The 72,089-nt window shown below is 50.1% G+C and overlaps 2 protein-coding genes across 2 annotated transcripts; one reads left to right on the top strand and one right to left on the bottom strand.

Annotated features, from left to right (window-relative positions):
- Positions 1-34,699: 34,699 nt before the first annotated feature.
- On the top strand, positions 34,700-49,000 carry LOC140482453 (tubulin alpha-1D chain-like). Its single transcript, XM_072579959.1, has 4 exons — positions 34,700-34,718; positions 36,450-36,672; positions 42,207-42,355; positions 47,894-49,000. The coding sequence occupies exons 1-4, from the start codon at positions 34,716-34,718 to the stop codon at positions 48,848-48,850; spliced, it is 1,332 nt and encodes a 443-aa protein (XP_072436060.1). The 5' UTR covers positions 34,700-34,715; the 3' UTR covers positions 48,851-49,000.
- Positions 49,001-57,887: 8,887 nt separating this feature from the next.
- LOC140482455 (tubulin alpha-4A chain-like) lies at positions 57,888-69,592 on the bottom strand. The gene is made up of 4 exons (XM_072579961.1): positions 69,449-69,592; positions 61,501-61,723; positions 60,234-60,382; positions 57,888-59,063 (listed from the first exon to the last, which is right to left on the bottom strand). Exons 1-4 carry the CDS (start codon positions 69,449-69,451, stop codon positions 58,089-58,091), a joined length of 1,350 nt encoding a protein of 449 aa, XP_072436062.1. The 5' UTR covers positions 69,452-69,592; the 3' UTR covers positions 57,888-58,088.
- Positions 69,593-72,089: the final 2,497 nt, after the last annotated feature.

Below are 72,089 nucleotides of genomic sequence, written 5' to 3'. Positions count from 1 at the left end.
GAAGGATTTACACTTTTGGATGAATGGATTGCACCTAAATTGGAAGAGGACTAATATACTGGCAGGGAGATGTGCTACAGCTCCTCGGGAGGATTCAAACTAGTTGGGAGGAGTTGGGGGGTCATGGGGTTGTGGGGGGTTGGGACCCAGGGGCATACTGAGGAAAGAGATAAATCTGAAGTGAATCGAACAGTCAGGGCAGGCAGGGACAAAGCAGAGAACAAGGTAGGACTGATACATTAAACTGCATTTACTTTGATGCAAGAGGCCTAACAGGGAAGGCAGATGAACTCAGGGCATGGTTAGGAACATGGGACTGAGATATCACAGCTATTACGGAAACATAGCTCAGGGATGGGCAGGACTGGCAGCTTAATGTTCAAGGATACAAATGCTACAGGAAGGATAGAAAGGGAGGCAAGAGAGGAGGGGGAATGGCGTTTTTGATAAGGGATAGCATTACAGCTGTGCAGAGGGAGGATATTCCCGGAAATACATCCAGGGAAGTTATTTGAGTTGAACTGAGAAATAAGAAACGGATGATCACATTATTGGGATTGTATTATAGTCCGTAATTACACCGGCACCACTCCCCACCTCTTCCTCCGCTACAATGATGACTGCATTGGCGCCACCTCGTGCTCCCGCGAGGAGGTTGAGCAATTCATCAACTTCACCAACACATTCCACCCTGACCTTAAATTTACCTGGACTATCTCTGACACCTCGCTCCCCTTCCTGGACCTCTCCATCTCCATTAATGATGACCGACTTGACACTGACATTTTTTACAAACCCACCGACTCCCACAGCTACCTGGATTACACCTTTTCCCATCCTACCTCTTGCAAAAATGCCATCCTGTATTCCCAATTCCTCCGCCTCCGCCGTATCTGCTCCCAGGAGGACCTGTTCCACCACAGAACACACCAGATGGCCTCCTTCTTTAGAGACCGCAATTTCCCTTCCCATGTGGTTAAAGATGCCCTCCAATGCATCTCGTCTACATCCCGCACCTCCGCCCTCAGACCCCACCCCTCCAACCGTAACAAGGACAGAACGCCCCTGGTGCTCACCTTCCACCCTACCAACCTTCGCATAAACCAAATCATCCGCCATTTCCGCCACCTCCAAAAAGACCCCACCACCAGGGATATATTTCCCTCCCCACCCCTTTCCGCCTTCTGCAAAGACTGTTCCCTCCGTGACTACCTGGTCAGGTCCACACCCCCTACAACCCATCCTCCCATCCTGGAACCTTCCCCTGCCACCGCAGGAACTGTAAAACCTGTGCCCACACCTCCTCCCTCACCTCTATCCAAGGCCCTAAGGGAGCCTTCTACATCCATCAAAGTTTTATCTGCGCATCCACCAATATCATTTATTGCATCCATTGCTCCCAATGCGGTCTCCTCTACATTGGGGAGACTGGGCGCCTCCTAGCAGAGCGCTTTAGGGAACATCTCCGAGACACCCGCACCAATCAACCACACCGCCCTGTGGCACAACATTTCAACTCCCTCTCCCACTCTGCCGAGGACATGGAGGTCCTGGGCCTCCTTCACCGCCGCTCCCCCACCACCAGACGCCTGGAGGAAGAACGCCTCATCTTCCGCCTCGGAACACTTCAACCCCTGGGCATCAATGTGGACTTCAACGGTTTCCTCATTTCCCCTTCCCCCACCTGACCCTAGTTCCAAACTTTCAGCTCAGCACTGTCCCCATGACTTGTCCGGACTTGTCCTACCTGCCTATCTTCTTTTCCACCTATCCACTCCACCCTCCTCTCTGACCTATCACCTCCATCCCCTCCCCCACTCACCTATTGTACTCCATGCTACTTTCTCCCCACCCCCACCCTCCTCTAGCTTATCTCTCCACGCTTCAGGCTCTCTGCCTTTATTCCTGATGAAGGGCTTTTGCCCGAAACGTTGATTTTGCTGCTCCTTGGATGCTGCCTGAACTGCTGTGCTCTTCCAGCACCACTAATCCAAAATGTATTATAGACCCCCCAATAGTCAGCAGGAAATTGAGAAACAAATTTGTAAGGCAATCTCAGCTATCTGTATGAATAATAGGGTGGTTATGGTAGGGGATTTTAAGTTTCTAAACATAAACTGGGACTGCCATAGTGTTAAGGGTTTAGACGGAGAGGAATTTGTTAAGTGTGTACAAGAAAAGTTTCGAATTCAGTCCATGGATGTATCTACTAATGAAGGTGCAAAACGTGACCTACTCTTGGGAAGTAAGGCAGGGCAGGTGACTGAGGTGTCAGTGGGGGACCACTTTTGGGCCAGCAACCATAATTTTACAAGTTTTAAAATAGTGTTGGAAAAGGTTACACCAGATCTAAAAGTTGAAGTTCTAAATTGGAGGAAGGCCAATTTTGACGGTATTAGGCAAGAACTTTCGAAAGCTGATTGGGGGCAGATGTTCACAGGCAAAGGGACAGCTGGAAAATGGGAAGCCTTCAGAAATGAGATAATGAGAGTCCAGAGAAAGTATATTCCTGTTAGGGTGAAAGAAAAGGCTATTAGGTGCAGAAAATGTTGGATGACGAGATAAATTGAGTGTTTGGTTAAGAAAAAGAAGGAAGCATACGTCAGTTATAGACAAGATAGATTGATTGAATTCTTAGAAGAGTATAACAACAATAGGAAGGAAATCAGGAGGGCACAAAGGGGACATGAGATAGCCTTGGTAAATAGGGTTAAGGAGAATTCAAAGGGTTTTTACAAGTACATTAAGGGCAAAATGATAACGCGGAGTGAATAGGGTCCCCCAAAGATCAGCAAGGCAGCCTTTGTGTGGAGTTGCAGGAGATGGGCGAGATACTAAACAAGTATTTTGCATCAGTGTTTACTGTGGAAAAGGATATGGAAGATATAGAATGTGGGGAAATAGATGGTGACATTTTGAAAAATGTCCATATTACAGTGAAGGAAGTGCTGAGTGTCTTGAAACGCGTAAAGGTGGATAAATCCCCAGGACCTTATCTGGTGTACCATAGAACTCTGTGGGAAGCTAGGGAAGTGATTGCTGGGCCCCTTACTGAGATATCTATATCACAGGTGAGGTGCCGGAAGATTGGAGGTTGGCTAACGTGGTACCATTATTTAAGAAAGACAAGCCAGGGAACTATAGACTGGTGAACCTGACATCGATCGTGGGCAAGTTGTTAGAGGGAATCCTGAGGGACAGGATGTACATGTATTTGGAAAGGCAAGGACTGATTAGGGATTGTCAACATGGCTTTGTGCGTGGGAAATCATGTCTCTCAAACTTGACTGAGTTTTTTGAAAAAGTAACGAAGAAGATTGATGAGGGCAGAGTGGTGCATATGTTATATATGGACTTCAGTAAGGCGTTCAACAAGGTTCCCCATGGGAGACTGGGTAGCAAGGTTAGATCTCATGGAATGCAGTGAGAACTTACCATTTGGATACAGAACTGGCTCAAAGGTAGAAGACAGAGGATGGTTGTGGAAGGTGGTTTTTCACACTGGAGGCCTGTGACCAGTGGAGTGCCACAAGGATCGGTGTTGGGTCCACTACTTTTCGTCATTTACATAAATGATTTGTATATGATCATTGGAAGTATAGCTAGTAAGTTTGCAAATGACACCAAAATTGGAGGTGTAGTGGATAGTGAAGAAGATTACCTCAGATTACAAAGGGATCTTGATCATATGGGCCAATGGGCTGAGGGGTGGCAGATGGAGTTTAATTCAGATAAATGCGAGGTGCTGTATTTTGGGAAAGCAAATCTTAGCAGGACTTATACACTTAATGGTAAGGTCCTAGGGAGTGTTGCTGAACAAAGAGACTTTGGAGTGCAGATTCATAGCTACTTGAAAGTAGAGTCGCAGGTAAATAGGAGAGTGAAGAAGGCATTTGGTATGCTTTCCTTTATTGGCCAGAGCATTGTGTACAGGAGTTGGGAGGTCATGTTGTGGCTGGACAGGATGTTGGTTAGACCAGTCTTGGAATATTGCATGCAATTTTTGGTCTCTTTCCTATTGGAAGGATGTTGTGAAACTTGAAAAGATTTACGAGGATGTTGCCAGGGTTGGAGGATTTGAGCTATAGGGAGAGGCTGAACAGGCTGGGGCTGTTTTCCCTGGAGCATCAAAGGCTGAGGGGTGATCTTATAGAGATTTATGAAATCATGAGGGGCATGGATAGGATAAATAGACATGGTCTTTTCCCTGGGGTGGCGGAACCCAGAACGAGAGGGCAACATTTTCACGCAGAGGGTGTTGCTTGTATGGAAGGAGCTGCCAGAGGAAGTGGCGGAGGCTGGTACAATTACAACATTTATAAGGCATCTGGATGGGTATATGAATCGGAAGGGTTTAGAGGGATATGGGCCAAGTGCTGGCAAATGGGACTCGATTAGGTTAGGATATCTGGTCAGCATGGGCGATTTGGACTGAAGGGTCTGTTTCTGTGGCTGTACATTTCTATGACTGTATGACTCTATGTAATTTCTCCTCAGCTCTCTTTTAAATCTGCTGCCCTTTATCCTAAAACTGTGACCTCTCGTTCTAGATAACCCCACAAGCGGAAACATCCTCTCTACATCTACTTTGTCAATCCCCTTTTGCATCTTATTGCCCTCAATTAGATCTTCTCTCATTCTTCTTACACTCCTGCAATGATTGGCTGAAACTGCTCAATTTCTTTTTGTAAGACAAGCCTTTCCTCTCTGGAATTAATTAGTGATCTTATTGATTGTTGTAAAAACTCCATCAAGTTCACTTATCTGCCATCTGTACCATGTGTGACCCCAGACCCACAGCAATACGGATGACTGTTAACTAGCCTCAATTATATTTCCTACCCTTTTCCCATTAACCCCTGGTTCCCTTATTAATTAAAATTACGTCTGTCTCACACTTGAACATACTGAATGAACCAGCCTTGACGGTCCTCTGCAGTAAAGAATTCCACAGATTCCCTGCCCTTGGAGACAAGAAATTCCAACTTATCTCTGGGGTTGGCACATTGACTCACAGCACCAGGGACTCGGGTTCAATTCCAGCCTCAGGCGACTGTCTGTGTGGAGTTTGTACTTCCTCCCCGTGATGCATGGGTTTCCTCCAGATGTTCCAGTTTCTTCCCACTTTCCAAAGGTGTGCATGTTAGGTGGATTGGCCATGCTAAATTATCCATAGTGTGCAGGCTGGTGAATTGGTTATGGGGGGGCGTAGAATGCTCTTCAGAGGGCCAATGTGGACTCGATGGGCTGAATGGCCCACTTCTGCAGTGTTGAGATTCCATGGTTATACGACATGGGCAAACAATCTCTGCACATCTACTGTCAAGTTCCCTAAGAATCTTGGATGTATCAATACCATCTCCTCTCATCCCTTTACATCACTGGGGTGTGCTGACTGTTAGTCTCATTAATTTCTCCAGTGGTCTCCTTTAAGAACACAAAACACTTCAGTTTCCTCATTCTGGCCACATCCTTGATTTCTCTCAATTTCAGACATTTTCTGAATCTTAACAGACTCATTCAGCAGAGAAGGAGACCATTCAGCCCCTCATTCCTGTGCTAGTTATTTGAAACAGTTATCCAGTTAGCTTCCATTGCTGCTCTTCCCCTATTTATAGAGTCACACAATCATAGAGGTGTACAGCATGGAAACAGACCTTTCGGTCCAACTCATCCAAGACGATAAGATATCCTAACCTAAACTAGTCCCACCTGCCAGCACCCGGCCCATATCCCTCCAAACCCTTCCTATTCATATACCCATCCAGATGCCTTTTAAATGTTGCAATTGTACCAGCCTCCACCACTTCCTCTGGCAGCTCATTCCATACACGCACCACCCTCTGTGTGAAAACATTGCCCCTTAGGTCTCTTTTATATCTTTCCCCTCTCACCCTAAACCTATGTCCTCTTGTTTTGGACTCCCCGACCCCAGGGAAAAGACCTTGTCTATTTATCCTATCCATGCCCCTTATGATTTTATAAACCTCTATAAGATCACCCCTCAGCCTCCAACACTCCAACGAAGAAAGGTCTCAATGTGGGAGCAGGACCTTCCTCCAGCCTTGCACTTCACAGTATGGCACATCTCAGGAATTCTGCCACCTGCTGGAAGCCAGCATTGAGTGTGCCACACAACAAGAACCTGCATTTATATAGCCTTCACCGTGGTAAACACTCCAAAAACCTGGAATGAAACTGATTATCAAACAAAACTAGACGTATAAGAAGAGCTTTAGACAGATAAGTGTAGAGAGTGACAAAGCAGTAATTAGGAGGCAGAGGCTAATGTTCCTGTGTTCAAGGTTCAAATCCCACCCCAGCAGCTGGGGGAATTTAAATATAATTAATGTATTTGGAATTTGAAGTTAGTGTCATTAATGGTGACCTCGAATCTATCACTGATTATCATACCTGGATTGCCAATGCCCATTCAGGAAGAAAATCTGCTGCAATTAATAGATTGGAAGTAAAAGAACGAGGAGCAGGGGGAGGCCATTCGGCCCTTCGAGCCTCCTCTGCCAATTAATATGATCATGGCTAATTCCATCTCGAACACAACTCTACTTTCCAACCTGCTCTCCAACTCCCTTTAGTCTATTACTAATTAAAAATCACATACTGGATTAGTGGTGCTGGAAGAGCACAGCAGTTCAGGCAGCATCCAATGAGCAGCGAAATCGACGTTTCGGGCAAAAGCCCTTCATCAGGAATAAAGGCAGTGAGCCTGAAGCGTGGAGAGATAAGCTAGAGGAGGGTGGGGGTGGGGAGAGAGTAGCATAGAGTACAATGGGTGAGTGGGGGAGGAGATGAAGGTGATAGGTCAAGGAGGAGAGGGTGGAGTGGATAGGTGGAAAAGAAGATAGGCAGGTCGGACAAGTCCGGACAAGTCAAGGAGACAGTTACTGAGCTGGAATTTTGAAACTAGGATGAGGTGGGGAAAGGGGAAATGAGGAAGCTGTTGAAGTCCACATTGATGCCCAGGGGTTGAAGTGTTCCGAGTCGGAAGATGAGGCGTTCTTCCTCCAGGCATCTGGTGGTGAGGGAGCGGTGGTGAAGGAGACCCAGGACCTCCATGTCCTCGGCAGAGTGGGAGGGGGAGTTGAAATGTTGGGCCACGGGGCGGTTTGGTTGATTGGTGCGGGTGTCTCGGAGATGTTCCCTAAAGCGCTCTGCTAGGAGGCGCCCAGTCTCCCCAATGTAGAGGAGACTGCATCGGGAGTAACGGATGAAATAAATGATATTGGTGGATGTGCAGGTGAAACTTTGATGGATGTGGAAGGCTCCTTTAGGGCCTTGGATAGAGGTGAGGGAGGAGGTGTGGGCGCGGGTTTTACAGTTCCTGTGGTGGCAGGGGAAGGTGCCAGAATGGGAGGGTGGGTCGTCGGGGGGCGTGGACCTGACCAGGTAGTCACGGAGGGAACGGTCTTTGCAGAAGGCGGAAAGGGGTGGGGAGGGAAATATATCCCTGGTGGTGGGGTCTTTTTGGAGGTGGCGGAAATGTCGGCGAATGATTTGGTTGACGCGAAGGTTTGTAGGGTGGAAGGTGAGCACCAGGGGCGATCAGAACGCAGTCATTGTTTTTACCTAATTAAAAATCACCCCCATCAGTTTACCCAATGTCCTGGTGTCCACCACATTCTGGGACAGTGAATTCCACAGATCTACAAACCTTTGACAGAAGTAATTTCTCATCAACAGCTACCTCTTATTGTAAATCTATGACCTCTTATTCTAGATTGGTGGGACTCAAACCCACATCCACAGAACACTAGCCTGGGCTTCTGCATAATAAATCCGCTGACATTCCATTACACTATAAGAAATAGGAACAAAATCTGGCCATTCGGCCAATAACATTCTTAATCTGGCGGCCGGCACCCTCCCTCCGGCCACTGCCATCCCCACTCTGGCCACTGCCATCCCCAATCTGGCCACTGACATCCCCACTCCGGCCACTGCCATCCCCACTCCAGCCACCGACGTCCTCACTCCGGCCACTGACATTCCCACTCCGGCCACTGATGTGCCCACTCCGACCACTGCCAACCCCACTCCAGTCACGGCCATCCCCACTCCGGCCACTAACATCCTCGCTCCAGCCACTGACATCCTCGCTCCAGCCACTGACATTCCCACTCCGACCACTGCCATCCCCACTCCGGCCACTGACATTCCCATTCCGGCCACTGACATCCTTGCTCTGGCCACTGACGTCCCCACTCCGGCCACTCTAGTCCCCACTCCGGCCACTGACATCCGTGCTCCGGCCACTGACATTCCCACTCTGACCACTGACGTCCCAACTCCGGCCACTGCCATCCCCACTCCGGCCACTGACAGCCTTGCTTCGGCCACTGATGTCCCCACTCCGCCCACTGGCATCCTTGATCCGGCCACTGACATTCCCACTCCGGCCACTGACATCCTTGCTCCGGCCACTGACATTCCAACTCCAGCCATGGACATCCTTGCTCCGGCCACTGACGTCCTAACTCCGGCCACAGACTTCCCCACTCCAGCCACTGCCATCCTCGCTCCGGCCACTGCCATCCCCAATCCGGCCAGTGACATTCCCATTCCGGTCACTGACAGCCTTGCTTCGGCCACTGATGTCCCCACTCCACCCACTGGCATCCTTGATCCGGCCACTGCCATCCCCACTCCGGCCACTGATGTCCCCACTCGGGCTACTGACATTCCCACTCCAACCACTGACGTCCTGACTCCGGCCACAGACGTCCCCACTCCAGCCACTGACGTCCCCACTCCGGCCACTGCCATCCTCGCTCCGGCCACTGCCATCCCCAATCCGGCCAGTGACATTCCCATTCCGGTCACTGACATCCTCGCTCCGGCCACTGACATCCTTGCTCCGGCCACTGACGTCCCCACTCCAGCCACTGACGTCCCCACTCCAGCCACTGACATCCCCGCTCCGGCCACTGACATCCCCACTCCGGCCACTGACATCCCCACTCAGGACACTGACATCCCCACTCCCTCCACTGACATCCTCGCTCCGGCCACTGCCATCCCCATTCTGGCCACTGGCATCCTTGCTCTGGCCACTGACATCCTTGCTCCGGCCACTGACGTCCCCACTCCGGCCACTGACATCCCCGCTCCGGCCACTGACATCCTTGCTCCGGCCACTGACGTCCCCACTCCGGCCACTGACATCCCCGCTCCGGCCACTGATGTCCCCACTCCGGCCACTGACATCCCCACTCAGGACACTGACATCCCCACTCCCTCCACTGACATCCCCACTCTGGCCACTGACATCCTCGCTCCGGCCACTGCCATCCCCATTCCGGCCACTGACATCTTTGCTCCAGCCACTGACGTCCTAACTCCGGCCACAGACATCCCCACTCCAGCCACTGCCATCCCCATTCCGGCCACTGACGTCCCCACTCCGGCCACTGACATCCTCGCTCCGGCCACTGCCATCCACACTCCAGCCACTGGCATCCTTGCTCCGGCCACTGACATACCCACTCTGGCCACTGACATCCCCACTCCGGCCACTGACGTCCCCACTCCATAAGACCATAAGACAGAGGAGTGGAAGTAAGACCATTCGGCCCATCAAGTCCACTCTGCCATTCAATCATGGCTGCTGGGCACTTCAACTCCACTTACCTGCATTCTCCCCGTAGCCCTTAATTCCCCGAGACAACAAGAATCTATCAATCTCTGCCTTGAAGACATTTCGCGTCCCGGCCTCCATTGCACTCTGTGGCAATGAATTCCACAGGCCCACCACTCTCTGGCTGAAGAAATGTCTCCACATTTCTGTTCTGAATTTACCCCCTCTAATTCTAAGGCTGTGTCCACGGGTCCTAGTCTCCTCACCTAGTGGAAACAATTTCCTAGCGTCCACCCTTTCCAAGCCATGCATTATCTTGTACGTCTCTATTAAGTCTCCCCTTAATCTTCTAAACTCCAATGAATGCAATCCCAAGATCCTCAGCCGTTCCTCATATGTTAGACCTACCATTCCAGAGATCATCCGTGTGAATCTCCGCTGGACACGTTCCAGTGCCATTATGTCCTTCCTGAGGTGTGGGGACCAAAACTGGACACAGTACTCCAAATGGGGCCTAACCAGAGCTTTATAAAGTCTCAGTAGCACAACGGTGCTTTTATATTCCAACCCTCTTGAGATAAGTGACAACATTGCATTCGCTTTCTTAATCACAGACTCAACCTGCATGTTGACCTTTAGAGAATCCTCGACTAGCACTCCCAGATCCCTTTGTACTTTGGCTTTACGAATTTTCTCACCGTTTAGAAAGTAGTCTGTGCTTTTATTCTTTTTGCCAAAGTGCAAGACCTCGCATTTGTTCACGTTGAATTCCATCAGCCATTTCCTGACACCACTCTCCCAAACTGTCTAGATCCTTCTGCAGCCTCCCCACTTCCTCAGTACTACCTGCTTGTCCACCTATCTTTGTATCATCGGCAAACTTTGCTAGAATGCCCCAGTCCCTTCATTCAGATCATTAATATATAATGCGAACAGCTGTGGCCCCAACACTGAACCCTGTGGGACACTGCTCGTCACCGGCTGCCATTCTGAAAAAGAACCTTTTATCCCAACTCTCTGCCTTCTGTCAGACAGCTAATCCTCAATCCATCCCAGTAGCTCACCTCGAACACCATGGGCCCTCACCTTGCTCAGCAGCCTCCCGTGTGGCACCTTATCAAAGGCCTTTTGGAAGTCTAGATAGATCACATCCACTGGGTTTCCCTGGTCTAACCTACTTGTCACCTCTTCAAAGAATACCAACTGGTTTGTCAGGCATGACCTCCCCTTCGTAAATCCATGTTGACTTGTTCTAATCAGACTCTGCTCTTCTAAGAATTTAGAAACCTCATCCTTAATGATGGATTCTAGAATTTTACCAACAACCGAGGTTAGGCTAATTGGCCTATAATTTTCCATCTTTTGTCTTGATCCTTTCTTGAACAATGGGGTAACAACCGCGATCTTCCAATCACCCGGGACTTTCCGTGACTCCAGTGACTCTTGAAAGATCTCAACCAATGCCTCCGCTATTTCCTCAGCCACCTCTCTCAGAACTCGAGGATGTATCCCATCGGGGCCAGGAGATTTATCAATTTTAAGACTTTTTAGCTTTTCTAGCACTATTTCTTTTGTAATGACAACCATACTCAACTCAGCCTCCTGACTCCCTTTAATTGTTGGGATATTACTCCTGTCTTCCACTGTGAAAACTGACGCAAAGTACTTGTTAAGTTCTCCTGCTATTTCCTTATCTCCCATCACTAGGCTTCCAGCATCAGTTTGAAGTGGCCCAATGTCTACTTTTGTCTGTCGTTTGTTTCTTATGTATTGAAAGAAACTTTTACTATCGTTTCTAATATTACTGGCTAGCCTACCTTCATATTTGATCCTCTCCTTTCTTATTACTCTCTTTGTTATCCTCTGTTTGTTTTTGTAGCCTTCCCAATCTTCCGATTTCCCACTGCTCTTGGCCACTTTATAGGATCTCTCTTTTTCTTTAATAGATTTCCTGACTTCCTTTGTCAGCCATGGCTGTCTACTCCCTCCCTGGATAATCTTTCTTTTCTTGGGGATGAACCTCTGTACAGTGTCCTTAATTATACCCACAAACTCCTGCCATTTTTGCTCTACTGTCTTCCCCGCTAGCCTCTGCTTCCAGTCTATTTTTGTCAGTTCCTCTCTCATGCCCTCATAATGACCTTTATTTAACTGTAACACCATTACATCCGATTTTGCCTTCTCTCTTTCAAACTCCAGACTGAACTCTACCATATTATGATCGCTGCTTCCTAAGGGTTCCCTTACTTTAAGATCTTTTATAAGACGGTCACTGCCATCCCCACTCCGGTCACTGACATCATCGCTCCAGCCACTGACGTCCCGACTCCGGCCACTGCCCTCCCCACTCCAGCCACTGCTATCCCAACTTCGGCCCCTGACATCCCGACTCCGGCCACTGACATCCTCGCTCTGAACACTGCCATCCCCACTCCGGCCACTGACATCCTGACACCGGCCACTGACATCCCCACTCCGGCCACTGCCATCCCCATTCCGGCCACTGACATTCCCATTCCGGCCACTGACATCCTCGCTCCGAACACTGCCATCCCCACTCTGGCCACTGACATCCCGACACCGGCCACTGACATCCACACTCCGGCCACTGCCATCCCCATTCCGGCCACTGACATTCCCATTCCGGTCACTGACATCCTCGCTGCGGCCACTGCCATCCCCACTCCGGCCACTGGCATCCTCACTCTGGGCACTGACGTCCCCATTCCGGCCAATGACATCCCCATTCCGGCCACTGACATCCTCGCTCCAGCCACTGTCGTCCAGACTCCAGACACTGACGTTCTTGCTCCAGTCACTGACATCCTCGCTCTGACCACTGACATACCCACTCCGGCCACTTATGTCCCCACTCCGGCCACTTATGTCCCCGCTCCGGCCACTGACATCCCCAATCCCGCCACTGACATCCGCACTCTGGCCACTGGCACACTTGCTCTGCTCACTGACATACCCACTCCGGCCACTGACAACCTTGCTCCAGCCACAGACGCCCCCACTCCAGCCACTACCATCCCCACTCCGGACACTGATATCCCCACTCCGGCCACTGCCATCCCCAATCCGGCCACTGACATCCTGGCTCAAGCCACTGACATCCTCACTCTGGCCACTGACATCCAAACTCCGGCCACTGACATCCTGGCTCGAGCCACTGACATCCTCACTCCGGCCATTGACATCCCAACTCCGGCCACTGCCATGCCCAATCTGGCCACTGACATCCCGACTCCGGCCACTGACATCCCCACTACGGCCACTGACGTCCCCATTCTGGCCACTGACATTCCCATTCAGGCCACTGGCATCCTTGCTCCAGCCACTGACATCCCCAATCAGGCCACTGACATCCGCACACCGGCCACTGACATGCCCACTCCGGCCACTGACATCCCCACTCCGGCCACTGACATCCCCACTCCGGCCACTGATATTCCCATTCCTGCCACTTCCATCCTCGCTCTGGCCACTGACATCACGAATCCGGCCACTGACATCCCCACTCCGGCCACTGACGTCCCCACTCTGGCCACTGATATTCCCATTCCTGCCACTGACATCCTCGCTCCGGCCACTGCCATCCCCACTCCAGCCACTGGCAACCTTGCTCCGGCCACTGACATAACCACTCTGGCCACTGATATTCCCATTCCGGCCACTGACATCCTCGCTCTGGCCACTGCCACCCCCACTCCGGCCACTGCCATCCTCGCTCTGGCCAGTGACATTCCCATTCCAGTCACTGACATTCTTGCTCTGGCCACTGACATCCCCACTCCAGCCACTGCTATCCCCACTTCGGCCACTGCCAGCCTCGCTTCGGCCACTGCCATGCCCAATCTGGCCACTGACATCTCGACTCCGGCCACTGACATCCCCACTCTGGCCACTGATGTCCCCATTCTGGCCACTGACATTCCCATTCCGGCCACTGACATCCTCGCTCCGGTCACTGCCATCCCCACTCCGGCCACTGGCATCCTTGCTCCAGCCACTGATATCCCAACTCCGGCCATTGCCATCCCCACTCCAGCCACTGCCATCCTCGCTCCGGCCACTGCCATGCCCAATCTGGCCACTGACATCTCGACTCCGGCCACTGACATCCCCACTACGGCCACTGACGTCCCCATTCCGGTCACTGGCATCCTTGCTCCAGCCACTGACATTCTTGCTCGGGCCACTGACATTCTCACTCCGGCCACTGATATCCCAACTCCGGCCATTGCCATCCCCACTCCAGCCACTGCCAGCCTCGCTTCGGCCACTGCCATGCCCAATCTGGCCACTGACATCTCGACTCCGGCCACTGACATCCCCACTACGGCCACTGACGTCCCCATTCCGGTCACTGGCATCCTTGCTCCAGCCACTGACATTCTTGCTCGGGCCACTGACATTCTCACTCCGGCCACTGATATCCCAACTCCGGCCATTGCCATCCCCACTCCAGCCACTGCCAGCCTCGCTTCGGCCACTGCCATGCCCAATCTGGCCACTGACATCTCGACTCCGGCCACTGACATCCCCACTACGGCCACTGATGTCCCCATTCTGGCCACTGACATTCCCATTCCGGCCACTGACATCCTCGCTCCGGTCACTGCCATCCCCACTCCGGCCACTGGCATCCTTGCTCCAGCCACTGACATCCTTGCTCGGGCCACTGACATCCTCACTCCGGCCACTGATATCCCAACTCCGGCCATTGCCATCCCCACTCCAGCCACTGCCATCCTCGCTCCGGCCACTGCCATGCCCAATCTGGCCACTGACATCCCGACTCCGGCCACTGACATCCCCACTACGGCCACTGACGTCCCCATTCTGGCCACTGACATTCCCATTCCGGCCACTGACATCCTCGCTCCGGTCACTGCCATGCCCACTACGGCCACTGACGTCCCCACTCTGGCCACTGATGTCCCCATTCCGGCCACTGACATCCCCAGTCCGGCCACTGACATCCTCGCTCCAGCCACTGTCATCCAGACTCCAGACACTGACGTCCTTGCTCCGGCCACTGACGTTCCCACTCTGGCCACTCACATCCCGAAACCGGCCACTGACATTCCCACTCCGGCCACTGACGTCCCCACTCTGGCCACTGATATTCCCATTCCGGCCACTGACATCCTTGCTCCAGCCACTGCCATCCCCACTCTGGCCACTGCCATCCTCGCTCCGGCCACTGACGTCCCCACTCCGGCCACTGACGTCCCCACTCCGGCCACTGATGTCCCCACTCCGGCCACTGACGTCCCTGCTCCGGCCACTGACATCCCCACTCTGGCCACTGACATCCTCGCTCCGGCCACTGCCATCCCCACTCCGGCCACTGCCATACTCGCTCCGGCCACTGACGTCCCCACTCCGGACACTGATATCCCCACTCCAGCCACTGCCAACCTCGCTCCGGCCACTGATGTCCCCACTCCGGCCACTGACATCCTTGCTCCAGCCACTGACGTCCCCACTCCGGCCACTGACATTCTCACTCCGGCCACTGCCAATCCCACTCCGGCTACCGCCACCCACACTCCGGCCACTGACATCCCCACTCCGGTCATTTACGTCCCCACTCCAGCCAATGACATCCTTACTCTGGCCAGTGATGTCTCCACTCCGGCCACTGACGTCCACACTCCGGCCACTGACGTTCCCACTCTGGCCACTGACATCCTTTCTCCGGCCACTGATGTCCCCACTCCGGCCACTGACGTCCCCATTCCGGCCACTGACATCCTCGCTCCGGTCACTGATGTCCCCGCTCTGGCCACTGACATCTTTGCTCCGGCCACTGACATCCTGACTCCGGCCACAGACGTCCCCACTCCAGCCACTGCCATCCCCATTCCGGCCACTGACATTCCCACTCTGGCCACTGACATTCCCACTCAAACCACTGACGTCCCCACTCCGGACACTGATATCCCCACTCCGGCCACTGCCATCCTCGCTCCGGCCACTGCCATCCCCAATCCGGCCACTGACATCCTCACTCCGGTCACTGACATCCTCGCTCCGGCCACTGACGTCCCCACTCTGGCCACTGCTGTCCCCACTCCGGCCACTGACATCCTTCCTCTGGCCACTGACATCCCCATTCCGGCCACTGACATCCTCGCTCCGGCCACTGACATCCCCACGCCGGCCACTGACGTCCCCATTCCGGCCACTGACATCCCCGCTCCGGCCACTGACATCCGCACTCTGGCCACTGACATCCCGAATCCGGCCACTGACATTCCCACTCCGGCCACTGACGTGCCCACTCTGGCCACTGATATTCCCATTCCGGCCACTGACGTCCTCGCTCCGGCCATTGCCATCCCCACTCTGGCCACTGGCATCCTTGCTCCGGCCACTGACATACCCACTTTGGCCACTGATGTCCCCATTCCGGCCACTGTCATCCTCACTCTGGCCAATGACATCCATGCTCCGGCCACTGACGTCCCCACTCCGGCCACTGACGTCCTTGCTCCAGCCACTGACGTCCCCACTCCAGCCACTGACATCCTCGCTCCAGCCACTGACATTCCCACTCCAACCACTGACGTGCCCACCCCGGCCACTGACATCCTTGCTCCGGCCACTGACGTCCACACTCCGGCCACTGACGTTCCCACTCTGGCCACTGACATCCTTGCTCCGGCCACTGATGTCCCCACTCCGGCCACTGACATCCCCATTCCGGCCACTGACATCCTCGCTCCGGTCACTGATGTCCCCGCTCTGGCCACTGACATCTTTGCTCCGGCCACTGACATCCTGACTCCGGCCACAGACGTCCCCACTCCAGCCACTGCCATCCCCATTCCGGCCACTGACATTCCCACTCTGGCCACTGACATTCCCACTCAAACCACTGACGTCCCCACTCCGGACACTGATATCCCCACTCCGGCCACTGCCATCCTCGCTCCGGCCACTGCCATCCCCAATCCGGCCACTGACATCCTCACTCCGGTCACTGACATCCTCGCTCCGGCCACTGACGTCCCCACTCTGGCCACTGCTGTCCCCACTCCGGCCACTGACATCCTTCCTCTGGCCACTGACGTCCCCATTCCGGCCACTGACATCCTCGCTCCGGCCACTGACATCCCCACGCCGGCCACTGACGTCCCCATTCCGGCCACTGACATCCCCGCTCCGGCCACTGACATCCGCACTCTGGCCACTGACATCCCGAATCCGGCCACTGACATTCCCACTCCGGCCACTGACGTGCCCACTCTGGCCACTGATATTCCCATTCCGGCCACTGACGTCCTCGCTCCGGCCATTGCCATCCCCACTCTGGCCACTGGCATCCTTGCTCCGGCCACTGACATACCCACTTTGGCCACTGACGTCCCCATTCCGGCCACTGACATCCTCACTCCGGCCAATGGCATCCTTGCTCCGGCCACTGACGTCCCCACTCCGGCCAATGGCATCCTTGCTCCGGCCACTGACGTCCCCACTCCGGCCACTGACGTCCCCACTCCGGCCACAGCCATCCCCACTCCAGCCACTGACATCCCCGCTCCGGCCACTGACATCCGCACTCTGGCCACTGACATCCCGAATCCGGCCACTGACATTCCCACTCCGGCCACTGACGTGCCCACTCTGGCCACTGATATTCCCATTCCGGCCACTGACGTCCTCGCTCCGGCCATTGCCATCCCCACTCTGGCCACTGGCATCCTTGCTCCGGCCACTGACATACCCACTTTGGCCACTGATGTCCCCATTCCGGCCACTGTCATCCTCACTCTGGCCAATGACATCCATGCTCCGGCCACTGACGTCCCCACTCCGGCCACTGACGTCCTTGCTCCAGCCACTGACGTCCCCACTCCAGCCACTGACATCCTCGCTCCAGTCACTGACATTCCCACTCCAACCACTGACGTGCCCACCCCGGCCACTGCCATCCTCACTCCGGCCACTGACGTTCCCACTCCGGACACTGATATCCCCACTCCGGCCACTGCCATCCTCACTCCGGCCACTAACGTCCCCATTCCGGCCACTGACATCCTCGCTCCGGCCACTGCCATCCCCACTCTGGCCACTGACGTCCCCATTCCGGCCACTGACATCCCCGCTCCGGCCACTGACATCCGCACTCTGGCCACTGACATCCCGAATCCGGCCACTGACATTCCCACTCCGGCCACTGACGTCCCCACTCTGGCCACTGATATTCCCATTCCGGCCACTGACGTCCTCGCTCCGGCCATTGCCATCCCCACTCCGGCCACTGGCATCCTTGCTCCGGCCACTGACATACCCACTTTGGCCACTGACGTCCCCATTCCGGCCACTGACATCCTCACTCCGGCCAATGGCATCCTTGCTCCGGCCACTGACGTCCCCACTCCGGCCAATGGCATCCTTGCTCCGGCCACTGACGTCCCCACTCCGGCCACTGACGTCCCCACTCCGGCCACAGCCATCCCCACTCCAGCCACTGACATCCTCGCTCCGGCCACTGACGTCCCCACTCCGGACACTGATATCCCCACTCTGGCCACTGCCATCCCCACTCCGGCCACTGCCATCCCCACTCGGGTCACTGAAATCCTCGCTCCAGTCACTGACATCCTCACACTGGCCACTGACATTCTCACTCCGGCCACTGCCAATCCCACTCCGGCTACCGCCATCCACACTCCGGCCACTGACATCCTTGCTCCGGCCACTGACGTCGCCACTCCAGCCATTTACGTCCCCACTCCGGCCAATGACAACCTTGCTCTGGCCACTGACATTCCCACTCTGACCACCGGCGTCCCAACTCCGGCCACTGCCATCCCCGCTCCAGCCACTGCCATCCTCACTCCGGCCAGTGACGTCCCCGCTCCGGCCACTGACATCCCCACGCCGGCCACTGCCATCCCCATTCCGGCCACTGACATCCTCGCTCCAGCCACTGTTGTCCAGACTCCAGCCATTGACTTTCTTACTCCAGCCACTGCCATCCCCACTCGGGTCACTGAAATCCTCGCTCCAGCCACTGACGTCCTCACACTGGCCACTGCCATCCCCACTCCGGCCACTGCCATCCTCGCTCCGGCCACTGCCATCCCCAATCCGGCCACTGACATCCCCATTCCGGCCACTGACGTCCCCACTCCGGCCACTGACATTCCCACACCAACCACTGACGTCCCCACTCCGGCCACTGACATACTCGCTCCGGCCACTGACATCCCCACTCCGGCCACTGCCATCCCGACTCCGGCCACTGACGTCCCCACTCCGGCCACTGACGTCCCCACTCTGGCCACTGACATACTCGCTCCGGCCACTGATGTCCCCACTCCGGTCACTGACATCCCAACTCTGGCCACGGACATCCGCACTCCGGCCACTGACATCCCCGCTCCGGCCACTGACATCCGCACTCTGGCCACTGACATCCCGAATCCGGCCACTGACATTCCCACTCCGGCCACTGACGTGCCCACTCTGGCCACTGATATTCCCATTCCGGCCACTGACGTCCTCGCTCCGGCCATTGCCATCCCCACTCTGGCCACTGGCATCCTTGCTCCGGCCACTGACATACCCACTTTGGCCACTGATGTCCCCATTCCGGCCACTGTCATCCTCACTCTGGCCAATGACATCCATGCTCCGGCCACTGACGTCCCCACTCCGGCCACTGACGTCCTTGCTCCAGCCACTGACGTCCCCACTCCAGCCACTGACATCCTCGCTCCAGTCACTGACATTCCCACTCCAACCACTGACGTGCCCACCCCGGCCACTGCCATCCCCACTCCGGCCACTGACGTCCCCACTCCGGCCACTGACGTCCCCACTCTGGCCACTGACATACTCGCTCCGGCCACTGACGTCCCTACTCCGGCCACTGACATTCCCACTCCAACCACTGATGTCCCCACTCCGGTCACTGACATCCCAACTCCGGCCACGGACATCCGCACTCCGGCCACTGACATCCCCACTCTGGCCACTGACATCCCCACTCCGGCCACTGACATCCTCACTCCGGCCACTGACATCCCCACTCCGGCCACTGACATCCTCACTCCGGCCACTGACATCCTCGCTCCAGCCACTGACATACTCGCTCCGGCCACTGACGTCCCCACTCTGGCCACTGACATCCCCAATCAGGCCACTGACATCCCCACTCCGGCCACTGACGTTCTTGCTCCAGCCACTGACATCCCCTCTCCGGCCACTGACATCCCCACCCTAGCCACTGACATTCCCATTCTGGCCACTGACATCCTTGCTCCAGCCACTGACATCCCCACTCTGGCCACTGACGTCCCCATTCCGGCCACTGACATACCCACTCCAGCCACTGAAATATCATTCCGGCCACTGACAACCCCACTCTGGCCACTGCCATCCCCAATCCGGCCACTGACATCCCGACTCCGGCCACTGACATCCCCACTCCGGCCACTAACATCCCCACTCTGGCCACTGCCATCCCCAATCCGGCCACTGACATCCCGACTCCGGCCACTGACATTCCCATTCTGGCCACTGACATCCTCGCTATAGCCACTGTCGTCCCCACTCCAGCCACTGACGTCCACACTCCAGCCACTGACATCCTCGCTCCGGCCCCTGACATCCCCACTCCGGCCACTGCCATCCCCAATCCGGCCACTGACATCCACACTCCAGCCACTGACATCCTCGCTCCGACCACTGACATCCCGACTCCGGCCACTGCCATCCCCACTCCAGCCACTGCCATCCTCATTTCGGCCCATGACATCCCCACTCCGGCCACTGCCATCCCCAATCCGGCCCCTGACATCCCCACTCCGACCACTGATATCCCCACTCCGGCCACTGACATCCCCGCTCCGGCCACTGCCATCCCCATTTCGGCCCCTGATATCCCCTCTCTGACCACTGCCATCCCTACTCCGGCCACTGACATCCTTGCTCCAGCCAGTGACGTCCTCACTCGGCTACTGACATCCCCACTCCGGCCACTGCCATCCCCACTCCGGTCACTGACATCCTTGCTCCAGCCACTGACGTCCCTACTCCGGCCAATGGCATCCCCGCTCCGGCCACTGACGTCCCCACTCTGTCCACTGGCATCCCCACTCCGGCCACTGACTTTCCCACTCCGGCCAATGACATCCCCACTCCGGCCACTGACATCCTCGGTCCGGCCAGTGCCATCCCCACTTCGGCCACTGCCATCCCCACTCCGGCCACTGATGTTCCCACTCCGGCCAATGACATCCCCACTCCGGCCACTGACGTCCCTACTCCGGCCACTGACGTCCCCACTCCAGCCACAGCCATCCCCATTCCGGCCACTGACATCCTTGCTCCAGCCACTGATATCCCCACTCTGGCCACTGACGTCCCCACTCCCGCCACTGACATCCTCGCTCCGGCCACTGATGTCCCCACTCCGGCCACTGACATTCCCACTCTGGCCCCAGACGTCCCCACTCTGGCCACTACCGTCCACACTCCGGCCATTGACATCCCCACTCTGGCCACTGACGTTCCCACTCTGGCCACTGATATTCCCATTCTGGCCACTCACATCTTCGCTCCGGCCTCTGCCATCCCCACTCCAACCACTGGCATCCTTGCTCCGGCTACTGACATTCCCACTCTGGCCCCTGACGTCCCCACTCTGGCCACTACCATCCCCACTCCGGACACTGACGTCCCCACTCTGGCCACTACCATCCCCACTCCGGACACTGACGTCCCCACTCCGGCCACTGCCATCACCACTCCGGCCACTGCCATCCCGACTCCAGCCACTGCCATCCCCATTTCGGCCCCTGACATCCCCTCTCCGGCCACTGCCTCCCTCGCTCCGGCCACTGATGTCCCCACTCCGGCCACTGACATACCCACTCTGGCCACTGCCATCCCCAATCCGGCCACTGACATCCCCACTCTGGCCACTGATGTCCCCACTCCAGCTACTGACATTCCTACTCCAGCCACTGCCATCGCTGCTCCGGCCACTGACATCCCCACTCCCGCCACTGACGTTCTCGCTGCGGCCACTGCCAAACCCACTCCGGCCACTGACATCTCCACTCCGGCCACTGCCATCCCCATTCCGGCCACTGACATCCCGACTCCGGCCACTGACATCCCCACTCCGGCCACTGACGTCCCCACTCTGGCCACTGACATTCCCATTCTGGCCACTGACATCCTTGCTCCGGCCACTGACATTCCCATTCTGGCCACTGGCATCCTCTCTACAGCCACTGTCGTCCCCTCTCCAGCCACTGACGTCCACACTCCAGCCACTGACATTCCTACTACAGCCACTGACATCCTCGCTCCGGCCCCTGACATCCCCACTCCGGCCACTGACATCCCCACTCCGGCCACTGCCATCCCCAATCCGGCCACTGCCATCCCCACTCCAGCCACTGCCATCCTCATTTCGGCCCCTGACATCCCCACTCCGGCCACTGGCATCCCCAATCCGGCCACTGACATACCCACTCTGGCCACTGATGTCCCCATTCCGGTTACTGCCATCCCCACTCCAGCCACTGAAATATCATTCCGGCCACTGACATCCCCACTCTGGCCACTGCCATCCCCAATCCGGCCACTGACATTCCCACTCCAACCACTGATGTCCCCACTCCGGTCACTGACATCCCAACTCCGGCCACGGACATCCGCACTCCGGCCACTGACATCCCCACTCTGGCCACTGACATCCCCACTCCGGCCACTGACATCCCCACTCCGGCCACTGACATCCTCACTCCGGCCACTGACATCCCAACTCCGGCCACTGACATCCCCACTCTGGCCACTATCATCCCCACTTCGGCCACTGACATCCCCACTCCGGCCACTGATGTCCCCACTCCAGCTACTGACATTCCTACTCCAGCCACTGCCATCGCTGCTCCGGCCACTGACATCCCCATTCCTGCCACTGACATTCTCGCTGCGGCCACTGCCAAACCCACTCCGGCCACTGACATCTCCACTCCGGCCACTGACATCCCCATTCCGGCCACTGACATCCCGACTCCGGCCACTGACATCCCCACTCTGGCCACTGACGTCCCCACTCTGGCCACTGACATTCCCATTCTGGCCACTGACATCCTCGCTCCGGCCACTGACATTCCCATTCTGGCCACTGGCATCCTCGCTACAGCCACTGACGTCCCCTCTCCAGCCACTGACGTCCACACTCCAGCCACTGACATTCCTACTCCAGCCACTGACATCCTCGCTCCGGCCCCTGACATCCCCACTCCGGCCACTGCCATCCCCACTCCGGCCACTGCCATCCCCACTCCGGCCACTGCCATCCCCAATCCGGCCACTGCCATCCCCACTCCAGCCACTGCCATCCTCATTTCGGCCCCTGACATCCCCACTCCGGCCACTGCCATCCCCAACCCGGCCACTGACATACCCACTCTGGCCACTGATGTCCCCATTCCGGCTACTGCCATCCCCACTCCAGCCACTGAAATATCATTCCGGCCACTGACATCCCCACTCTGGCCACTGCCATCCCCAATCCGGCCACTGACATGCCGACTCCAGCCACTGACATCCCCACTCTGGCCATTGAGGTTCCCACTCTGGCCACTGACATGCCGACTCCAGCCACTGACATCCTCGCTCCGGCCCCTGACATCCCCACTCCGGCCACTGACATCCCCACTCTGGCCACTGACATCCCCACTCTGGCCATTGAGGTTCCCACTCTGGCCACTGACATTCCCATTCCGGCCACTGACATCCTCGCACTGGCCACTGACATCCCCACTCCGGCCACTGACATCCTTGCTCCGGCCAATGATGTACTCACTCTGGCCACTGGCGCCCCCAATCTGGCCACTGACATCCTCGCTCCAGCCACTGACATCTCCACTCCAGCCACTGAAGACGCCACTCCGGCCACTAACGTCCCCACTCCGGTCACTGACATCCCCAATCGGGCCACTAACATCTGATCTCAGGCCACTGACATGCCCACTTCGGCCACTGACATCCCTGCTCCAGCCAATGACATCCGCACTCCGGCCACTGACGTCCCCACTCCAGCCACTGACCTCCTTGCTCCAGCCACTGATATCCCCACTCCGGCCACTGCCATCCCCAATCTGGCCACTGACGTTGCCAGTCCGGCCACTGCCATCCCCACTCCGGCCACTGAAGATGTCACTCCGGCCACTAATGTCTCCACTCCGGCCACTGACTTCTCGCTCCGGCCATGGTCATAACCACTCCGGCCACTGACATCCGTGCTCCAGCCACTGACGTGCCCACTCTGGCCACTGACGACCCACTCCGGCCACTGCCATCCCCACTCCGGCCACTGAAGACGCCACTCCGGCCACTGACGTCCCCACTCCAGCCACTGACATCCACACTCCGGCCACTGACATCCCCACTCCGGCCACTGCCATCCCCACTCAGGCCACTGCCATCCCCAATCCGGCCACTGACATCCCCATTTGGGCCACTGACATCCCCACTCCGGCCACTGACGTCCCCACTCCAGCCAATCACATCCCCACTCTGGCCACTGACGTCCCCACTCCGGCCACTGACATCCCCACTCCGGCCACTGACATCCCCAGTCCGGCCAATAGCGTCCCTTCTCCGGCCACTGCCATCCCCACTCTGGCCACTGACGTTCCCACTCCAGCCAATCACATCCCCACACCGGCCACTGCCGTCCCCACTCCGGCCACTGACATCCCGCTCCGGTCACTGACATTCCCATTCCGGCCACTGACATCCCCACTCTGGCCACTGACATCCCCACTCCGGCCACTATCATCCCCACTCCGGCCACTGATGTCCCCACTCCGGCCACTATCATCCCCACTCCGGCCACTGACATCCCCACTCCGGCCACTATCATCCCCAATCCGGCCACTGATGTCCCCACTCCAGCTACTGACATTCCTACTCCAGCCACTGCCATCGCTGCTCCGGCCACTGACATCCCCACTCCTGCCACTGACATTCTCGCTGCGGCCACTGCCAAACCCACTCCGGCCACTGACATCTCCACTCCGGCCACTGCCATCCCCACTCCGGCCACTGACGAAGCCAATCCGGCCACTGCCATCCCCAATCCGGCCACTGACGTCCCCACTCCGGCCACTGACGTCCCCACTCCGGCCACTGACGAAGCCAATCCGGCCACTGCCATCCCCAATCCGGCCACTGCCATCCCCAATCCGGTCACTGACGTCCTGAATCCGGCCACTGACATCCCCAATCAGGCCACTGCCATCCCCACTCGCGCCACAGCCATCCCCACTCCGGCCACTGACAACACCGCTCCGGCCACTGACATCCCCAATCTGGCCACTGACATCCCCAATCGGGCCACTGACATCCATGCTCCGGCCACTGACATCCTCACTCCGGCCACTGACATTGCCACTCCGGCCAATGACATCCCCACTCCGGCCACTGACATCCTCGCTCCAGCCATTGCCATCCCCACTCCGGCCACTGACGTCCCCACTCCGGCCACTGACGTCCCCACTCCGGCCACTGACATCCTGAATCCGGCCACTGACATTCCCACTCCAGCCACTGACATCCTCGCTCCAGCCACTGACATCCCCACTCCGGCCACTGACATCCCCACTCACGCCACAGCCATCCCCACTCCGGCCATTGACATCCTCACTCCGGCCACTGCCATCCCCACTCTGGCCACTTATATCCTTGCTCCAGCCACTGACGTACCCACTCCGGCCACTGCCATCCTCACTCCGGCCACTGACGATGCCACTCCGGCCACTGCCATCCCCACTTCTGCCATTGCCATCCCCAATGAGGCAACTGACTTCCCCACTCCGGCCACTGACAAACACAATCGGGCCCCTGCCATCCTCACTCCGGCCACTGACGTCCCCACTCTGGCCACTGACGTCCCCACTCCGGCCACTGACATCCCCACTCCGGCCACTGCCAACCCCACTCCAGCCATTGCCATCCCCAATCCGGCCACTGACATTCCCACTCCGGCCACTGACATCCTCGCTCCAGCCACTGCCATCCCCACTCCGGCCAATGACGTCCCCACTCCGGCCACTGACATCCTCGCTCCGGCCACTGACATTCCCACTCCAGCCACTGACATCCTCGCTCCGGCCACTGCCATCCCCATTCCGGCCACTACCATCCCCACTCCGGCCACTGACATCCCCACTCCGGCCACTGACATCCTCGTTCCGGCCACTGCCATCCCCATTCCGGCCACTGACAACCCCACTCCAGCCACTGAGAACCCCATTCCAGCCACTGTCATCTCCAGTCCAGCCACTGCCATCCACAATCAGGCCACTGACATCCTTGCTCCGGCTACTGCCATCCCCACTCCAGCCACTGCCATCCCCACTCTGGCCACTGACGTCCCCACAACGGCCACTATCATCCCCACTCCGGCCACTGCCATCGCTACTCCGGCCACTGACATCCTCGCTCCAGCCACTGCCATCCCCTCTCCGGCCACTGACATCCTCTCCAGCCACTGACATCCCCACTCCGGCCACTGACCTCCCTACTCCGGCCACTGACATCCCCACTCCGGCCACAACCATCCCAACACCGGCCACTGGCATCCCTACTCCAGCCACTGACGACCCCACTCCGGACACTGATGTACCCACTCCGGCCACTGACATCCCGATTCTGGCCACTAACATCCCCACTCCTGCCACTAACATCCCCACTCCTGCCACTGCCATCCCTACTCCGGCCACTGACATCCTTGCTCCAGCCAGTGACGTCCTCACTCGGCTACTGACATCCCCACTCCGGCCACTGCCATCCCCACTCCGGCCACTGACATCCTTGCTCCAGCCACTGACGTCCCTACTCCGGCCACTGGCATCCCCGCTCCGGCCACTGACGTCCCCACTCTGTCCACTGGCATCTCCACTCCGGCCACTGACTTTCCCACTCCGGCCAATGACATCCCCACTCCGGCCACTGACATTCTCACTCCAGCCATTGCCATCCCCACTCCGGCCACTGACATCCTTGCTCCAGCCACTGACGTCCGCACTCCGGCCACTGACATCCCTACTCCGGTCACTGACATCCTCGGTCCGGCCACTGCCATCCCCACTTCGGCCACTGACATCCCCACTCCGGCCACTGATGTTCCCACTCCGGCCACTGACATCCTTGCTCCAGCCACTGACATCCCCACTCCCGCCAATGACATCCCCACTCTGGCCATTGACATCCTCGCTCTGGCCACTGACATTCCCACTCCGGCCAATGACATCCCCACTCCAGCCACTGCCATCCCCACTCCGGCCATTGCTCCAGCCACTGACGTCCCCACTCCGGCCACTGACCTCCCCACTCCGGCCACTGACATCCTTGATCCGGCTGCTGCAAACCCCGCTTCGGCCACTGACATCCCCACTCCGGCCACTGATGTTCCCACTCCGGCCACTGACATCCCCACTCCGGCCACTGACGTCCCCACTCCAGCCACAGCCATCCCCATACCGGCCACTGACATCCTTGCTCCAGCCACTGATATCCTCATTCCGGCCACTGATATCCCCACTCTGGCCACTGACGTCCCCACTCCCGCCACTGACATCCTCGCTCCGGCCACTGATGTCCCCACTCCGGCCACTGACATTCCCACTCTGGCCCCAGACGTCCCCACTCTGGCCACTACCGTCCACACTCCGGCCATTGACATCCCCACTCTGGCCACTGACGTTCCCACTCTGGCCACAGCCATCCCCATTCCGGCCACTGACATCCTTGCTCCAGCCACTGATATCCTCACTCCGGCCACTGATATCCCCACTCTGGCCCCTGACGTCCCCACTCTGGCCACTACCATCCCCACTCCGGCCACTGACATCCCCACTCCCGCCACTGACATTCTCGCTGCGGCCACTGCCAAACCCAGTCCGGCCACTGACATCTCCACTCCGGCCACTGCCATCCCCATTCCGGCCACTGACATCCCGACTCCGGACACTGACATCCCCACTCCAGCCACTGACGTCCCCACTCTGGCCACTGACATTCCCATTCTGGCCACTGGCATCCTCGCTACAGCCACTGACATTCCTACTCCAGCCACTGACATCCTCGCTCCGGCCCCTGACATCCCCACTCCGGCCACTGCCATCCCCAATCCGGCCACTGACATCCCAACTCCAGCCACTGCCATCCTCATTTCGGCCCCTGACATCCCCACTCCGGCCACTGCCATCCCCAATCCGGCCACTGACATACCCACTCTGGCCACTGATGTCCCCATTCCGGCAACTGCCATCCCCACTCCAGCCACTGAAATATCATTCCGGCCACTGACATCCCCACTCTGGCCACTGCCATCCCCAATCCGGCCACTGACATCCCGACTCCAGCCACTGACATTCCTACTCCAGCCACTGACATCCTCGCTCCGGCCCCTGACATCCCCACTCCGGCCACTGCCATCCCCACTCCGGCCACTGACATCCCCACTCTGGCCACTGACATCCCCACTCTGGCCATTGAGGTTCCCACTCTGGCCACTGACATTCCCATTCCGGCCACTGACATCCTCACACTGGCCACTGACATCCCCACTCCGGCCACTGACATCCTTGCTCCGGCCAATGATGTACTCACTCTGGCCACTGGCGCCCCCAATCTGGCCACTGACATCCTCACACTGGCCACTGACATCCCCACTCTGGCCACTGACATCCTCGCTCCAGCCACTGACATCTCCACTCCAGCCACTGAAGACGCCACTCCGGCCACTAACGTCCCCACTCCGGTCACTGACATCCCCAATCGGGCCACTGACATCCCCACTCCGGCCACTTCCATCCCCACTTCTGCCACTGCCATTCCGCTCCCCCCCCCCCCCCCCCCCCCACCCCGGCCACTGACATCCCCACTCCGGCCATTGCCATCCCCAATCAGGCAACTGACATCCCCAATCGGGCCACTAACATCCTCACTCTGGTCACTGACATCCCCACTCCGGCCACTGACATCTGATCTCCGGCCACTGACATCCCCACTCCGGCCACTGACATCTGATCTCAGGCCACTGACATGCCCACTTCGGCCACTGACATCCCTGCTCCAGCCAATGACATCCGCACTTCGGCCACTGACGTCCCCACTCTGGCCACTGACCTCCTTGCTCCAGCCACTGACGTGCCCACTCTGGCCACTGACGACCCACTCCGGCCACTGCCATCCCCACTCCGGCCACTGAAGACGCAACTCCGGCCACTGATGTCCCCACTCCAGCCACTGACATCCCCACTCCGGCCACTGCCATCCCCACTCAGGCCACTGCCATCCCCAATCCGGCCACTGACATCCCCATTTGGGCCACTGACATCCCCACTCCGGCCACTGACGTCCCCACTCCAGCCAATCACATCCCCACTCTGGCCACTGACATCCCCACTCCGGCGACTGACATCCCCACTCCGGCCAATAGTGTCCCTTCTCCGGCCACTGTCATCCCCACTCTGGCCACTGACGTTCCCACTCCAGCCAATCACATCCCCACACCGGCCACTGCCGTCCCCACTCCGGCCACTGACATCCCGCTCCGGTCACTGACGTCCCCACTCCGGCCACTGACATCCTTGCTCCGGCTACTGCCGTCCCCACACCGGCCACTATCATCCCCACTCCGGCCACTATCATCCCCAATCCGGCCACTGATGTCCCCACTCCAGCTACTGACATTCCTACTCCAGCCACTGCCATCGCTGCTCCGGCCACTGACATCCCCACTCCTGCCACTGACATTCTCGCTGCGGCCACTGCCAAACCCACTCCGGCCACTGCCATCCCCACTCCGGCCACTGCCATCCCCACTCCGGCCACTGACGAAGCCAATCCGGCCACTGCCATCCCCAATCCGGCCACTGACGTCCCCACTCCGGCCACTGACGAAGCCAATCCGGCCACTGCCATCCCCAATCCGGCCACTGCCATCCCCAATCCGGTCACTGACGTCCTGAATCCGGCCACTGACATCCCCAATCAGGCCAGTGCCATCCCCACTCGCGCCACAGCCATCCCCACTCCGGCCACTGACATCCCCAATCTGGCCACTGACATCCCCAATCGGGCTACTGACATCCCATGCTCCGGCCACTGACATCCTCAAACCGGCCACTGACATTGCCACTCCGGCCATTGCCATCCCCACTCCGGCCACTGACGTCCCCACTCCGGCCACTGACGTCCCCACTCCAGCCACTGACATCCTGCATCCGGCCACTGACATTCCCACTCCAGCCACTGACATCCTCGCTCCAGCCACTGACATCCCCACTCCGGCCACTGACATCCCCACTCACGCCACAGCCATCCCCACTCCGGCCACAGCCATCCCCACTCCGGCCACTGACATCCTGCATCCGGCCACTGACATTCCCACTCCAGCCACTGACTTCCTCACTCCGGCCACTGCCATCCCCACTCTGGCCACTTATATCCTTGCTCCAGCCACTGACGTACCCACTCTGGCCACTGCCATCCTCACTCCGGCCACTGACGATGCCACTCCGGCCACTGACATCCTCGCTCCAGCCACTGCCATCCCCACTCCGGCCAATGACGTCCCCACTCCGGCCATTGCCATCCCCACTCCGGCCACTGACATCCCCACTCCGGCCACTGACATACTCATTCCAGCCACTGACATACTCGCTCCAGCCACTGACGTCCCCACTCCGGCCACTGACGTCCCCACTCCGGCCACTGACATCCTCGCTCAGGCCACTGCCATCCCCACTCCGGCCACTGACATCCTCGCTCCGGCCACTGACATCCCCACTTCGGCCACTGATGTCCCCACTCCGGCCACTAACATCCTCGTTCCGGCCACTGACATTCCCACTCCAGCCACTGACATCCTCGCTCCGGCCACTGCCATCCCCATTCCGGCCACTGACATCCCCACTCCGGCCACTGACATCCTCGTTCCGGCCACTGCCATCCCCATTCCGGCCACTGCCAACCCCTCTCCAGCCACTGAGAACCCCATTCCAGCCACTGTCATCTCCAGTCCAGCCACTGCCAACCCCACTCCAGCCATTGCCATCCCCAATCAGGCCACTGACATTCCGCTCCGGTCACTGACGTCCCCACTCCAGCCACTGACATCCTTGCTCCGGCTACTGCCATCCCCACTCCAGCCACTGCCATCCCCACTCCGGCCACTATCATCCCCACTCCGGCCACTATCATCCCCACTCCGGCCACTGATGTCCCCACTCCGGCTACTGAGCTTCCTACTCCGGCCACTGCCATCGCTACTCTGGCCACTGACATCCTCGCTCCAGCCACTGCCATCCCCTCTCCGGCCACTGACATCCTCTCCAGCCACTGACATCCCTACTCCGGCCACTGACATCCCTACTCCGGCCACTGACATCCCCACTCCGGCCACAACCATCCCAACACCGGCCACTGGCATCCCTACTCCAGCCACTGACGACCCCACTCCGGACACTGATGTACCCACTCCGGCCACTGACATCCCGATTCTGGCCACTAACATCCCCACTCCTGCCACTGACATCCCTACTCCTGCCACTGCCATCCCTACTCCGGCCACTGACATCCCTACTCCGGCCACCATCATCAGCCACCAGAATTCCCACTCCATCCACACAGTTACGGTTGTGGAAGTAATAAGAAATGATGTGAAAATATTAGTGGAATTGAAGACTGAATCTGATATTCAAAAATTAATCCTTCAGAGACCAGATCAGAAATGATGCTGGTGTTTAAAAGAATCGATAGCATAGTTAAATCTTCCAGATAACTATGGAAGTGACCTATAAAGGCTATTAAAGGCTCACAAATTAATTTGCTTGAGTAGGCCAGGAAAGAAAGGTTTTGACTGGTTATGGTGATCATATACAGGAATATAGAGCAAGTGTACCTACAAACCCAACCCGAGAATTGGCTAAAGGGGAGGGAAGAGCTGAAAATGTGTTGCTGGAAAAGCGCAGCAGGTCAGGCAGCATCCAAGGAACAGGAGAATCGACATTTCGGGCATGAGCCCTTCTTCAGGAATGAAGAAAGTGTGTCCAGCAGGCTAAGATAAAAGGTAGGGAGGAGGGACTTGGGGAGGGGTGTTGGAAATGTGAGAGGTGGAAAGAGGTCAAGGTGAGGGTGATAGGCCGGAGCGGGGGTGGGGGCGGAGAGGTTGGGAAGAAGATTGCAGGTTAGGAAGGTGGTGCTGAGTTCGAGGGTTGGGACTGAGTCGGGGTGGGGGAGGGGAAATGAGGAAACTGGAGAAGTCTGAGTTCATCCCTTGTGGTTGGAGGGTTCCCAGGCGGAAGATGAGGTGCTCTTCCTCCAGCCGTCGTGTTGCTATGGTCTGGTGATGGAGGAGGCCAAGGACGTGCATGTCCTTGATGGGGGTGGGAGGGGGAGTTGAAGTGTTGAGCCACAGGGTGGTTGGGTTGGTTGGTCTGGGTGTCCCAGAGGTGTTCTCTGAAATGTTCTGCAAGTAGGCGGCCTGTCATTATATTCATAATGGACAATGACATTTTTGAACTGACTTACAGAAGCTTGTCCTCACCTATTGTGATACCAAAACTGATGAGACACAAGATTCTGTATTGATTAGCACAAAGTTAGTGCAGGATCAAAAATGGACGCTTGTCTATTCCAATATTGGAGGACTGTATTCAAAGAACTGGATATGTACAATTTGTCACCAAAACTAACTTGCTAAAAGAATATTGCTTGACAGAGCACAGAATTATCAACTTTTGTAATGTCAAATGAACTTTATCAAGGCAAAGTTTGGAATGAAAATGCACCAGTAACATTCCAATGATTAACCAACAAAGTGACACTGATGGTTTACGTAGATAACTTAGTTGTCTTAAGCCAAACAAGGGAAAAAACATTTACATAACTGAACTGAACTGTTTGATGCCGACAAGCCAATTTTGCTATTAACCTCTCAAAAAGTAAATTTGTCAAAGCAAAGTGGATTTATTTAAGCCATACTGTGGGACAAGGCCAAGTAGCACCTAGAGAGGGGAAAGGAAGGGCTATTTCTGACTTTCCTGAGCCTAGAATGGAATGTAAAAAAATTGCGATTTATTAGCACAAGTAGATGTCAGCAAATTTTTGTTCCAAACTTTAGCATTGTAGTGGCTGCTTTGGTAAATTGGTTAAAGAGGAGCAGAAAACTTGAATCGATGCAAAGACATCAGAGTGCCTTTGACAATCTGAAAGCTGTATTGTACTGACAACTGCACCAGGTTTAGTAACACTGAATTCAGAGCAGTCATTCAAACCGGTTGTTCATCCTGTGTTTAGATTAGAGTGGTGCTGGAAAAGCGATGTTCAGGAATGAAGGGCTTTTGCCTGAAATGTTGATTTTCCTGCTCCTCGGATGCTGCCTGACCTGCTGTGCTTTTCCAGCACCACTCTAATCTAGACTCTGATTTCCAGCATCTTCACTTTTGCCTGACTGTTCATCCTGTCAGGGCTAGATTTCATTTTGGGAGATAACTTGTCCTTTAGAACCATCACTTGGGATCACAACACTTGGAACAGAATCTTGAAGAACATGTCAACACTGCAGTGGGACAAGTGTCCCAAATGGGAGACAAGTATCTGTGGACAAAGGACGTTGGATTTTTCTTGGAGAATTAATACCATCACCTAACGCGGGTGCTAATGATTGAGAAGAAGAGAAAAGAAAGAAAACTCACCAACTTTTCATGAGTGTTTCCATACCAAGTCAGAGGCTTTCCTGACCCACCTACTAACTGAGATGACTCGTTTGGCTGAAGACAACTAAGTTATCTACGTAAACCATCAGTGTCACTTTGTTGGTTAATTATTGGAATGTTACTGGTGCATTTTCATTCCAAACTTTGCCTTGATAAATTTAATTGGCGTTACAAAAGTTGATAACTCTTTGCTCTGTCAAGCAATATTCTTTTAGCAATATTCTTTGGGGATAAGTGGGAGATATAAAGGAAAAGGAAATGCACAGTAAATCTTGCCAAAAGATTAATCTAGGTGACCCATTTGAGAATATATATACAGATGTTAATCAGTATTTATGCTGAGCAAGCAAAGTTTGAGGAGTGGTGTTGTATAAGAACATCAGAACCCTGCAGCCACCTTGTGATCACAATGATGGAGCTTTTCCTCATACACATCAAGAGCACACTGTGGGCAGAGTTAAAGAAAACATATGGGGGCCGGCCCAGAAGCTGAACATTTAGGCACATGAACGCACTGCTCTCTCATCAATGAATGAGATAGCTGATTTAGTCTGAGGGCCTCAGCACCTCAGATGAGGGGAATGGTTTAGAAGGAGAGTCTTTCACCGTGACCTCATCCAGTGTAGGAATTGAACCCACTCTGCTACCCAAACTGGCTATCCAGCCAACTGACCCTGTAAACTGTAAGTAATCTAATCCTGCCATGGCAGATGGTGGAAATTGGATTCAATAATGATCTGGAATTCAGAGTCTAATGGTGATTAAGAAACCACTGTAGGGGAAAACCCTATCTTGTCCTTTTGGGAAGGAAACTGCCATCTTTACATGGTCTAGCCTATATGTGACTCCAGACCCACAGACAATGGGGTTGACTCTTAACTGCCCTCTTGGGTAATAAATGCTGGCTTGACCAGTGATGCCCTCATCCCATGGATAATAAAAAAACTTTTAATTTGTGAATATTTATGAGGGGAAACTATCAAACAACTGGCACTACCGTACTGAAGTACAGACAGAAATGGAGGAAGTTAAACTTTAAATAGATCTGTACTTTCTAATTAAAAAAATTCTAATTGCATATCTAGTTGTACTTTTTTATGGCTGAGGGGGATGGTGGTTTTTCCTTTTTATTAAGGATGATAATTCCGCTAATTGACTTAATTTATTTTAACCAATCCCCCACGTGAATTGTCAGCAGCTGTATAAATAGGGTAAAGGGAAGCAGCTAACTGCTCCTGATATTTCTTGGGTTTGTTTTCTTGGTGAGGTGGCTGATCTTTGCATAATTTTTTTTGTGAAAAATTGGAACTGGGAGAAAGCAGGAAGAAGGGGCATTTAAAATGGTGAGTAAACTAAAAACGACTAGGGTGTCTCATATCTTTTGAAGTTGTACGGCCAATTTATTATTTTTAATCTAAAAAATGTGGATCAGAGACTGTTTTATGATGATTCTCATCTTAGTCTGAGTAAGGTGCCCTGATCTTTTAAAATGGGTTATCTATAGGGAAGTAGGGGGGAGTTGGGGTGAAGTGTAGGTATGAGGTTTAACTGTCTGGGGATTAATTCTGGGAAAGATGGATAGAATATTTTTGAATCTCAAAATGACTGCCTCTGCCTCTGGTTGACCCATGTCCTGCAGTTTGAGAAGCTGCCTGTCAAATTCATCTCGGAGGTTAAACCTTTGCTACCCAGCTCTTTATCCTTCAATTTAATGGCTGCAAGTCTATCCAGGTGGAAGAGATTGTTAACTCTTCCCAAGTTAAATCTGGAAATTTCTCTCACCAGTGTGGAACCCATGACTACTTGGGCTGGGAGAGGTACATCTAATAAGGGAGTGGAATCCAGATCAGACCCTCTTGCTCAATCATAGAGTCATAGAAATGTACAGCACGGAAACAGACCCTTCGCTCCAACCGGTCCATGGTGACCAGATATCCCAACCCAATCTAGTCCCACCTGCCAGCACCTGGCCCATATCCCTCCAAACCCTTCCTATTCATATACCCATACAAATGCCTCTTAAATGTTGCAATTGTACCAGCCTCCACCACATCCTCTGGCAGCTCATTCCATACACGTACCACCCTCTGTGTGAAAAAGTTGCCCGTTAGGTCTGTTTTATATCTTCCCCCTCTCACCCTAAATCTATGCCCTCTTGTTCTGGACTCCCTGACCCCAGGGAAAATACTTTGCCTATTTACCCAATTCATGCCCCTCATAATTTTGTAAACCTCTATAAGGTCAACCCTCATCCTCCGACGCTCCAGGGAAAACAGCCCCAGCCTGTTCAGCCTCTCCCTGTAGCTCAGATCCTCCAACCCTGGCAACGTCCTTGTAAATCTCTTCTGAACCCTTTCAAGTTTCACAACATCTTTCTGATAGGAAGGAGACCAGAATTGCACGCAATATTCCAACAGTGGCCTAACCAATGTCCTGTACAGCTGCAACATGACCTCCTGACTCCTGTACTCAATACTCTGACCAATAAAGGAAAGCATACCAAATGCCTTCTGGCCCATATGGTCAAGATCCTGTTATAATCTGAGGTAACCCTCCAGCGTGTCCTGCTGAAAATAGAAAATAGTGTAGGCAGGAATGGAAGGCTATAGGAATATCAACTGGCCTATCAGTGCTGAAAAATGAGATTTACTTGATTATTCTATCATGGAATCTGGGTGATGCTGTCTGTCCTGGCACGTTTCGTCTAAAAGACAAAACAGATTCACAATGTAGTTAACTTGGGTTATGTGTAGGCCAGACCAAGTAAAGACAGCAGATTTCCTTCCCTCAAGGGCATTAGAGAGCCAGATTTTTTTTTATTGCCAATAGCTTCATGGTCTCTAGATTCTTAATTCCAGGTTCTTTCTGGAACTAATTCCACCATCCGCCATGTCAGGATTTGAACTTAGTTCCCAGTACACACTCAGGGTTACTAGTCCAGTGACGATAGTGCGAGATCACTGCCTCCCCTAAGATTCCACGCTAGTGTGCAAACTTCTACATGGAAGTGTCCATGCAATCAATTGTTCCAGCTCCCCCAATGCACTTCTAACAGTTCACTTCCTCTCCTACAGCGTGAATGTATCTCCATCCATGTTGGCCAGGCTGGTGTCCAGATGGGCAATGCCTGCTGGGAGCTGTACTGTTTGGAACATGGGATCGAGTCTGATGGACTCAGACCTGATGAGAAAAATGCAAGTGAGGCTGATGATTCTGTTGACACCTTCTTCTGTGAGACAAGAACTGGGAAATACGTGCCCAGGGCAATCTTTGTGGATTTGGAGCCAACTGTGATTGGTAATCATGACACTTAAACCTTCCTTTAAGTTTTTATCTTGCAGAAACAAAAGTGAGCCTTCCAAAAACTATGTTGTGATAGTACTTTGTTCAAGGTAAAGACTTTCTCCCTTATCAATGATTTGCTGTAACTGGAAATTAAATTGAATTTATTGTCATGTGTACCGAGGCACAGTGAAAAGCTTTGTCTTGCGAGCTGAGATGATTGCTTGCTTTTTTTTAAAAAAAGGCAACAATGGATCTAACTATTCTAGGCAGGAAACTAGTTCCCTAACTATTGTAACTATATATCTCTGACACTCCTAATGTCATGGATACCTTTTTAAGTGGAAGGGATGCAACTATTGGAAATAACTGGCTCAAAGGTCAAAGACAGAGGGTGGTGGGTGGAGGGTTGTTTTTCAGACTGGAGGCCTGTGACCAGTGGAGTGCCACAAGGATCGGTGCTGGGTCCTCTACTTTTTGTCATTTACATAAATGATTTGGATGTGAGCATAAGAGATACAATTAGTAAGTTTGCAGATGACACCAAAATTGGAGGTGTAGTGGACAGCGAAGAAGGTTACCTCAGATTACAACAGGATCTTCATCAGATGGGCCAATGGACTGAGAAGTGGCAGATGGATTTTAATTCAGATAAATGTGAGGTGCTGCATTTTGGGAGAGCAAATCTTGGTAGGACTTATACAATTAATGGTAAGGTCCTAGGGAGTGTTGCTGAACAAAGAGACCTTGGAATGCACGTTCATAGCTCCTTGAAAGTGGAGCCGCAGGTAGACAGGATAGTGAAGAAGGCGTTTGGTATGCTTTCCTTTATCGGTCAGAGTATTGAGTACAGGAGTTGAGAGGTCATGTTGTGGCTGTAGGCCACTGTTGGTTAGGCCACTGTTGGAATATTGCATGCAATTCTGGTCTCCTTCCTATCGGAAAGATGTTGTGAAACTTGAAAGGGTTCAGAAAAGATTTACAAGGATGTTGCCAGGGTTGGAGCATTTGAGCTGTAGGGAGAGGCTGAACAGGCTGGGGCTGTTTTCCCTGGAGTGTCGGAGGCTGAGGGGTGACCTTATAGAGGTTTACAAAATCATGAGGGACATGGATAGGATAAATAGACAAAGTTTTTTCCCTGGGGTCGGGGAGTCCAGAACTAGAGGGCATAGGTTTAGGGTGAGAGGGGAAAGATATAAAAGAGACCCAAAGGGCAACTTTTTCACAGAGGGTGGTGTGTATGGAATGAGCTGCCAGAGGAAGTGGTGGAGACTGGTACAATTGCAACATTTAAGAGGCATTTGGATGGGTATATGAATAGGAAGGGTTTGGAGGGATATGGGCCAGGTGCTGGCAGGTGGGACTAGATTGGGCTGTCATGGACTGGTTGAACCGAAGGGTCTGTTTCCCTGCTGTACATTTCTATGACTCTATAACTTACTAGGCTACATACTCTGTCTTGTTTGTAAAATGAGTAATGGGGTTTGAGATGATGCAAAGAGTTAATGGTGTACATAAACTTTAAATTAGTTAGGCTGCACCTGTATTGGGAGCCTCTTTATACAAAAGGTAATGGAATGGGTGACTCAGTGGTTAATGCTGCTACCTCCACAGCACCAGGGACATAAGTTCAAAGTCAGTCTTGGGTGAGTCTCTGTGGAATTTACAGGTTTTCAGTGTCTGGGCTTCTGGATGATCTGATTCTCTACCATAACCCAACGATGTGCAGGTTAGATGGTTTGGCCATCACAAACGAGGGGTGATGAGGTGGGAGCTGGAACTGGGTGGGATACGTTTCGGAGGGTCAGTGCAGACTTAATGGGCTGAATGGCCTCTTCCTACACTATATAGGTATTCTAAATGTACAAGCCCCAGCTGAGGCATGGGGGGGTGGGGGGGCTAATAGAAAAGTTCATAACTGGGATTACTCTTTCGATGTCTAGATTAGAGTGGTGCTGGAAAAGCACAGCAGATCAGGTAGCATCCGAGGAGCAGGAAAATTGATGTTTCAGGCAAAAGCCCTTCATCAGGAATACTCTTTAGATGCACCACTAAGATGGGTAAACACAAGCCCACTTTTACTCAAGAAATTGAAATAGGCTGATTGGCCATCTCCTGTTTTATAATAGCCCGGGATTTAGGACCATCAGTGGTCTCACCTTTTTTAACCCAATAAATCTCTATCATACAGGTGATCGATGAAGAAATATCTGATGCATGTAAGAATGGCACAGCTTTAGTCATGGTTATTTAAAATGCACATTGAATAGGCAAATCATCTCAGTAGGAGTTCATATAACTCAGTGATAACTCTTCTGAACAGTATGTTACCAAACCTACAAGGGAGCGTGCAATCTTAGATCTGGTCCTGTGTAATGAGACAGGTAAAATTAATGAACTCGTAGTTAAGGATTCTCTTGGAAAAAGTGATCACAGTATGATCGAATTTCAGATACAAATGGAGGGTGAAATAGCATAAAACCAGGGTGTTATGCTTAAACAAGGGAGACTATAATGGGATGAGGAAGGAGTTGGCTAAATTGCACTGGGACACAAGTTATATGGTGGAACAGTGGAGACTTTCAAAGAGATTTTTCAGTGCTCAAGGAAAGGATAGTAAGGGGAGGAAGAGCCACCCTTGGATACCCAAGGAAATAAAGGAAGGCATCCAACTAAAATGTCAGGCTTACAAAGTTCCCAAGAGTAGTGGGAAACAGGAAGATTGGGAAAACTTTAAAAAGCAACAAAGAACCATGAAGCAAGAAATAAAGGAAAGATAATTTGCTTTCATAATCTAGCTCCAAATATAAAACAGGTCAGAAAAGTTCCTATAAATATAGGAAAAGGCTGACTAAAGTGGACACAGGTCCCTTGCAGAAAGAAAAAGGGAATTAATATTGGGTAGTGCTGAAATGGCCGAGGCCTTGAATAACTATCTTGTGTCAGTCTTCCCAGTGGACGATGTGTCTAACATGCCAAAGAATGATGTTAAGGAGACGATGGGAGGTGAGGACCTCAATTAAATTGTTATCACTAAAGGGGTAATGCTGAGCAAAACTGAGGGTCTAAGGGTAGGTAAGTCCCCTGGTCCTGATGGAATGCATCCCAGGGCGCTGAAAGAAATGGTGGAAGTTATAGTAGATGTGTTAGTGGTAATTTACCAAAATTCACTGGACCCCAGACAGGTCCAGGTGGACTGAAAGACCGTGAATGTCATGCTGCTGTTTAAAAAGGGTGTAGGCAAAAGGCAGGTAACTATAGGCCTGTTAGCTTAACATCTGTAGTCAGGAAAATGCTGGAGGCTATCATTAAAAAAGTAATAGTGAGACATCTGGATGGAAAAGGTTCCATCAGGTGGACACAGCATGGATTCAGGAAGGGAAGGTCGTGTCTGACAAACTTATTGGAGTTCTTTGAGGATGGAGCAAGCAAGGTGGATGGAGGGGAATAGGTGGATGTTGTGTACTTAGATTTCCAGAAGGCGTTCGATAAGGTGCCACATACAAGACTCATCCATAAGATAAGAATGCATAGAGTTGGGAATGTACTAGCATGGATAGAGGACTGGTTCACCAATTGAAAGCAGAGTTGGGATAAATGGGTGTTTCTCTGGTTGGAGATCTGAGGTGAGTGGGGTGCCGCAGGGTCAGTGTTGGGCCCACGATTGTTCGTGATATATAAATGATTTGGGAGAGGAGGTCAAGTGTAACATCCAAGTTTGCTGATGACATTAAATTGAGTGGAAGGCAAACTGTGCGGATGATGTGGAAGGGCTGCAGAGATTCAGATAGGTTAAATGAGTGGGCAAGGGTCTGGCAGATGGAGTACAATGTTGGTAAATATGAGGTTATCCACTTTGGAAGCAAATGTAGTAGGGTCAGTATTATTTAAATGGTGAAAGATTGCAGCATAATGCAGAGCAGAGGGATTTAGGAGTACTCACACATGAAATGCTGCAAGGTGATTTGCAGGTGCAACAGATAATCAAGAAAGCAAATGTAATATTGGCTTTTATTGCTAGAGGGATTGAATTGAAGAGCAGGGAGGTTCTGCTCCAATTGTACAAGGTGTTGGTGAGGCCGCACCTGGAGTACAGTGCACAGTTCTGGTCTCCTTACTTGAGGAGGGATACACTGGTGCAGAGGAGGGTCACCAGGTTGATTTCAGAGATGAGGGGGTTACCCTATAAGGAGAGGTTGAGCCACCTGGGACTGTACTTGCTAGAATTTGAAGATTGTGAGGGGATCTTTCCTATCCCTTTCATAGGGATATGTCTCTAAGATGGAGTGGATGGGACTAGGACTAAGGGACATGGCCTCAAGATTAGGGAGAGTAATTTAGGACAGATTAGGAGGAACTGCTTTTCTAGAGAGTAGTGAATCTATTAAATTCTCTGCCCAAGGAAACAGAGGCAGTTTAATTAAACATATTCAAGAGAAATTGGATGGGTTTTTGAATGGAAGGGGAATGAAGGATTATGGGGATAATGCAGGTAGGAGGAGCTGAGACAGTTGTTAGATTAGCATGATTGGTGGAGCAGGCTTGATGGGCCAAATGGCCTACATCTGTTGATACAAAACTATAAATACCTAGACTTCTGTCACTCTGGACACGTTCATTTCAATCTAATGGTAACAGTGAATACAATCCCCAATACAATGGGTCTGAACCTATTTTATCAAAGCTTTTGTTTTTCACTCATTGGATGGTTTGCAAGAATGCTGATCATCTGGTCAAGAATTGCCCTGTGAAACCTGTCAATCTGCCTATTTAACGCTACCTGGTTTAACTTAAACTATGGCAACTGCAATCAGTCTAAAACTACTGCATTCTTCAAGGCAACCCCCCCCTCAGCTGTTCAAAATCCAACAAAACAGTGCTCTCTTGTACAGTATAAAATATTGCTCTCTTTAATATTGGTATTGCTGAGCCTTGCACTCATCAGGTCAAAGCTTTGCTGAAATCTGTTCTTTCCTCAGAAAGAGGTTTGAGGGGTGACATTTATAGAGGCTACTAAAATCATGAGGGGCATGGATAAGGTAAATACCAAGTCTTTCCCCTGGGGTGGGGTGTCCAGAACTAGAAGGCATAGGTTTAGGGTGAGAGGGGAAAAATATAAGAGACCTAAGGGGCAACATTTTCACGCAGAGGGTGGTAAGTGTACGGAATGAGTTACCAGAGGAAGTGGTGGAGGCTGGTACAATGACAGCATTTAAAAGGTTAAAAAAAAAATCACACAACATCAGGTTATAGTTCAACAGGTTTATTTCAACACACTGGTCCTTCATTAGTTGGTTGTGGATTTTTAAACTTTCTACACCCCAGTCCATCACCAGCACCTCCAAATCAAAAAGCATCTGGATGGATATATGAATAGGAAAGAGTTAGGGGAATATGGGCCAAGTGTTGGCAAATGGGACTAGATTAATTTAGGATATCTGGTCGGCATGGATGAGTTGGACCAAAGGGTTTGTTTCGTGCTGTACATCTCTCTCTAAGATGAGTGACCAGCAAAAGACCAGATCAGGATTGCAATTTATTTTTTGTAGATGAGGTCCGTACTGGCACTTATCACCAGCTGTTCCACCCTGAGCAGCTCATCACCGGGAAGGAAGATGCTGCCAACAACTACGCCCGTGGGCACTACACCATTGGCAAGGAGCTGATCGACCCAGTCTTGGACCGAATTTGCAAGTTGGTATGATTGTGTGTGTGTGTGTGTGTGTATGCATGAGAACCTTCTCCCACTTCTGAAAGTGATTTGGGAAAGCTGTTTAGAAAACTGAGGTGCAGTAGCCCAATCTGCTCAATCCCACTGCTGCACCTCTTCCCTGACCACCCCACTGCAATATTAGTGAGCTGCTTTGATGGGTTAAAGTGTCTCTCATCATTCATGGCCTATAGAATTGCCTAGACCAGCATTTATTGCCCAAGGTAAAAACAATGACTGCAGAACCAGATTCTAGATTAGAGTGGTGCTGGAAAAGCACTGCAGTTCAGGCAGCATCCGAGGAGCAGGAAAATCGATGTTTCGGGCAAAAGCCCTTCATCAGGAAGCCTACATCAGGAAACCCAAGCCAAATGCTGGAAGGGTTGCTAACAGTCAACCACATTGCTGTGGATTTGGAGACCAATTTCCTTCCTTGAAGGGCATTTGTGGAACTAAGGGTTTTTGCCAGATTTGTGACATCAAATATCAAAAACAACTCCACCTCCCCCATCCACCACCACAGCATAGTTAGTCCAACACATTTATTTGGAAACACTAGCTTCCGGAGCGCTGCTCCTTCATCAGGTGGTTGTGGAGGTTAAGGTCATGCTCACAGAATTTATAGCCAAAGGAGTCCAGTGTCATGGAGATGTGATACAGTAAACAATCTTAGATTGTTGATAAAGGAGGAGCCATTGTCATTCAGAACAGATTACTGTAAGGAAGTGTTACTGACAACTGAACATCCAGGAACACTACAGGCAACTACCAGCCTATCTGACCAAACAGCACACCTGTGAACAAAAACATTGATCAGGACTTTGGATCCAGTCCTTCAGAGTTCCCTACGCACCCTCCTTCCATGTACTTCTCACATAGGGGACTTCTACTGCCTTCCGAAAATACACAAAGCCGACACACCAGGATGCCCCATTGTATCAGGCAATGGGACCCTGTGTGAGAACCTCTCTGGCTATGTTGAAGGCATCTTGAAATCTACTGTACAGGGGATTCCTCGCTTCTGTTGCAACATTACAGATTTCTGACAGGAAACTAGCACCCATGGACCAGTCGGATCAGGAACATTCCTCATCACAATGGACGTGTCAGCACTCTACACCAACATCCCCCATGATGATGGCAACAGCATCAGTACTCAACACCAACCTCCAATCTCTGAGCACCATGCTACAACCCATCCGCTTTAACCTCGATCACAACATCTTCACCTTTGACAGCCAGTTCTTCATCCAGACACTGGAACAGCCATGGCGACCAAATTTGCAGCCCAATATGCCAACATTTTCATTCACAAGTTTGAACAAGACTTCTTTTCTGCACGGGTCCTCCAACCAGCACCATACACCAGGTGTATTGATGTTTTCTTCCTGTGGACCCATGGTGAGGAGTCACTGAAACAACAACACAGTGATATCAATGAGTTTCATCCCACCATTAGACTTACCATGGGCTTTTTTTTTAAAGTATCTGTCTCATTCTTGGACGCATCCATCTCCAAGGATGGGCACCTTACTTTACCGCAAACCCACAGATAACCTTACGATGCTACACCTTTTCTCCAGCTTCCACCAGCAACATCAAAACAGCCATCCCCAACGGACAAGCCCTATGCATACACAGGATCTGTTCAGATGGGGAGGAATGTGATGGGCACTTGGAAGTACTCAAGTGTGCCCTCATAAGAACAGGGTATGATGCTCAACTCATCAACCACCAGTTCCGATGTGCCACAGCGAGAAACCGTAATGACCTCCTCCAGGAGATTGACACGTGCTGCAACTTACAGGGTACCCTTCGTTGTCCAGTACTTCCCAGGAACTGAATAACTGCGCCATGTTCTTCACAGCCTACAACACATTATCAATGAGGATAAGCACCTCACCAATACCTTCCAAATGCCTCCACTTCACTTTTTAAACAGATAATTGTTTGCAGCAAATTGCCTGATTTTCAGGACAACAACACTGTACAACCCTATCACAGCAGCCGTTGCAAGATGTGTCCGAGTAGTGACATGGGTAACACCATTTACACATGGGGGCACCTCCCATGCACTCAGCAAGTACTCCTGTGACTCGGCCAACATTGTCTATCTCATATTCTGAAGGCAAGGATGCCCTGAGGCATGGTACATTGAGACTGAGCAGATGCTATGACAACAGGTGAATCGACACTGCAGAACAATCAACAGCCAGGAGTTTTCCCTCCCAGTTAGAGAACACTTCAGCAGTCCAGGGCACTTGGCCTTGGACCTTCAGGTGACCATCCCTCAAGGCGGTCTTCGGGACAGACAGCAACACAGAGTGGCTGAGCAGAGGCTGACAGCAAAGTTCAGTATCTGAGGATGGCCTCAACTGGGACCTTGGGTTCATATCACATTATAGGTGACCCCAATGCATGACACACCCCACCCCGCACTCTCTCCAACACATGCACCCTCTCACACATACACCATCACGCTGTGTGTGCCTTTATATAAACACAATCACATGCACTTACACCCACATCCACTCAATCTGTCACTCCTCCGTGTGCCCACATAGAAGCTTATGGGATGAATTTGGTTTTGCAGAATTACGTTTTATTTTGCTCAAACTGCGTAAATCCATATAAAACTATACAGAGGACACAGACAGACGTCACAACTAATTGCTTAAAATAGCTGTGTTATCTTAGAGGGAAGTTCTGCGAAATTCCTAGCGAAGAACAGAAACCAGCATATCCCTTTACAAAAGATGCAAGTTTTAATCTAAGATTGTTTACCGTATCACATTTCCATGAGACTGGAATCCTTTCGCTATAAATTCTGCGAGCATGAACTTAACCTCCACAACCTGGTCACGTAAACCCTAGAACTCTGGAAAGCTAGGGAAGTGATTGCTGGGCCTCTTCCTGAGATATTTGTATCATCGATAGTCACAGGTCAGGTGCCGGAAGACTGGAGGTTGGCTAACGTGGTGCCACTGTTCAAGAAGGGTGGTAAGGACAAGCCAGGGAACTATAGACCAGTGAGCCTGACCTCCGTGGTGGGCAAGTTGTTAGAGGGAATCCTGAGGGACAGGATGTACATGTATTTGGAAAGGCAAGGACTGATTAGGGATAGTCAACATGGCTTTGTGCATTGCCCGAAACATCGATTTCGAAGCTGCGTGGATGCTGCCTGAACTGCTGTGCTCTTCCAGCACCACTAATCCAGAGTGTGGGAAATTATGTCTCACAAACTTGATTGAGGTTTTTGAAGAAGTAACAAAAAGGATTTATGAGGGCAGAGTAGTAGATGTGATCTATATGGGCTTCAGTAAGGTGTTCGACAAGGTTCCCTATGGGAGACTGATTAGCAAGGTTAGATCTCACAGAATACAGGGCGAACTAACCATTTGGATAAAGAACTGGCTCAAAGGTAGAAGACAGAGGGTGGTGGTGGAGGGTTGTTTTTCAGACTGGAGGCCTGTGACCAGTGGAGTGCCACAAGGATCGGTGTTGGGTCCACTTTTCTTCATTTATATAAATGATTTGGATGTGAGCACAAGAGGTATAGCTACTAAGTTTGCAGATAACACCAAAATTAGAGTTGTAATGGACAGTGAAGAAGGTTACCTCAAATTATAACTGGATCTTGACCAGATGGGCCAATGGGCTGAGAGGTGGCAGATGGAGTTTAATGCAGATAAATGCGAGGTGCTGCATTTTGGCAAAGCAAATCTTAGCAGGACTTATACACTTAATGGCAAGCTCCTGCGAAGTGTTGCTGAACAAAGAGACCTTGGAGTGCAGGTACATAGCTCCTTGAAAGTGGAGTCGCAGGTAGATAGGATAGTGAAGAAGGTGTTTGGTATGCTTTCCTTTATTGGTCAGAGTATTGAGTACAGGAGTTGGGAGGTCATGTTGCGGCTGTAAAGGACATTGGTTAGGCCTCTGTTGAATATTGCATTCAATTCTGGTCTCCTTCCTATCAGAAAGATGTTGTGAAACTTGAAAGGTTCAGAAATAGATTTACAAGGGTTGGAGGATTTGAGCTATAGGGAGAGGCTGAACAGGCTGGGGCTGTTTTCCCTGGAGCGTCGAAGGCTGAGGAGTGACCTTAGAGGTTTACAAAATCATGAGGGGCATGGATAGGATAAATAAGCAAAGTCTTTTCCCTGGGGTGGGGGAGTCTAGAACTAGAGGGCATAGGTTTAGGGTGAGAGGGGAAAGATATGAAAGAGACCCAAAGGGCAACATTTTTCACACCGAGGGTGGTATGTGTATGGAATGAGGTGCCAGAGGAAGTGGTGGAGGCTGGTACAATTGCAACATTTAAGAGGCATTTGGATGGGTATATGAATAGGAAGCGTTTGGAGGGATATGGGCCAAGTGCTAGCAGGTGGGACTAGATTGGTTGGGATATCTGGTCGGCATGTACGGGTTGGACCGAAAGGACTGTTTCTGTGCTGTACATCTCTATGACTCTATAACCAACCGATAAAGGAGCCGCGCTCTGAAAGCTAGTGCTTCCAAATAAGCCTGTTGGACTATAACCTGGCATTGTGTGAATTTTAATTTTATCTACACTATTCCAATACCAGCACCACCAAGCCATGACCCACTATATCTGTATACTGGATGTCCCCATACCATTAGCCTGGTGGTCTGGTTTATTAGACTTTGTGATATTGCCATAGCACCATCACCTCCTCTCTGAATGGAAGTCCTGTTCCTTCCTTAACTTGTATTTAAAATGTCTAACCATAACCCAAACCTTTTTCTCAATTTTGGCTTTCTGTGAATTTCCTTTTAACAATTTTTGATTGTTAAATCTGTCAACTCAGTGGCACTTCTTTCCGCTGCCAGGAGACTAAGATCCAGGGTTCTTCCCTAAACCATTCTTCTACTCTACCTGTCTTCATTTCATCTCTTTAAAACCTACTTTGTAAATTTGTCATCTCAAACATTGTCTCCAGTTCAAACATTAATTTCTTATTTGCCAGATAAGGGTACTATATAACACAAGATGGTAGGACATGTGTGCAACTTAACTCTAGTCCACAGCTTTTTAGTTCTAGCAATCTATGCTGACAAATTGTCACAAATCACAAGCAATGCATTTTTCTCACTTTCTGCCCTACTGCAGTAAGCTTGTCTCTGCAGACACATCTTGAGATTATAAGATGCAGGTGGTGGTGTTTCCCCTCGCAGCCTAGTTTCGAACGACGATATTCCCATTGGAAATTGATACAAGTCAGAATGATGATAAACCTCAGACAGGTCCCCGGCTTGATACCTGCTGAGTTAAGCTAATCATAGCTGGTAAGACCAGATGGTGGAGAACCCACAAAGCCTATGACCTCCAAGTCTTTATTGGATCAATATCTCAATTTAACCACATGATTTTCCAATTTAAATTTGGGGATCTATTAGGAATGGTACATCTTTGATAAATCAAGTCTCAGGATTAACCTTCCTGAAGAAAAAGGACTGCAAGATATAAGTAACTCTTGTTTGACAGCAATTATTTTTCTCTTCCAGGCTGACCAATGCGCAGGTCTTCAAGGTTTCCTGGTCTTCCATAGTTTTGGTGGAGGCACTGGCTCAGGATTCACCTCCCTGCTGATGGAACGTCTCTCGGTCGACTATGGCAAGAAGTCCAAGCTGGAGTTTTCCATCTACCCGGCTCCCAGGATCTCCACCGCTGTGGTGGAACCCTACAACTCCATCCTGACCACTCACACCACACTGGAACACACTGATTGTTCCTTCATGGTGGACAATGAGGCCATCTATGACATCTGCCACAAAAACCTGGACATTGAGCATCCAGGCTACGTCAACCTGAACCGTCTGATTGGGCAAATTGTGTCATCAATCACAGCTTCTCTCCGTTTTGATGGGGCCCTCAATGTTGACTTGGCAGAATTCCAAACTAACTTGGTGCCATACCCTCGTATCCATTTCCCTCTGGCTACCTATGCCCCAGTCATCTCAGCTGAGAAAGCTTACCATGAGCAGCTCTCTGTGGCTGAGATCACCAATGCCTGCTTTGAGCCAGCAAACCAGATGGTCAAGTGTGACCCTCGCCACGGCAAGTACATGGCTTGCTGCCTGCTCTACCGTGGTGATGTGGTGCCAAAAGACGTCAATGTTGCCATTGCCACCGTGAAGACCAGACGTTCCATCCAGTTTGTGGACTGGTGCCCAACTGGCTTCAAGGTTGGCATCAACTACCAGCCCCCTACAGTGGTGCCTGGTGGGGACTTGGCCAAAGTGCAGCGAGCTGTGTGTATGCTGAGCAACACCACGGCCATCGCTGAAGCCTGGGCTCGACTCAATCACAAGTTTGATCTGATGTATGCCAAGCGCGCCTTTGTGCATTGGTACGTGGGTGAGGGGATGGAGGAAGGGGAGTTCTCGGAGGCCCGTGAAGACATGGCTGCCTTGGAGAAAGATTACGAAGAGGTTGGGAGTGATAGTATAACTGACGACTAGGAAGAAGTTTGAATTCTAGTCAACTCTTGAGTTTGATCTTTGTGAAATGGCAAAGAGGTAAAACAAAGTGTTTTTTGAATGAATTCCACATGTATTGGAATCAGGTCTCTCAAATGTAAAAGACATTTCTCTTTGTTTCCTGTCTGAAATTATTAGGTGCAATTTCTTTACTAAATATCAATCAACTAATGCTGTTTTTATCCTTAAATTTGATACCAGTTCCAATTTCAGAGGGTCTTGTATTTGTGCTGGTGGTTCCAAATTTGTAATCGTTATGATGTCTCTACTTGTTGCTCCTTCAATCTGGACTTCCCTACCATGAATTACTTCTAACCAATTATTAAGAATAGTTTCTATTAACAACTTAACACGTGTAACCTGTTGATGCAATTGGACTTGAATTTGGTATCATCTGTACTGCAGCCTCCATGGCTGCTCTATCCTTCTGAATGTATATTGTAATTGTCTTGGACCTAGAAATAATCACGTCGGCATTCTTGCATGTGTACAGTAGGAAGGGGTGACAGTGTTCGGAGCTAATGAGCCACTCCCATTTACAATAGCTTATTTGATTCCCATTAAATGTTTTTGGAATGTCACCTCCAATATTTAATGGGAGCCATATGCATAGCTTTAATTTTCAACTGAGTACAAAATGAATGTCAAGACTTAGTGACACAGTGGCTCAGTGGTTAGCACTGCTGCCTCACGGCACAGGGACCCAGGTCCAATTCCAGCCTCTGATGACTGCGTGGAGTTTGCACAATCTCCCCGTGTCTGCATGGGTTTCCTCAGGGTGCTCTGATTTTCTCCCACAGTCCAAAGATGTGCAGGTTAGGGTGAATTGGCCAAGGGCAATTGCCCATAGTGTTTAGGGATGTATAGGTTAGATGTATTAGTCAGGGGTAAATATCGAGTACGGTAGTGGGTCTGTTTGGGTTACTCTTTTGCAGGGTCATTGTGGACTTGTTGGGCCCAATGGCCTGTTTCCAAACTGTAAGGATTCTAATTTACACAAATGGAGGAAGTGTCTAAGCTACCTTCCAACCCATGTGCAGTGTAGCAACTTTTTGTTTGAAGGTATGGTCACTATGACTCATCTCCAGAGCTCAAATCTCCAGTATAGCGCTAACAATGGAGAGGAAATAAAATTGCAACATGGAAATAATGGCCCATTATTTCCAACAAGGCTAACAATTCTCCTTTATTGCCAATTTGGGTAGGATTTATATGGCTCATCCAGCCTGTGCGTGAATTTAAGACTTTTTTTTTAAAGATCTGGATGTGCCGTTTTAAAACAAATGAACCTTTAGCCAAGAGGGTTTAAATTTTGCTTCTGCTACATTTGGCAGGAAAGGAGCTTTTTATTCTTCAGGGAGAACAAGGGAGTGAAATATTGAGGTAGGCAAGAAAAAATGTTTGAGACCGCTAATCTGAGCAAAGGGCTGAATGGCCTCGCTTGTTCCTTGTTTGTGTTTGTAATGTACACAGGATTAATCCAGGAGTGGAAATGTATCACTGCTGTAGTTCTGATTATTCATATTGCAGTTACTGAATGGTAGATAATGCTCTCAAACAGGCCAGGCTAGTGTTTATAATCTACTTTCATTTCTACTTCCTCACCCACCATAGTTCTCTCCTCCCTCTTTCTTCAATTAACCTTGACATATCTACACTTCTGCTCTAATTGTACCATGTGCCAGTGCACTCCAGTCTCTAATCTGTAAAGAGGGTCTGCAGTATCTACATTTTACATGTTTTACACTCTCCACTCAGTTCCCCTGGTCCCAAAAAAAGATCTCAACACTTGGCTAATACTATGTTCTTTTTTTTCACTTGAAGGAAAGGCTACAGAAAGGAGGCCATTCAGCTCTGAGTCAGGATTTGCCCACGTGTATTAATACTTCCACGCACTCTCAAACAGCAGCAAGAGGTCATATAACCCTCTCCGACATGATAGGTTAGTGACCTAACTCTAGATACTCAGCCTCCGAGTATCCCAGCCTTCCCAGCCCTATCTCTGTAACCCTGCATCTATTATGGCTAATCCACCTGGCGTACACATCCCTGGACGTTCTGTACAATTCGGGGGAGGTGAAGCCTTCGTGGAATTACCTGAGTTTCTAGAATAACAGTACCGTGACGGTGATGATATAGGGCCTGGGCTTCAAATCCTGCTGTGGCAGATGGTGGAATGTGAATTCCATGGAAATCTGGAATTAATGGTCTAAATGATAACCATGAATCTATTGCTGCTTGTCAGAAAAATCCATCTGATTCACTCATGTCCTTTTAGGGAAGGAAACTCCATCCTTAACCTGATCTGGCCTACACATGATTTCAGACCCACAGCAATGGGGTTGACTCTTAACTGCCCTCTGGGCAACTAGGGATGGGTGAAAAATGCTGACGTGACCAGTGATATCCTCATCCTGCAAATGCTGATGTTGTTTCATAGCCAATGCCCTAAGTGTGCATCTTTGGGCATTATTAGAATGGTGCTGGAAAAGCACAGCAAAGTCAGGCAGCATCCGAGGAGCAGGTAAATCGACGTGTCAGGCAAAAGCCCTCCATCAGGAATCGTGAATTCCTGATGAAGGGCTCCGGCCCGAAACGTCGATTTTCCTGCTCCTCGGATGCTGCCTGACATGCTGCGCTTTTCCAGCACCACTCTAATCTTGACTCTAATCGCCAGCATCTGCAGTCCTCACTTTCACCATTTTTTGACGTTAACCAGGTTTCTTTATTAAGCACAGGACTACTGATTTATTAACAAGAGTAATCATTTCTGAATCTTCAGTGGATAATCAGTTGAATTGAATATCGCAGAAAGCAACGGGGAAAATGTACATTTTTTTTTCTCTTCTAAATAAGCATACAGTAGTAAAGGAATGAATTTCTCTCCATGATTGAAGGAAACACTTCAGGCCAATAAGTCTCATTTCTTTGAAGACAGAAATGATACGGTATGGAATACTCAGATGATCGTTGGTATGTTGAGGTGAGTGACACCAAACATTGACAGTTGGTTTTAGAATCTTTACAAACACAGCCTCCCGAGGAAACCTGTTACTGAAGTTTGCTTTGGAGCTTTTTGAGAGAATGATTACATTTCTGCACAGGACTCACCACCTGGGTGCATCCAGAAACAGGAAAGCTGAGCTGGGAAGCTCCTTTCCTTCAGCAGGTTGGTTACCAACCATTCCAAACAACAAGCAAAACAGAAACTGTATCCCGACTGTCAGAATCTCAGTCATAGGAGCAATCAGTGGCTTTCCCTGGAGGGAGTTCATGCAACCAAATCACTCAATTACCTGGAACCATGTGCTACCCAACAAAAGCCTTGTTTAAAAACGAAAAGAACTCCAGTGTGTTTTGTCATTGACCTTTTAGCTCAGTTGGCTGGACAGCTGGTTTGTGATACCGCATCACCAACAGTCAGAGGGAAATTGAGAAATAAATCTGTAAGGAGATCTCAGTTACCTGTAAGAATAATAGGGTGGTTATGGTAGGGGATTTTAACTTTCCAAACATAGACTGGGACTGACATAGTGTTTAGGGTTTAGATGGAAAGGAATTTGTTAAGTGTGTATAAGAAACGCTTCTGATTCAGTACGTTGATGTACCACTAGAGAAGGCGCAAAACCTGGTAAAAACAATAACTGCAGATGCTGGAAAGCAAATACTGGATTAGTGGTGCTGGAAGAGCACAGCAGTTCAGGCAGCATCCAATGAGCAGCGAAATCGATGTTTCGGGCAAAAGGCTTTTGCCTGAAACGTCGATTTCGCTGCTCATTGGATGCTGCCTGAACTGCTGTGCTCTTCCAGCACCACTAATCCAGTATAAGGCGCAAAACCTGACCTACTCTTGGGAAATAAGGCAGGGCAGGTGACTGCGATGTCAATGGTGGAGCACTTTGGGGCCAGTGATCACAATTCTGTTTGTTTTAAAATAGTGATGGAAAAGGATAGACAGGATCTAAAAGTTGAAGTTCTAAATTGGAGGAAGGCTAATTTTGAGGGTATTAGGCAAGAACTTTCAAGATTACAGTGGTGCTGGAAATGCACAGCAGGTCAGGCACCAGCTGAGGAGCAGGAAAGTCGACAGGGATCATTCCTGATGAAGGACCTTTGCCTGAAACATTGATTTTCCTGCTCCTCGGCTGCTGCCTGACCTGCTGTACTTTTCCAGCACTACTCTAATCTTGTCTCTAATCTCCAGCATCTGCAGTCCTCACTTTCTCCTAAGAACTTTCAAAAGTTGATCGGGGGGGGGGGGGGACAAACATTTGCAGGTAAAGGGGCGGCTGGAAAATGGGAAGTCTTCAGAAATGAGATAACAAGAATCCATAAACAGCCTGTTCATGTTAGGGTGAAGGGGAAGGCTGGTAGGTGTAGGGAATGCTGGATGACGAAAGAAATTGAGGGTTTGGTCAAAAAAAAGAAAGCATATGTCAGGTATAGACAGCAGAGATCAAGTAAATCCTTAGATTATAAAGAAAGTAGGTGTATACTTAAGAGGGAAATCAGGAAGGCAAAAGGGGGACATGAGATAGCTTTGGCAAATAGAATTAAGGAGAATCCAAAGGGTTTTTACAAATACATTAAGGACAAAAGGGTAACTAGGGAGAGAATAGGACCCCTTAAAGATCAGCAAGGCAGCCTTTGTGTGGAGCTACAGGAGATGGGGAGACACTAAATGAGTATTTTGTATCAATGTTTACTGTGGAGAGGGTATGGAAGAGACCAAATGTGGTGAAATACAGAGAAGTCAGATGACACCAGATTACAGTTCAACAGGATTTAGAGTCATAGAGATGTACAGCATGGAAACAGACCCTTCAGTCCATACATCTTCGTCAGGTGAAGTGAGAGCAAAGCCCACAGGCACAGAATTTATAGGCAGAGGGGACAGAGGATCAAAAAATCACACAATAATGTGAGTGGAGTGTCGCCAGGCTGAATAATAGGTCTCTGCAGGTGATCAAGAGCATCAGGTGGTGTGAGTAAAGTGTCACCAGCTGAGTAACAAGTGAAGGGATGACCTATCATCTGATTAAATGAGGGAGTGCTGGAGACAAACCAATTGACTGGAATAACATGATAGGTAGGCGAGTCACATGCCGAGGGTCTAACCAAAGTAACAACAATCCAAAACTGTACAAACTAATGAAAGTAAAGATATCATAGCAATTTATCAAGGCGGTGGAATTAAAACAAGACAGGAAAGAATATTTTACAGGTACAGACCAGTGTGGTGGGATCACATATAGCGAAACATGAACCCAAGGTCATGATTGAGACCATCCTCATGGGTACAGAACTTGGCTCTCAGTTTCTGCTTGGCGAGTCTGTGTTGGTGTGTATCTTGAAGGCAGCCTTGAAGGATGCTTACCCAAAGATCGAAGTCTGAATGTCCCTGACCTCTGAAGTGTTCCCTGACTGAGAGGGAACATTCCTATCTGAAGGTTGGCTAATGTGGTGCCACTATTTAAGAAAGGTGGTAAGGAAAAACCAGGGAGCTATAGACCGGTGAGACTGACATCAGTGGTGAGCAAGTTTTTGGAGGAAATCCTGAGGGACAGGATTTACATGTATTTGGAAAGGCAAAGACTGATAGGAATAGTCTACATGGCTTGTGTGTGGGAAATCATGTCTTACAAGCTTAATTTGAGTTTTTTGAAGAAGTAACAAAGAGGATTGATGAGGGCAGAGCAGTAGATGTGATCTATATGGACTTCAGTAAGGTGTTCGACAAGGTTCCTCATGGTACACTGATGAAGGAGCGTTGCTCCGAAAGCTAGTGCATCCAATTAAACCTGTTGGACTATAACCTGATGTTGTGTGATTTTTAACTTTGTACACCCCAGTCCAACACCGGCATCTCCAAATCATGGTACAGTGGTTAACAAGGTTAAATCACATGGAATACAGGGAGAACTAGCCACTTGGATACAGAACTGGCTCAAAGGTAGGAGACAGAGAATGGTGCTGGAGGGCTTTTTTTCAGACTGGAGGCCTGTGAACAATGGAGTGTCACAAGGAACGGTGCTGGGTACACTGCTTTTCATCACTTATATAAACGATTTTGGCGTGAACATAAGAGCTATGGTTAGTAAGTGTGTAGATGATGCCAAAATTAGAGGTGTAGTGGACAGCAAAGAAGGTTACCTCAGAGTACAACGGGATCCTGAACAGATGGGCCAATGGGCCAAGAGTTGGCAGATGGAGTTCAATTTAGAAAAGTGTGAAGTGCTGCATTTGGGAAAGGCAAATCAGGGCAGGACTTATACACTTAATGGTAAGGTCCTGGGAAATGTTGCTGAACAAAGAGACATTGGAGGACAATTTCATAGCTCTTTGAAAGTGGAGTCGCAGGTAGATAGGATAGTGAAGAAGGCGTTTGGTATGCTTTCCTTTATTGGTCAGAGTATTGAGTACAGGAGTTGGGAGGTCATGTTGCAAATGTACAGAAAATTGGTTAGGCCACTGTTGGAAAATTGTATGCAATTCTGGTCTCCCTCCTATAGGAAGTATGCTGTGAAACTTAAAAGTGTTAGAAAAGATTTACAAGGATGTTGCCAGGGTTGAAGATTTGAGCTATAGGGAGAGGCTGAATAGGCTGGAGCTGCTTTCCCTGGAGCGTCAGAGGCTGAGGGGTGACCTTATAGAGATTTCTAAATCATGTGCGACATGGATAGTGTGACTAGACAAGGGTGTTTTCCCTGGGGTGGGGGAGTTCAGAACTAGAGGGAATAGGTTTAGGGTGAGTGGGGAAAGATATAAAAGGGACCTAAGGGGCAACCTTTTCATGCAGAGGGTGGTGCGTGTATGGAATGAGGTGCCAGAGGAAGTGGTGGAGGCTGGTACAATTACAACATTTAAAAAGAATAATAAGGGTTCACAGGGATACAGACTGGATGCTGACAAATGAGACTAGGTTAATTTAGGATATCTAGTCAGCATGGACGAGTTGGACCGAAGGGTTTGTTTCCGTGCTGTACATCTCTCTGACTCCAAGTCCACAAATAAAACTAAACATGAAAACTGTAATAAAGTTTCTGTAGCATGAGCATATGATTGAGGAACAAGAGAAGGCCACTCAGCCCTCTGAGCATGCTCTGTCATTCAATAACATCATGGCTAATCTGATTTTAGCCCAAACTCCACAAATGATGGGTGATTGGATAGTCAATAAGACAATTAATAAAATAGTGAGCAATTGGAGATATCAATATTGGTCAGGAATCCAGGTATAACTTCCCTGCATCTGTTGAAGAGGGTGGATAGGCCATTGGAGGTGGCATCTTTCAGTTGAGACCTTAAACCAATATTAGAGTGGTGCTGGAAAAGTACAGCAAGTCAAGCAGCATCCGAGGAGCAGGAAAATAGTGATGAAGGGCTTTTGCCTGAAATGTCAATTTTCCTACTCTTTGGATGTTGCCTGACCTGCAGTGCTTTTCCAGCACCATTCTAACCTTGACTCTGATCTCCAGCATCTGGAGTAACCACTTCTGCCACCTTAAACCAACAGTGCAGCACTCGCTCAGTACCCCCATTATGACACTGTGCTCAAAGTCTCTGGTCAGTTGGAAGGGCCTGTGCCCAATGTGTCACCCTGTGGGTTTAACCTTGTGGATTGCTGGTGTGTGAGGAAGGAGTGCCACCTAACTGAAGGCTACCCTGACCCAGTTTTGCCTCTCAGTATCCAAACCCCCCCCATCCTCCACACTGTCATAAATGTAATACTACCCCCGATCCCCAAACCCTAGCAATACCCTCACAGGGTCTGCTACCTCAGGATATCCCATGTTTACCTGGGTTCCAGGGCAGCCACTGTTCCCCTTTCTCCCGGGACCCTCTGTAGCAGTGGTCAATGACCCTGATATTTATGGGCAGCACAGTGGCACAGTGGTTAGCACTGCTGCCTCACAGCGCCTGAGACCCGGGTTCAATTCCTGCCTCAGGTGACTCTCTGTGTGGAGTTTGCTCATTCTTCCCGTGTCTGCGTGGGTTTCCTCCGGGTGCTCCGGTTTCCTCCCACAGTCCAAAGATGTGCAGGTCAGGTGAATTGGCCACACTAAATTGCCCGTAGTGTTAGGTGAAGGAGTAAATGTAAGGGAATGGGTCTGGGTGGGTTGCGTTTCGGCAGGTTGGTGTGGACTTGTTGGACCGAAGGGCCTGTTTCCACACTGTAAGTAATCTAATCTATTGTGCACCCTGCTATTGGTTGGTAGATCATGGATATCTCTGATAGGCCAAAACCTTGAGGTGTGTACATCATCAAAACTAGGAACAGGAGTTGGCCCCTTAGCTCCTTGGGTCTGCTTCACAGGGAGAAGACAGGAGAACATATCAGCCATGATCGAATGGTGGAGCAAACTTGATGGGCCAAATGGACTAATTTGGCTCCTTTCCCTTACGGTTGTTTGCTCTGCCTTGGCTGCTCCAGTTACTCCACACCGCCAGCTAACTAGGTAACCTTCCACCCCTCAAGCATTGCAGAAATCTCCAGCAAGATTGAAAGATTCTGCTCCTTTCACCTTTTGAAGAATCGAGGTTTAATGAGTCACAACTGAGTTTGAGAAACTAATTAATGGGCCTTTGCTAAAAAACTTGGAAGAGCTGATGGAGGTAGATTAGGGTTAGGATTTCTTAAGAGACAATCACGTTTTTCACTCTAATATTTATTTGCTAATAAGGTATCTGTTATGAAAGCTTCACATTTATTAGATTTTGTAGGCCTGAGTTTGAAGACTTGTGGGTAGCTGATGTCTTCTTTTAAAGAGGTCAATGAAAGGAGAGAGGAACTTTTTTTTAACAGAACATTTCTTGGTAACTACATGTTTCATGATAACTGCTGTTTTGTTGAAATCCCTGCGTGGGTTTATAATTACCAAGGACCAATTCTTGTTTTGAATACAGTACTTCTGGTTGCTTCATTGTTATAAACTGTGGCTACAGGATGACAGCAAGAACACCAATAAAAACCCAAGTCCACTGCAACATCCCACTTCATAATTAGAGGAGTCAAAGATTTCTCCAAATCATCTTGCAACCTTTATTTTGATTAGGTAAAAACAGATAATCAACTCGAATCTAAAAGCCCAGAGTGTTTAAAAGGTCCATTTCTCAAATAGCGGACGCCAATGAAATTCAGAATGCTATTGTTCAGAAAAGAACAGATTTAATTGTGTCACACAAAGGTGAAAAGATTTGCCCCTGAGCGGATTGGAATTCAGAATTCATCATTTTCCTCATCATCAGCTGTGCTCTCTGCACCAACCTCTTCGTAATCTTTCTCCAAAGCAGCGAGGTCTTCACGGGCCTCCGAGAACTCCCCTTCCTCCATCCCCTCACCCACGTACCAATGCACAAAGGCGCGCTTGGCGTACATCAGATCAAACTTGTGATTGAGTCGAGCCCAGGCTTCAGCGATGGCCGTGGTGTTGCTCAGCATACACACGGCTCGCTGCACTTTGGCCAAGTCCCCACCAGGCACCACTGTAGGGGGCTGGTAGTTGATGCCAACCTTGAAGCCAGTTGGGCACCAGTCCACAAACTGGATGGAACGTCTGGTCTTAATGGTGGCAATGGCAACATTGACGTCTTTTGGCACCACATCACCACGGTAGAGCAGGCAGCAAGCCATGTACTTGCCGTGGCGAGGGTCACACTTGACCATCTGGTTTGCTGGCTCAAAGCAGGCACTGGTGATCTCGGTCACCGACAGCTGCTCATGGTAAGCTTTCTCAGCTGAGATGACTGGGGCATAGGTAGCAAGAGGGAAATGGATCCGAGGGTATGGCACCAAGTTAGTTTGGAATTCTGTCAGGTCAACATTGAGGGCCCCATCAAAACGGAGAGAAGCTGTGATTGATGACACAATTTGCCCAATCAGACGGTTCAGGTTGACGTAGCCTGGACGCTCAATGTCCAGGTTTTTGTGGCAGATGTCATAGATGGCCTCGTTGTCCACCATGAAGGAACAATCAGTGTGTTCCAGTGTGGTGTGAGTGGTCAGGATGGAGTTGTAGGGTTCCACCACAGCGGTGGAGATCCTGGGAGCCGGGTAGACGGAAAACTCCAGCTTGGACTTCTTGCCATAGTCGACCGAGAGACGTTCCATCAGCAGAGAGGTGAATCCTGAGCCAGTGCCTCCACCAAAACTATGGAAGACCAGGAAACCTTGAAGCCCTGTGCATTGGTCAGCCTGAGTGAGGAAATGAGAAAGATAGAGAAATGTAGTTTTCCAAATAGAACAAATGTTACATTATCCAGCTGTTCAGTTTTGGACATTAATTCAGTGACTTGTCCAACAGGAATGCTTGTTGTGTTAACAGAGTATAATATATTGTCAGTGAGATTTTCGATTCTGAAGAAGAGATAAAAGAGTTTTTGATTTTCGGTTCCATGAAGGGATGTGTTTTTGAAGGGTCAGAAACCTTTTCAAAACAACATCATAAATTGCTGGAGAAGCTCAGTAGGTCTGGCGGCGTCAGAACGTTCTGAAGAAGGTTTACTGGACCCAAAATGTTAACTCTGCTTTCTCTCCACAGATGCTCCCAGACATACTGAGCTTTTCCAGCAATTTCTGATTTTGATTTGATTTCTAGCATTTGCAGCTTTAGGTCAATAGGTATGAGGCTGGAAAAGCAGATTAGACAGCATTGAAGGAGCAGGAACGTCAACGTTTCAGTCCGAAATCCTGCGTCCCGACTCTCTTGATGCTCGGATGCTGTCTGACCTGCTGTGCTTTTCCAGCTCCACATCTATTGACTCTGGCCTCCAGCATCTGCAGTCCTTGCTGTCTCCCAGTCAGCATGTTCTTTGTTTTTTTAAACTTTTGACCCAATGCTTTTGACCCAAAGCTAAAAGCATTGGATCAAAGCAGCAGGGTTGGAGGATTTGAGCTATAGGGAGAGGTTGAATCGGCTGGGGCTGTTTTCCCTGGAGCGTCGGAGGCCGTGTGGTGACCTTATAGAGGTTTATAGAATCATGAGGGGCGTGGATAGGGTAAATAGACACAGTCTCTTCTCTGGAGTGGGGGAATCCAGAACTAGACGGCATAGATTTACGGTGGGAGGGGAAAGATATAAAAGAGACCTAAGGGGCAACGTTTGCACGCAGAGGGTGGTACATATATAGAATGAGCTGCCAGAGGATGCGGTGGAGGCTGGTACAATTACAACATTTAAAAGGCATTTGGATGGGTATATGAATAGGAAGGGTTTAGAGGGATATGGGCCAGGTGCTGGCAAGTGGGATTAGATTGGTCGGCATGGACAAGTTGGACCAAAGGGTCTGTTTCTGTGCTGTACATCTCTATGACTGTGACTCTAAATGATGTGACAAGCTGAGTTTTAAATATTGACATCCTTACCAACTTGTTAAGTCTAGCTAAGACTGGGTCGATCAGCTCCTTGCCAATGGTGTAGTGCCCACGGGCGTAGTTGTTGGCAGCATCTTCCTTCCCGGTGATGAGCTGCTCAGGGTGGAACAGCTGACGGTAGGGACCAGTCCGGACCTCATCTAGAACAGGAGCAATGCAACAAGTTACAATGGCCGCTGCATCTGTGCGCTCAGGTGGAGAGAGTGAAGAAGCTGAGTCTGTTCCCCTCAGGGCAAAGGAAGTTAAGGAGAGATTTAACAGAGGCATTCAAAATCAGGTGAAACCATTTCCACTAGGAAGCCAGTCAGTAAGCAGAGAGAGTATGAAGATAAGATGAGAGGAATAATTGTGTGCAGGGAGATGTTGTGATCTGGAAATAGCGGCTTGAAGAAAACAGACTCAATTCAACTTTTAATTTCAAAAGGATGGTTTATCGTCAGGATATGGCAATGTGCTGGGAGTGGAACTAATTGGAGAAATCTTTCAAAGAGGCTGCACAGACCAGAGAGGCTGAATGGCCTCCCCTGTGCTGTTTCATTCCACATTGCATTACAGCAATTTTGCTGCATTTTACTTCATTTTATTTGCACCCGGGTGGGGGAAGAATTTAAAATGGATCAAATTAATTTCCATCTCCAACCACATCCCTTTCGTTTTGAGCCAGTTTCAACTGTTTGATGTTTAACCTCAGTGCAAAGGGTGTACTGACCACTGTTTGGGATTAATTGTGGACATGGATCAAGCCTTTGATGGCTGTTTATGCCAATCTTCCTTTCTGCTTTGTAGAGGAAGATATCCATTTACTGCTCCTCGGATGTGTTTGTGAGTCAAACATGAGCAGAATTTCAGAGAAGGAATATTTCTGGTGAAGATTCAGGAATCTTGCAGCGAGTGTTGGAATAATAGGGGTGTTATTTCTCTGCTGACTGTTTGAAAGAAAAATCCTAATTCGTCCCTCAGTTTTGCTCATAACCCTGCAAACCTTCATCCCTTTGTTATTCAATTTTCCCAATGGAAGTTCCTTACTGAATCTGCTCCTAATTCCCTAGTAGGCACCACCTTCCAGATCACAGCAAAGCACGGGTATAACCTCCAGTCAAGTGTTGTATAGGTCAATGCTTCCCATTGGGAGAAAGTGAGGACTGCAGCTGCTGGAGATCAGAGCTGAAAATGTGTTGCTGGAAAAGCGCAGCAGGTCAGGCAGCATCCAAGGAGCAGGAGAATCGACGTTTCGGGCATGAGCCCTGCTTCCCATTACCGATCACAGTTGGCTCCAGGTCCAGAAAGATTGCCCGGGGGACATGTTTCCCAGTTTGTGTCTCACAGAAGAAGGTGTCAAAGGAGTCATCAGCCTCGCTTGCGTTTTTCACATCAGGTCTGTGCCCATCAGGCTGAATGCCATGCTCCAAACAGTACAGCTCCCAGCAGGCATTGCCCATCTGGACACCAGCCTGGCCAATATGGATGGAGATACATTCACGCTGCAAGAAACATGATGAACAATTAGTGAAACTTGGGATAGGCCCACAATAACCTTAGGGAGGAAATTCCAGGATTTTGACACAACATTCCAAACAGACTAGGACTGCCGTTATTTTAAAAGTTTATATGGAGACGAATTTGATGTATTGACTAGAGAAGATGCAATATCTGACCTACTCTTGGGAAATAAGGCAGGGTATGTGACTAAGGTGTCAGTGGGGGAACACTTTGGGGCCAACGACCATAATTCTATTAGATTTTTAAAAAGTGATGGAAAAGGATAGACCGGATCTACAAGTTGAAGTTGTAAATTGGATGAAGGCCAATTTTGATGGTATTAGGCAAGAATTTTCAAAAGTAGACAGGTAAGGGGATGGCTGGAAAATGGGAAACCTTCAAAAATGAGATAGCGAGAGTCCAGAGAGAGTATATTCCTGTTAGTGTGAAAGGAAAGTCTGGCAGGTGTAGGAACTGCTGGATGACTAGAGAAATTCAGGTTTTGATTAAGAAAAAGAAGGAAGCATATGCCAGGTATAGACAGGATAGATAGAGTGAATCCTTAGAAGAGTATAAAGGCAGTAGGACTATACTTAAGAGGGAACCAGGAGTCCAAAAAGGGGACATGAGATAGCTTTGACAAATAGAGTTAAGGAGAATCCAAACAGTTTTTATAAATACATTAAGGACAAAAGGGTAACTAGGGAGAGAATAGAGTCCCTTAAAGATCAGAAAGGCAGCCTGTGTGGAACCTCAGGGGAGATATGAAAGAAATATTTTGCATCAGTGTTTACTGTAGAGAAGGACATGGACAATTGAGAACATGGGAAATAAATAGCGACATCTTGAAAAATGTCCATATTACAGAGGAGGAGGTGCTGTATGTCTTAAAATGCATTACAGTGGATAAATCCCTGGGATCTGATCAGGTGTACCCTAGAACTCTGTGGGAAGCTAGGGAAGTGATTGCTGGCCCCTTGCTGAGCTATTTGCATCATCGATAGCCAGGGGTGAGGTGCCGGAAGACTGGAGGTTTAACCATGGTGCCACTATTTAAGAAAGGTGGTAAGGAAAACCAGGGAACTATAGACATCAGTGTTGGGCAAGTTGTTGGAGGGAATCCTGAGAGTCAGGATTTACATGTTTTTGGAAATGCAAGCACTGATTAGGGATAATCAACATGGCTTTGTGCATGGGAAATCATTTCTCACTATCTTGATTGAGTTTTTTGAGGAAGTAACAAAGAGGATTGATGAGGGCAGAGTGGTAGATGTGATCCATATGGACTTCAGTAAGGTGTTCAACAAGGTTCCTCATGGGAGACTGATTAGCAAGGTTAGATCAAATGAAATACAGGGAGAACTAGCCATTTGGATACAGAACTGGCTCGAAGGTAGAAGGCACAGAGTGGTGGTGGAGGGATGGTTTTCAGACTGGAGGCCTGTGACCAGTGGAGTGCCTCAAGGGTCGATGCTGGGTCCTCTACTTTTTGTCATTTATATAAATGATTTGGATGTGAACATAATAGGTATAGTTAGTAAGTTTGCAGATGACACCAAAATTGGAGGTGTAGTGGACAGCGTAAAGAAGATTACCTCAGATTACAACAGGATCTTGATCAGATGGGCCAATGGGCGAAGGAGTGGCAGATGGTGTTTAATTTAGATAAATGTGAGGTGCTGTATTTTAGAAAGGCAAATCAGGGCAGGCCTTATACACTTATAAATACATTAAGGACAAAAGGGTGACTAGGAAGAGAAAAGGACCCCTTAGAGATCTGCATGGCTACTTATGTGTGTCTGGGGAGTGCTGCTGAACAACGAGACCTTGGAGGACAAGTTCATAGTTCTTGAAATTGGAGTCGCATGTAGATAGGATAGTGAAGGAGGTGTTTGGTATGCTTTCCTTTATTAGTCATTGCGTTGAGTTTAGGGGTTGGGAGGTCATGTTTGTGGCTATACAGGACATTGGTTAGGCCACTTTTGGAATATTGTGCGCAACTCTGGTCTCTGTTATAGGAAGAATGTTGTGAAACTTGAAAGGGTTCAGAAAAGATTTACTGGATGTTTCCAGGTTTTGATGGTTTGAGCTATAGGGAGAGGCTAATCAGGCTGGGGCCATTTTCCCTGGAGCATCAGAGGCTGAGGGGTGACCTTGTAGAAGTTTATACAAGCATGAGGGGCATGGATAGGATAAATAGACAAGGTCTTTTCCCTGGGGTGGGGGAGTCCAGAACTAGAGGGCATAGGTTTAAGGTGAATGGGGAAACATTTAAAAGGGACCTAAGGAGCAACTCTTTTTAATGCAGAGGGTGGTGCGGATATGGAATGAGCTGCCAGAGGAAGTGGTGGAATCTGGTACAATTACAATATTTAAAAGGCATCTGGATGGGTATATGAATAGGAAGGGTGTGAGGGATATGGGCCAAATACTGGGACTAGATTAATTTAGGATATTTGGTTGGCATGGATGAGTTGGACTAAAGAGTCTGTTTCCGTGCTGTACAGCTCTATGATTCTATTCTCTATGAATCTGAAGGAACGGTGAGATATTTCCAAGTCAGGACAGTGAGTGATTTGTAGGGGAACTTGCAGGGGGTGGTGTTTCCATGTATCTGCTGCCCTTGTCCTTCTACATGGAAGTAGTCATGGGTTTGGAAGGTGCTGTCTGAGGATCTTTGGTGAATTTCTGCAGTGCACTTTGCTGATACTGAGCATTGATGGTGGAGGGAGGGGATGTTTGTGAATGTGGTGCCAGTCAAGTGGCTGCTTTGTCCTGGATGGTGTCAAGCTTCTTGAATGTTATTGGAGCTATACCCATCCAGGCAAGTGGATTATTCCATCACACTCCTATTTTTAAAAAAATAATTTGTGGGGTGCAGGTAATCATTTATCATCCTTCGCAATTGGTCAGAGGGCAGTTATGGATCAATCACATTGTTGTGGGGCACACCTAGTCAGACTGGGTAAGGACGGGAGGTTTCCTTCCCTAAAGAAGTAAATTAGAGAACCAGCAAGTGTTTTTTACAATGAAAATAGACAATAGTTTTACGGTCATCATTTGGCTAGCTGGTGTTCCAGATTCATACTAAATTAAAATGTCACCATCTGCCGTAGTGGGATTCAAACCCATGTGCCCAGAGTTTTAAACAAACACAGTACACTGGAGAAACTCAGCAGGTCTGGCAGTAGTGTAGAGAGAGAACCACAGTTAACGTTTTGAATCCAGTATGACTCCTCTCAGTTAGCCTGTGTTTCTGGATCACTAGAGCCATGACATTATTGCGAACACCAACCATCTTGTGGGGAGTCAGGAGGTGAGTTACTTGCTGCAGGATTCCTAGCCTCTGACTTACTCTTGTAGCTACAGTGTTAACATGGCTAAGCACATGGATGATTTTGGGATAGTGTAGGGGGACGAGCTGAGAATAATTCACAGGTCAACGCAACATTGAGGGCTGAAGGGCCTGTTCTGCATTGTATTGTTCTACGTTCTATGGCTAGTTCAGCTCAGTTTCTGGTCAATGGTAACCACCAGAATGTTGACAGAGGAGGCTTCAGTGAAGGTAATGCCATTGAATGTAAAAGGTGATAGTCATAAAGTCATAGAGTCCTACAGCATGGAATCCCAAACTAGCCCATGCCGACCAAACTGTCCATCCACACTAACCCCATTTCCCTGCATTTGGCCCACATCATTCTAAAGCTTTCCTACCCATATATAAACCTTTTCTATCTATCTAACAGTTACATTATCTTTTGACTGATGTTGTTGTGGTTCTGTTCGCCGAGCTGGGAATTTGTGTTGCAGACGTTTCGTCCCCTGTCTAGGTGACATCCTCAGTGCTTGGGTACCGGAGGAAAGATCACAGAAGAGCTTCACAGGAGGCTCCCAAGCACTGAGGATGTCACCTAGACAGGGGACGAAACGTCTGCAACACAAATTCCCAGCTCGGCGAACAGAACCACAACAACGAGCACCCAAGCTACAAATCTCCTCACAAACTTTGAACTGATGTTGCAGTGTGTGCAACCAAATGAGGTGTGGTATTGCAGTGAGGAGGATGGAGAAGAGTTTTACTGCAATTACATTGACTTGATTGACTACATAAAACCCAGTCAAGAATGGATGTAAGGTGGTCACACTTGGAGATAATTGTCCCTGCACCTGTATTTATAGGAGTTAGACGTAGTCTCTAAAGTCCCAGGGAGCTGTGGTGAATGTTATATTTGGTTATGCTCTAAGTAGTCTATTTTCTTCCAAGATGATGAGAGTTGAGTCTTAAAGATAGCTGAAATAACTCCATAGAGGCTGGTATCCTGTCACCAAGTCACTTCTTATTTACTTTGGTCAGTTCTCGACACTGATCCAACTCCCTCAGAGCCAGCTCTCAGAGTGAACAAAACCTCTGACACTTTGGTTTATATATTTTTTCCAGGTGACCGTTCCTTATTAGGAGACAGGCCAGTGTCAGGAGACATTTTACTGGCGGAGAAATCCTCCACAAGCCCCTCAGATGTTTCTATACAGAACACTCCAAAGGTAGTGGGTCCTTCACAACCACCACCTAACTCTTGGAAATACACAATGAGCGGTTTTACCAGCCACTGGCAAGAAGATCCTGGGTATGTCTGACCCCTCCAGACCACAAGCAGTCCAGTGGTTATCCAGCCAAACCATCAGGGCCAAAAGGCTCCACTGCCAAGCAGGATCCTTCCACCCGTAAGATAGTTCCACAGAAGCTGGTATCCTGTCTCCAAGTCACCCTATAGTCACACGTAGAGAGTCCTTGACACTGATCCAACTCCCTCAGAGCCAGCTCTCAGTGTGAACAGAACCTCTGACACTCCTGTTTACTTTTTTTTTCAAGATTTTATTACTGTAGCACCTCGACATACGAACGACCCCGTTCACGAACAAATCGGTTTACGAACAGGACTGGACCGTAAAATTTTGCTTGAACGTACGTACGAAATTCAAGGCACAAACGAGGGTACGAACGAAGGTACAAACGCAAAAAGCCCATGTGCGACCACGTGGTTTCATTTTTCTGCTTTGCTACGCGCGCTTTGAACGCAAAAGCTCTCACGCCCTGCATGATCTCATTCAGTTCGTCTTTGGCGCGTGCGCTGTGAACATCGTTCGTTGCTACGTCCAAGCATTCTTACACTTTTTTTCTTGTTTTTTGCATTAAATTAGCCCTCATTATGGCTCCCAAGAAAGTGAAAAGTGGTAGTGATAGTGGTGTTAAGAAGCCTAAACGTATTACTGTGGAAATGAAGAAGGAAATAGTAGCTAAACATGAGAATGGTGCTCACGTATCTGATCTCGCTAAGCAGTACGACATGGCGAAACGGATCAATTGGAATTACATTAATTCAAATGGGAAAACTTGATTCAGTTCGCAAACTTTTCGGTTCGCGAACTGGGTCTCGGAACGGATTAAGTTCATAAGTCGAGGCACTACTGTATTTTCCATTTGGGTGGTACAGCCATTATATTCTTTGCCACAATGTCCTTCTCCCTGGGGAAAGCCAGGATATCCAGTGACATCAGACTTCATTCAGACAATCTGGCTTCCCCCAGGAAGAAGACTTCACTTGGATTAAAAATGACCAGTATGGAGACAAAAGGGACAGAAGTGAATCATCTAGGGGCCCAGAATCAGTTAAGACTGACTCTGGGAAGACTGAATTACTGCTTAAGCAATGTATGAAATATCCTCAGGAGGTGAGTTTACCAGTTGCGTTAAATGTAAAAAGGGAAAGCTCTGTTCCGTAGTTTAATGTGTCAGGTGCCCACAATAATATTGTTTAGTCAAAAGTATTTTTAATCTGTTTGTTACAGTAAAATTATTAAAATGTGAACTCTTGCTTATTCTTTCAGCTATCAAGTGGATGTTACAATTTCTTTGTTTTTAGTAATCAGTCTCTATGGGGATGGTATAATCGACAACAGGTTGTTGTGCAATATCTTTTTATGCAAAAGTTATTTTGCATACAAGATGGTGATGATACATATTAGCCTCTTTGTAAACAATTGAAACAAATGGTTTAAAGGTTGACAGACATGTAAAACTGGTAAAGAGAGAGAGAGAGAGAGCAAGAAAAGAGATGAAGTGAAAGTGGCCAAAGGAAGAAAGGATTTATAAATGAGCCACAATTGCAGTGGATTGTGAGTCTACCTATAGCACATGGACTGCAGAAGGCAGCTCACCCCCCACCTTACCCACTGGCTCTGGACAATAAATGGTGACACCCATGATTGAATTTAAAAGAGAGTTAGGCGGCAGAGTGGACATTCCTTGTTAATGTGCAGCGCGATTTGTGTATCTCCACAAGAGCCAGAGGTTGGACCTCAGCCTCCAGCAAGGGGCAATGGCCTCCAAACCTTTCCAGCAAGGACCGTTCTCCACAGCTCCCAGCTGACGGCACAGCTGAGTGGAAACAGAAACTGGCCAATTCCAGCGCTGGCACGAAACAGGAGAGGGACTGGCACAGTGCCAAGAAAAGGGGCCGAAAAATGCATTTTACAGAAACAAAAAAAATCACAAAGCTTTCCATTTCATGGCTGTCTGCTGTCAGACGATTGGAATGTGGAGTTCAGATCAATAAAATAGGGAACCAAAGCCCGGTCGATTTGATGACTAAAAGTTACTTACAACATCACAGTGAAGGAAGACTAATGCAGTCAAAAAAAAGGCTCCACTAGCAAGTTTATAAAATAGAACACAGAGTCTGAGTAACTTTCAACTCACTTCCTCTTGCTCTCCCTTCTCTTCAAACAAATTCTTCCTCAACCTGAAATGGCCTCTTTGCAGAATTCGGGAGAATGAGAGAGAAAAACATTTTGTACACACACACACACACACACATATACACACACACACACACACACACACCAACCACCACCCCTCCCATATACACACCCATACACAAAGATAGACAAACACATAAACAGAGACACACATACACAGGTACACAGTCAGAGACACACAGACAGACAGACAGACAGACACACACACACACACACAAAGAAGTACACAGATGTACACACACACGCCGATACATAGACGCTCATGCATCTACACATACACACAGACAGAAACGTACACAGTTAGACATGCAGTTAGACACACACCGTTACACACACACACACACAGTTATACACAAACAGACATGCACACAGTTATATACACACACAGTTACATACTCCCATACACACAAACTGAATTGTGCTCACGTTAAAAACTTGATGCTTTTTAAAAATAGGATTTGGTTTGGGAGAGGGGACAGGGTTTAATTCCTGGAAAATTTACTTAGTTGGACAATGGCATCAGTCAGTGAGGATGCCCAGTCCTGGGGAATGAGAGGGCAAATTCAGCCCTCACCCAGACACAGAGACCCTTTCCTTTTCCTTGATATAGTTCCATCTTCTGCTCTTGGGAGTAATTCAGGCAGATTTATTTGGGAGAATTGACCCACTGGGATCAGTCTCATTTAAAGTGATTTGCTTTGTCCTTCCAATATTACCCTAATTCAGACTGTGCCTCATTCCTCCCTCACCTTCAATCACACGAGATCCCTTTCCTATAGCCAGGGCACATTATTTGAGCAGTGCTGAGCCTCCACAAAACACGAAATTCAACCCACCACTAGAGAAAGAACTTTCTGTAGTTTCAACAGTTTAAAAGTCAAGGCGACATTTACCTCACTCAATCCACTCACCATTTTCTAAGATCCTTTCTCTGTCTCTGTCCGAGCTGACTGGTGTCGGGAAGAGAGACTGTACACGGGACTGATCACCTCACGCTGGGAACAAGAGGGAACAAGGCTGTTGGTGGGAGCAGGGGGATGGGGAAAATAATGGAAAACATCTGTCCCCGGGACCCTATTTATGCAGCTGTTCACGTCACAGGATGGGGGAATGGTTTACAGAAATCTAAATCAAATTACAAAATGTAGTAATAATGTGCGAGGGGACGTCAAGGTGAATGCCAAAACTGTGGCAGGTTGGGAGGTAACCCTGCTTTGCCTTTTGCTTCATGCAAAAGAATTGCAACAAAGGTGCATTAACAAACTAGTTTACCTATGCAGATGAACCTTTCTGTGACTGATATGCAAATAGATTTAGGGCAGAGAGATGAGCTAGCTTCACTCTTTCAGGGAACGTGGACATCTGTGCCTTGGTCAGCATTTATTACCCAACTTGAACTGCTCTTTGAACTAAATATCAGGCTCAACCATTGCAGGGGGCAGTTAAGACTTAACCACATAACCATTGGTATGGATTCACTTGTAGGCCAGACTGGGTAAGAATGGCAGACTTACTTCATTCAAGAACATTAGTGACCCAGATGGGATTTTACAACAATTGAGGATGGTTGTCATGGTCACTGGGACTATCTTTATATTCCAGATTAGTTAATAGAACTTAAATTCCACCTTCTGCTGAGGGAGGGAGGGATGTGGGGAGGGGTGTGTGGGGATGATAGGAAGGATATTATCAAGCTGCAGCGGATTCAGAAGAGATTTACCAAGATGTTGCCAGGTATGGAAGGTTTGAGTTATAAAGGCTGCATAGGCTGGGACTTTTTTCACTGTAGCGTACAAGGTTGAGAGGTGACCTGATAGAAGTTTATAAAGTCATGAGGGGTATAGATAAGGTTAATTGTAGTTGTCTTTTCCCTAGGATGGGGGATTTCAAGACTAGAGGGCACATTTTTAAGGTGAGTGAGAGAGAGATTTTACAAAGACATGGGGGTAAATCCTTTTACACAGAGGGGGTTTCGCATGTGGAATGAACTGCCTGAGGAAGTGGTGGATGGGTACAATTACAATGTTTGAAAGACATTTGGATGGAAACATGAATAAGAAAGGTTTGGAGGGCTATGAGCCAGGAGCAGGCAGATTGGGCTAGTTACTTTGGGATTATGTTCGGCATGAACTAGTTGGACTGAAGGGTCTGTTTCTGTGCTTTATGACTCTATGTCAAAACGTGTGGTGCTGGAAAAGCACAGCCGGTCAGGCAGCATCCGAGGTGCAGGAGTGTAGACGTTTCAAGAGTAAGCTCTTCATCAGGGACATGTGTGTCACTGTGTGACTTGGCATTTATTGCCCAGATAGTATTGCTGTGGGCTTGGAGTCACATGTAGACCAGACTGATTAAGGATGGCAACTTCCATCCTTAAAGGACACGAGTGAACCAGGTGGTGTTTTTCCTCACCATCAGTGATAGTTTAAAGGTCATCCTTAGACTCTTAATTCCAGATATGTTTCATTTTTGAGGTTGAATTGGATTTCCATCATCTGCCATGGTGGGATTTGAACTCAAGTTGCTGGACATTACCTGGATTTCTAGATTAATTTCTGGATTAGGGCAATACAGTGGCTCAGTGGTTAGCACTGCTACCTCACGGTGCCAGGAACCTGGGTTCAATTCCAGCCTCAGGTGACTGTCTGTGCGCAGGTAAGGGTGAATTAGCCATGTTAAATTGCCCATAGTGTTCAGGGATATGTAGGTTAGGTGGATTAGTCAGGAGAGATGTTGAGTAGGCTGTAGGGGAATAGGTCTGGGTGGGTTACTCTTCAGAGGGTCGGTGTGGACTAGTTGGGTCAAATGGCCTGTTTCCACACTGTAGGGATTCTATCTGCTTCCCCCTTTTATTTGCAAAGAACTGGCTCCCGCTGGAGAATGTATGCTGCCTCTAGATCCCTGCTGGTTTCTCCATGGCAATGCCTTAGTAAACTGATCCAATTGCTTGACTTGTGAACCAAGGTGGTGATGAGCTACCTTCTTGAACTCGGCGAACGTGAGGACTGCAGATGCTGGAGGTCAGAGTCAAGATTAGAGTGATGCTGGAAAAGCTCCTCGGATGCTGCCTGACCGTCTGTGCTTTTCCAGCGCCACTCTAATCCTGACTGCCTCCTTGAACTGCTGTGTCGAGACATTTAGTGTAGGGACACCCATGACACTGATTAGTGGGGGGGATTTCCAGGATTTTGTCCCAGTGACAGTGAGGAAATAGCAATATACTTCCCTGTCAGGATGATGGGTGACTTGGAGGAAATTTTCAGGGAGTGGTGTTCCCATATATCTGCTGCCCTTGTCCTTCCAAATGGAAGTGGTCATAGATTTGGAAGATGTGGCCTAAGGAGCCCTGGAGAGAGAGAAGGGGAAAGAGTGAATGTTGAAGATGGTGGGTAAGGTGCTAAAAAAGCAGGCAGCTTTGTGCTGGATGGTGTCAAGGCTCTTGAGTGTTCCTGTAAAATCCAGGCAAGTGGGGAGTACTCCTGACTTGTGCCTTGTTGATGGTGGACAGGCTTTGGGGAATGAGGCAGGGAGGCCGCATCTTTGATGGCCTCTGAC

Source organism: Chiloscyllium punctatum, chromosome 10, assembly GCF_047496795.1.
Source record: "Chiloscyllium punctatum isolate Juve2018m chromosome 10, sChiPun1.3, whole genome shotgun sequence".
NCBI lineage: Eukaryota > Metazoa > Chordata > Chondrichthyes > Orectolobiformes > Hemiscylliidae > Chiloscyllium > Chiloscyllium punctatum.
Note: the sequence above shows the minus strand (reverse complement) of the source record. Positions and strands in the feature narration are given on the sequence as shown.

Coding starts and splice junctions, on each gene's coding strand:
- LOC140482455 (XM_072579961.1), bottom strand. Junction 60,383..61,500: donor CCTGGAGCCAACTGTGATCG/GTAATGGGAAGC, acceptor CTCCTGTTCTAG/ATGAGGTCCGGACTGGTCCC. Junction 59,064..60,233: donor TAGCTAGACTTAACAAGTTG/GTAAGGATGTCA, acceptor TTCCTCACTCAG/GCTGACCAATGCACAGGGCT.
- LOC140482453 (XM_072579959.1), top strand. Junction 36,673..42,206: donor TTTGGAGCCAACTGTGATTG/GTAATCATGACA, acceptor TATTTTTTGTAG/ATGAGGTCCGTACTGGCACT. Junction 42,356..47,893: donor TGGACCGAATTTGCAAGTTG/GTATGATTGTGT, acceptor TTTCTCTTCCAG/GCTGACCAATGCGCAGGTCT.